The 72,089-nt window shown below is 44.1% G+C and overlaps 1 long non-coding RNA gene across 2 annotated transcripts; it reads left to right on the top strand.

Annotated features, from left to right (window-relative positions):
- Positions 1-17,246: 17,246 nt before the first annotated feature.
- Positions 17,247-56,752, top strand: LOC149869628 (uncharacterized). Of its 2 annotated transcripts, none has more exons than XR_016441120.1 (4): positions 17,247-17,374; positions 46,436-46,497; positions 51,190-51,330; positions 56,580-56,752. It is a non-coding gene; the product is annotated as an uncharacterized LOC149869628 (long non-coding RNA). The 2 variants fall into 2 exon arrangements; XR_016441119.1 differs by having other exon boundaries at positions 17,255-17,374; positions 46,448-46,497.
- The last annotated feature ends 15,337 nt before the right edge of the window (positions 56,753-72,089 follow it).

The raw sequence follows: 72,089 nt of genomic DNA, 5'->3' as shown, positions 1-72,089 counted from the left end.
ATCCTGCAGGGAAGTCTCAGTGTGTGCAGGACGAGGCCCTGGGAGAATGAGTTATCCAGTGCCCTGTCGGTACGCATCCTCGCACAGCTCATCCACTTCAGTGGGCAATGTCTGTTTCTACCCAAAAACGCTTTGAAAGAGAGGAAGGAGACATGCTCTAGAAATGAGAGGGAAAGGATGACAATATGCCAAAAAAGGAAAAATAAAAATGAGCCTCAGGATAGCTAAAAGCCCAGTCTTTTCTCACAGTGTCCTCCAAAAAGGTTATGGAGGTCTCCATCAATCTGCATTTAACTTTGCCTTGAGGCATCTTCAAATCTCTACAGAAATGCTAAGTGAGTTTTTAGCAGTCCCTGCAGTAGGTGCTTGTTCTCCCAGGATAGGAAAGGTCCCAGCTCAATCTGACGTTAAAGGAGAGCTGGGGTCAAGGGAAGGAACCCAGAGGTATTGTGATAAATAACAGTGGTGTTGGTAGCAGAGGGAAATATTTACTACCAATCTGAGCATGAAATAAACACACTCAGGTGTCAGCTTTCAAGGCAACCTAATTATTTATTTGGTAAATTTTATATTTGGGTATGTGCATTTTAAGGTTTAAGCCCAGTTCTCTGAGTGCACCCAGTTCTCTGTACCATTTTCTATGCATGAAAAGCAATAACTGGGCTGTTGCATGTAAAACCCACTGGAAACTGTATGACACATGAAACTGGAACATTTCTCATGATGCAACAGATGGCAACTGACTGCCCAAAATGAGTTGCTGCCTGAACTGAAATGATCCTCTAATAGAAGGAGAGCAGAATTGTTCTTAATAGATGAAATGCTGGCTTTATTCGAGTGGAAAGGAGCTTAGTTACAGACTCCTGTGGGGTTTGAATTTGACCCAGTGGTCTCCAGGGTTAGCCAGTGCCACAGCCAGAACTGGAACATAGAAGGTCTGCTCTGACTGTCTTAAGATGAGAGGACCTATGACAGGGCATTTCTATCTCTATACACTAACTATTCATCCTTCAGTAAGACCAAAAGAAAAGCAGTCTAGCACATGCTTCAGACAGGTGCTCACAGGAGCCAGTTGCAGGAAAAAACTATGCAAAACCTTGACTTACTTATTCATTGACATTTCTGAAAAATGAAGAAACAACCAGTAGAATGAAATGTTTCTTTACTAAAAGCCATAAAACTTAGTTTTATGTTTTATCTTTTTCTTAGCTTTTTAAAATGTTAACTTTAAAGTAAGCCCCAAAACAAGATGTTTCAAATTTTTAGAATTTAATTTAATATTTTTTCAACCAAGACATTTCACTGAATTCATCAGGAATTCATGGCATGATTCAATTTACCTGAAACTCCATTTTTTGGCCAAAAATATTGCCCAGCTCCAATCAAGTCCACGAACAAATGGTCAGGATGCCTTATTTCTCCTTTTTTCTTCTTTTCTAAGCTTACATTCTAACTTCCCCAATCTGGCAAAATCATAGATTCATGCAACTTTGTTCCTTTCAGCATCTCTTTGCTTTACAGTTGAATACACACATTTCCTTTATTTTCTAACACACGCGGCAACCTTTTTAAATACATGGATAGGAATCAAGCATGTGCATAGTCCAAAAGGGTGAGTTCACTCAAAGGTCCTTTGCTTACACATAGTCCTGTTGCAACTGCCTTGATGTCAAATAGCTGGAAGCCCTGAAAGTGGATGTCAGCATTGCTACTGAACAAAACTGCGCATTGGGACAGAGCAGCAGTTGCTTTTTTAGGAATATAAGACTGGATGGGAGCTTTCTTGGATCATCTCCTATTATTGCAGGCTGGCATGTCAAGTAAACCCTTCCATATGTTTGATCTCAGAGTCCAAAACCAGTCACTGACCACTTATAATGCAGTCCCTGTCCTATAATATTTCTTCCGTGTGCACATTTCAGAGAAGCATCCTCTAAGAAGTGACTGTTGTAACTTTTGAAGATAATCTTTATATGATAACTCAATTCCATGCTGACTAGCCAGCGTACAGCGCACATACCCGAGCAGACTCCGTCTGGTTCTACCCTGGACTCAAGGGAGTGGAAACTCCTCTTGAAGTATGGGACAGAGACACAAGCTACTCATAAACTTCATTCCATCGTGAGACTTGAGGACAGGAGTGGCAGCCAGCAAAATGGACGGGGATGGCTGGAAACTGGACAGGACTAGAATAACTGGGAGGTGCGTGGATTAAGCAGCCTTCAGCAAGGACAGTGGAAACACTGGGTGCCTATACATGAGCAGGGAGGCCACTCCAATGTGCTGTAATTTCAGTGCATCAGAGCAGACTCAATTGAGTTTGCTGGAGCGTGGCAATTAGCATCCTCCTGCATCTTGCGTATCAGCATTTCCATGCTTCAGAATGACGATGGGGGCACTTTCTCTAAAGCTCATTTGACAAACTTTAGATAATGCGCTCCCATCACCATTTTGAAATGTGGGGATGCTGAGACATGAGATGCTGCAGGCATCTTGAAGCCACTCTAATTAAAGTGCCACCCCCCAACGTGCGTATAAATGCTGATCAGTGATATCTGACCCCACCGTGGGAGAGAACTGTTGCTTAGGTGCAGGAGACCTGCTTTCCCATGGTTCTTTTGATTCTTCTTCCCATTTCGCTGCTTTCTCTGAGTTAACAAGTAGCCTTAGTTCACAGAGCTACGTGCCACCTAAAAGCTGCTCCATGTGATGAGTATGTCTGTAATTTTCCAAACCGCTGTCCTGAACAACTCCTTACTTCTGCACAAGCCCACCCCCATTCCTCAGCAAGAGGGCAGGCAGGGACCTGGCAGTCATACCAAAGGGCCAACGGGGGACATGCTTCCTGTTGATCACCCAGGGGGCACGAGAAAGGCCTTCCTATGGGAAGAGTGCTTCTTCTGATAGCACTTTCGTCTAATGGGGGTTGTCTCTTCCAGGATGGACTTTCAGGAGTAGAGAGAAAAGGGAAATAATGTTTGAATGAATGCTCCAGCCAATAGCCCGGTCATTCAAGTGATCACAAGGGAGTTGGGAGCCCCAGAGGCACATCCTTCTTGTATTTGGTTCCAACCTGGGACTTGAGCCCCACCCTCCCATATCCCAGGTGAGTGTATTAACCACCAGGCCAGAACCTGTGAGTGTGCATAGAGAAGTCGCTCTTATTTTTTCAAGCAGACAATTTAAAATTCTCTGTTTCATTTCCATAGATTTCATAGATTTCATAGACATCAGGGCTGGAAGGGACCTCAGAAGATCATCGAGTCCAGCCCCCTGGCTTAGGGGCAGGAAGTCAGCTGGGGTCAAAGGATCCCACCAAGCTAAACGTCCACACGTTTCTTAAAAGAGTCCAGAGTAGGTGCTTGCACCACTTCTGGAAAGAGTCTATTTCAGGCCTTGGGGGCTCAGACAGTAAAGAAGTTTCTCCTTATGTCCAGCCTGAAACAGTGTCGGAGGAGTTTGTGACCGTATAGAGAATGAGGCCCTCAGGCTGGTGTCTTACAAAGGAGTTGTTTCTGGCTATAAACAGAAAGTGATACCAACATGGAGTTGGGATGGAGTTGGGACAACGTGGAGGGTGTAAGAGGGAACCCTAAAACCCATGCATTTGTCAGCAGGACTTGAAAAAGGTCAGGTTTCCTCAGAAGAGATGTGATTAGTGTCTCAGACTCTGAGGCTCAGGGGATCATACCCTGAATTGCCTTGTGCTCCCTTGACTGCACCACGTGGTGTCATAATCATGTATTCAGTGCCCCAAAACAGGTGGGATTCCCTCCCATTCAGCTGGGCTCATGCAGCATCCCCAATCTTTAGGCATGTCCTGGCGTTCATTTCTCTTGCAGATCTTGAAAGAAACCCTGGCAAGATCCTGCTTAAACAAAGCAAAATTCCTGCTAGACCAGTTCCAGCAAATGCACCAATGCAGAGTCTTTATCTTACTCTCTGGGTTGTCCTGTTGGTGGTAGCTGTTATTAAGACGTTACCAAATTCAGATCACAGCCCAATGAAAAACAATTACAAATGTTTAATACAGGATAATTCACTCAGTGTTGTCAAATGCTACAGCTGTGCACACAATCAGCAGATTGATAATGTTTTTGGTGACGAATGTGTTGGCAGAAAGATGAAGCACCCACTGTTTAGGCTTCAGAAATCAGCTGTATGTTATAGTCAATTCAGCCGTTCAGGATGTACAGTGGAATCCTTCTTGTAGCCAAGTTATATTTTTCCCCCTGTGGAAAAAATTTAGTATCAGCTGAGCTTCCCAATAAACCAGTCTGACAGGTTTTGACTTTAATGCACTGAAACACAACAGCAGAACTGGAGGTGAACAGATAATATATTCACTGGATTTCTTATATGGATGTGGGATAATGCTAGAAAACCCAGTCAGGATTAGGACCTCCAGTTGCTTGGGGGTTGTCCCTGTCTTCACTTAGCAGCAGCCCCTGCTGTGAAGAATTTATGGTCTAATTTTAGCCTTTTTATATTCTGCTTGCTACTCTGTAAAAACATCTAGGTTTTGAGGAGACGTTTCATTGTTTATACAAGCACATTTTTGCCTATTTATTCCCAGGTGTGAATAGGAAGGTACTTGAGCTGCAGGATTGGTGGTTGGCATCGGTGGATTAACGCATATGCCAGCGGGGCCTGGGCCCAGGGGCCCCTGCTAATCAGGGGCCACGCTGATGGCTTGCTCTTCATCAGCAGGGAAATGAAAGCCATGGTTTTAAACATGATGCCCTTTTTGTCTCCCTGCTCATTGGCAGCAAGCAGCAGGGCCCCTCACACAATCAGTGGAGGGGAGGCAAAAACGGCGCCAAATTTAAAACCATGGCTTTCACTTCCCTGCCAATGAGGAGTGAGCCACAAGCATGGCCCCTCCACCAATCAGCAGGGCACGTGGAGAAACCTGCAAAATTCAAGGTGCTGCCATGCATGTGGCCAGAAGCACAGCTGGCCAGCCAGCTCCCTGCAGGTAAGTCTGTGGAGGGTGGAAGGGACGTGGGGGAGGGAAGTGGCATGGTGGGGGCAGATCAAGGCCCCCATGGTGATGGAGGGAGTGGGGCCGGGGCAGGGGCAGGCACTGCCCAGTCAGGGCGGTGAATGGGACCCTGGCGTTGGGAGCAGGATGGAGTCGTGGGTAGCTGTCACCTGCTGAAATACTTGCCTTTGTTTTCTGATTAAATTTTTATATTAAACAGGAAGAAAGCCTGAATAAGTCACAAAAGCAGGGGTGGAGAGACAGATGGTTGACTCTCACAGATACAGTGGGAGCTCTTTGAAAATGTTTATTGCGAGAGAAGAATCCCTTAGAGAACTGAAACCTCTTCCACTCTCCTTTCTGCCGAAACACCATAGTCCCACTGTGCGTGTGGTCTCCAGATTTTAAAAATACCCAGGTTGCTTCCTGATGGAGGTGGGAACAGATAAGCTGCTGAGAACAAGCTTTATTTGATATTTACAGAATACTTCGCGTTCTATTTTCTCTTGACATATCTGTGAAAAAGGCATTGCATTGGCATGCATATGCACCGCTTCGTTCGCAAGGGGTACCGTCAGATATCCTCCGGCAGCTCATTTGATCAGCTGCCTTATGGCTGTGCCCTGGTCATGGATTTCCCACTGCTATATTCGAGCTGGTTGAAAATCAGAATTTCCACCCCCACAGGAAATTCTGAGACTTAAAGATTTGACTTTACGGCATGGGATATCATGCAAAGAACTTTGGAATTGTTCACAAAATGAAATATTCCAAATGTATTTCATTTCTGCCTTATTATTTTGACCTTTTAATACTATGTTTCCATCCATGATGTACTGTCCAGAACCATGAAGTTACAATGAAGTATTTGTGACTTTACTAAAACAAAACAGCCTGATAACTCATCAGATTTTTGACTAAATTGTTACATTCCAGTCAAACATTTTCCTGTGGAAACCTATTCTACTGGAAAAAAGTCAATTAGTTCTACTGTTAATATATGACCCAGCTCACTTACAGTAATATTTCCTACATGTATATAATAAAAGGCATGTAAGAAATGATGTGATCTAAGGGTTTGGACACTGAGTGAGGTGTTAGGAGATCTGGGTTTTATTTCTATCACAGACTTGCCATAGAATTTAAATCCTTCCACCTCTCTAAGCCTGTTTCCCTTCTAACCTGGCATCCATCATGTCTATATGGACTATAAGCTTGCTGGGGCAGGAGACATCTCTTCTTACGGGAAGAGACAGTGGGAATTCTACAAAATGGGAATTCAGTCTTGATTTTGCTTCCAGGTGCTTGTCTAATACAGATAATAACGCCATATTTTCTCACATACAATACAGCCCAGAATAAAAAGTGTACCTTGTTTTTTGAAAGTCAGAATGAAAAAAAAAAAAAAGATTTTTACTTGACATAATATAGACAGCATATTCAGTGCAGCCGTAGCCTCCTGAGACGGTGGTGTCAATAAGTTATTGCACCTGTGCATCAAGAGGCAGACTAGGGAAGGTTTTGGATGGTTTGAGCCTTTGAACCCTTGGCATGAGCATGCTTCATGTGCATGAGTAGTGTGCTGAGTGCAGAAAGCTGTGTGGTGTGTGCAGTGACTGGTACCATGGGCAGAGTGAAAAGTTGGGAAAATGGTGTGAGGTGATAAGCGATATGATTGGTGTACATATTGATTGATAACTTCCTTGTGGTGACGATTCAGTGATGGAGGATTGACAGGTATGGTCTGACTGGTACTCTTAAAAGGAGACTGGATCTTAGTCTGTGTCTGTGTCTGGGTGACAAGAGGGAGAAGTGTGTGTGTATGTCTGTGCCAGAGTAGTGACAAGAAGGTGAGTGAGGAAGCAGTGCCATAGCAAGGAAGTTTGGCACCTGGGGCAAGCCCACAGTGGCAGCCTGTCTTCGTCCCACACACAGAACTAGGGGGCACATGCCCCTCCCCACCATGCTCGCCGGGGGTGCACGCAGCAGCCGATGCACCCCTCCCCACCCCACAATCCCTGCACCCTCCCAAATAAGCTTCTCACTGGTCCTTCTTGTGACCTGCCCCGGCTGGGCAGTGCCTATTGGTGCCCCTTTGGTATGGCACCCAGGGCGGTCGCTCTGCTCACCCCTCCCTTGCTATGGTACTGTGAGGAAGAGGGCACGAGAGAGAGAGGTACTGCTAGGACGGCAAATGCTGACATCCTAGCTGTCTGGTGAATGAGACCTCCAGGAGCTGGGAGTGAGGAGGTGTAGCTGCAGCAGTCCAGTGGGTCACAGAGCTGAGCTATAGCCTCCTCTGTTTGAGCTCGACTTCAGCGGAAGTATCACCCCTCCCTGAGTCCAGAGTGTAGATCTCTCAGATTCAAGCCTCCAAGATGAATCTCTCTTTTTCCTGACAGTATTGTTAACTTGATGTATTTTAGGGTTCAGTTGGATTAATAGGCAGTGCTAGTGGTTCTGATTGGATTGTTGTATTATAGTTGTGAATTTTGTAATATAGTTAATGAATTGTGTTTGAGCACTGTAAATTCTCTTATTACTGCTTATCCATTCTAATATGATTTTCTTTAGATTGCCTTCAGTATGTTTGTGATCTTGGGTAATAGTCTTTAAAGACACAAGGGTGGCTGCACTTGAGAGGACACTTTGTAAGATGTTGGGCCCCCAGTAGACAGTTGGGCGGCCCTAATTAATTACAGCTAATTACTGCCCCTTTCAGCTGGTGAGAGCTTCTTGGAAGTGTAGTCTGTCAGATGTGACAGTGTTGCTGTTGGTGGTGTGAGTTGGTAAGCAATAGAGGTACACCAATAAATCAGTCCCTTGTCGGATTGGCACCGATATAAGGAAAATTGACTGTATTGGCTTTTCGTGACTGATGTGGCTGATAATGCCACCAATAAATGCCCTGTGCATGTGCACAGCCACAGCGCAGCATGCAGGTGACCAGGAGCACAGCCTGGCAATGTGGAGAGCTGGTAATTCTGTTTTGAGGGAAGGGGCATGTGGGGGGCCAGATCGAGGCCCCCCCATGGTGAGGGAGGGAGTGGGGCTGGGGCTGGGGCTGGGGCAGGGGCAGGCTTTGCACAGGTGGGGTAGAGTGGGGGATGGAGCCACAAGAGGTGTGTCTGGCAGGCACGGGGGGCACGGCTCCCACTGCTACATGCACACCGGGAGAGGCAAGGGCGGGCTGCTGCTGTGGGCTGGGGCAGGGGCAGTGCTAGACTGTTTCTGGCAGGGGCTGGGCCAGGCTGTGCTTGGGGCAAGTGGTGGTGGCACTAGGAGTGGGGGTTGGGAGGAGCTACGGCAAATTTTGGGGTGGCTGGAGCCCCCCCATTACCTCCCTCCCAGCACCACCACTGCCTGCCCTGAGGTCAGCCTGGCCCAGCCCCACACTGGGAAGAGCCTGGCACAGCCCCAGCTCCAGCCCGCAGCAGCAGCCCACAGTCACCCCATGCAGTTCCCATGCCCTCCTAGGGTGAGTGTAGCAGCAGGAGCCACCCTGTCCTCCCCACACCCCCCAGACAAGCCATTCATGGCTCAATCCCCAGTTCTGCCCCGGCTATGCGGTGGCTGCCCCAGCCCCAGCCCCAGCCCCAGCCCCACTCCCTCCCTCACCAGCGGCTAGTTTTTGGAGAAAAGGTGTGTAGTATATGTGAGAAAATATGGTATCTTTGTTTACAATTTACTGGTCTTGATATTCTGTGCTATGTAGCACTCACTCTAACCCTCTCCTTTCCTTTGTGATGGACAAGAAATGTTCTTTACCAAGTTACTTGCTTCCTTGCCTCATTTTCCTCCTGTTCTCACTCCCAAGTGCACAAAGAAAACGTGCGTAGTCGATGTTAGCCCTCATCTACGTTAGCGTTTCTATTGTCACTGTTTATTCTCACAAATAAGCACCTTGGTGCAAGCAGGAGCTTCCTCACCACAACCTCCTCCACACATAGTTGTTAATGAAATGCAAAAATAGTGTGTAAATTTGATCAAGAGAAGTCAGTGTCTATTATCCTGATGATTTGTGGGACTTCTCTTCCACTAGCCTATCTCTTCTGATATGCTATTTGCTGAACTACAATCGGAGCTTTCCTTCAGCATCATGGAAAATATTGGTTTGTTTGATATTTTTGCAGTTTGCACAATGCACTTTAAAAATGTCCTCTTGCTCGGTCCGTATGGTTCTGTACTACTATCTACTAGTCCTTTGAGAAGTCAAGCCACCAATCTGAGCTCTGAACTTCAAGCCACTTAGTAAAAGACTTACAGAGGTTCACATCATTCTGTAAGTCCTGACCCTGATCAGAAAAAGACTACATGAAAGGCCATCTTTGCTTACCACCCTTTGTCCCTGATTACATGACTTCCCTGCAACAACTATAGTCATTGGTGACACGAAAAAAAACCCATGTGAATATAAAGCCATACAAAAATCTATGTGCAGAGGATGGACTATAAGTACAAATTGAGGCTAAGTACAGGCTTTCAAGAAGCCTGAGGCAGAAACACTCTAACTATCAGGCATTACTTGAAGCACCCAGGGTTTGGTTGGGAGCAAGCAGACCACACATTAGCCTTTGCAGTGCAGGGGGGCTTGAAACCTGCCTGCACAACCTGAGCCCAGCAGGTCAGGGAGGGCTCTCACATACCTCCTAACATGCCCCACAGGCTCCATGGGCTGCCGAAGTTTCCCGAGCAAAGCTGAATGGCCAAGCCACCACTGATCGGATGGCAGAGATATCACAGCTGCCTACCTGGACCTGATGAAGCAGTGGCTCATGATGGTATATGTCCTCATGTCCATGAGCCACCAGCTAGCCATCCTATATGTGCCCACCCAGTATGTCCTGTGCCTGCCAAGTGTGTGTGGGATGACTGGGTTCTGTGTATGTGTGTGTGAGTGTTCAGGATTGTCTGTGAGATTGTGTATGTGTGCCCCTCCCTCCCCCTCCCCCCACAGAACCCAGACGTTATGCTCCTGGAGTCCCTGATTTTGTCATCAATGATGTCATCACTCCCCCCAGTCCTCATCAGGGGCCTGTGTTGTGAGAATCAGGTTCAGCCAGTGCCAGTCCAGGAATCCTCCCATCCTATGTGTCCCTTTCCTGGACTGGGAGGGAAGGAAGAAGGGAGGGAGGTCTGGTGGTTTTGTGGCAAGGGGACATTTTTCCCTAATTCCTTGAGCGGTTCTCAGACATAGCTGTGTTGTGTCCACTGTCCCTGACTTGGGGTGCTCCCTGCCAAAACTGCTGTTTACCCTTTTGCCTGCTGAGCTTGATAAATGCTATCAATGCTTTCCCATGAGTGTCTTGAGGGGAGGGAGAGCTGCTGCTGTTGAAGTATCTGCACTTAGGATCAAATCTTCCATGGAGCACAGCATGGCTCTGACGGAAATGGCAGAATTTGTCAATTCAGCAGATTTATGATCCTATTGAATGCACCCAAGACTGCTGGGGAGGGGGGAGGGACTGGTGCCTTGGCTGGACTCCAGACTTCAGCAGGGGAGGGCAGGGGTAGGAGGAAAGTGGGTAAGTCACCCTCCCCTTATGCCCCAGCATTTCTTCCCCCACCTCCCTGGCCCCAATTCCTTTATGGGATTCTTAACCACACTGGCCTGAGAGAGGGCTATGACCACATGGGATAGCTTGTAGCAACCTTGCCCCCCCACACTCTCTTTCTTTCCTTCTCTCCCCCTTCCTCCTCTGGGGCTATGCATTTCCCCCGGGACCTGAGTGCTTGTCACAGTCTTGTGGAACTGGGATGAACCTTACCATCATGGGTTACATGACATCCTTGGGCATGGCCTGACCCATCAGGAGAAGTGTTGGGAGGAATGGCCGTGGGTCCTGTGGGTTGTGTCAGCATGGCAGCCACTGTGCTGGTACTGGGGGGTGGGCCTGGTACATGCTCCATCCCTCTGGGATGGGTGCAAAGATGTGTGATAGGACTTGGTCCAGAACAGCCATGCCCCTGTGTGCAAAATGGTGTCGCAGGGTCTCCCTGCAACTCCTCTGGTGGGGTACCTGCAGGAGACTCATCCGGAAAAACCCCATGTCCCATGGATGTGGAGTGGGGCATCTGCCCCATTCTTGGTGAGGAAGTGGGACAGGTCCTTGTAAGATGGCATGCTCTGCCTCTGGCCCACAGACCACTTTGCAGCATCAAGCATGTGGTAATAATGCCTCCTCATCACTGGTCTTGGTGAGGCACTGTGCCCACTCTCTATTGTGTCCCCTCACCTGCATCTGCTGGGCAATATGCTTGACGATATCTCTGATTCAATGCCCTATCTGGAACTGGCACTGGGTTTCCTTCTTGCCCCAGATGGTGATGAGATCCTTTATTTCCCTGAACTGCCACTAGTGTCCCCAGGCTTGGCGGGTGGCAGCAGATGGGCTGTCCATGGTCTATGACAATGCCTGTGGGGTCTCAGTGTCTGTGGATGCATGAGGGTCTGGCTGTGTGAGGGTGGATGGATGGAAGCAGCAGTGGTGGATGCACAATGATGGAGATTCCAACACGTGGTTCTCACTCTTACTTCAGCAGTTGGGGCTCCTGCTTCTGCTTCATCTCAAATTGTCCTGGAGCTTTCAGCTGATGCTCCACGATTTTGACAATACCACACACCCCACCTAGGCTGTAAAATTCAAGTTCAACTGGTGCATGTATGCTCGCTCCAGCTCGAGGGTCAGTGCCCCCCGGTCAGATACATCGCCCCCCCCCACTGAACTACCTATATGATCATCTAGCTATCTGAACAGTGAGGGAGAAGAGGAGGAGTTAATCTGCATTGAATGAGAATGAAGAACATGGCAGGAGCCTGGAGAATGCACAATGGAGAGAGTAGATATTAGGGACTATAGGTACCAAAAACAAGAAATACAGTTTGCTTTTTTTTGCTGTTTTTTTCCCCCCAAAAAGCCATCAGATGGAATAACAAAGTGAAGTGCTGTTAAAATATTTCAGATAAGATTTTGCTTCCTAATTTACACCCACATACATAACTGGCTAGTCATCTTATTTTCTTTACAGGTGTATAGAGCTCAGCTGCTCCACCCAATAAGCCTTGGGTGGCTTAATTCACTGCTGAAATTGCTGTCTTCCCGCCTCCTCCCCCCCAAACTGTAGCATTTTTTAATATTTGTAACTGCTCCTAATGATTGCACAGCTGAGAATGGGATTTTCCCCAGCTTAGGCAATTTCTCTAATTCATTGCTAAGAGACAAAACATGGGAAGGCTAGAGATGTACCCCATAGATTAAACAGTCCAGTACAAAGACCCACTCCTGCTCCACTTGAAATCAACAGAAAATTATCCCATTTTCAGATTGAAATATTACTACATTTCAACAACTTGCATGTGACTGAAGACTGTGTGATAGACTTTAAACATCCCCACTCCAAAAGTTCCCTTCACCCAATGCCTCCTACCAGCTGCTAATATTAGGGTGCCAGCTAATTAGACAATTAAAAAAGAACTTTAGTTAGACAATTAAAAAGGAACAGGGGGCATAGTGGGAATGATAGCCTCTGCACTGTGTATGCTGAGCTGGTGCAAAACCAACTATAAAACCTAGACATTTATAAGTCAGCAGGACCAGATGGACACCATCCAAGAGTGCTGATGGGGCTGGCTGAAGTCATCGTGGAAACCCTGGCAAAACTCTTTCAGAAATCGTGACAGACAGGAGAGATCCCTGAGGATTGGAAGAGGGCCAACGTTGTATCCATCTTCAAGAAGGGGAAGAGGGAGGACCCAGGCAAATATAGGCCAATCAGCCTGACCCCCATCCCAGGGAAAATCCCACAAAACTCATTAAAGAATTTATGTGCGACACGCTCGTTGAGGGTAAGATTCTGAATGGCAGCCAGCATTCGTTGCCGGTAGGTCTTGTCTTACCAATCTCATCTCCTTCAACGACCAGGTCTCTCACCACCTGAACACAGGAGAGAAGGTCAACATTATATTCCTAGACTTCCAAAAGGCTTTTGATTTAGTATCCCATGATATGCTTGTGGAAAAATTGGAAAATTGTGGGCTTAACTGCTCAACAGTTCAGTGGGTGGAAAACTGGCTGCATGGTAGGACCCAGAGAGTTCTCATAAATAGATATGTGTCATCCTGGTGAGAGGTGCCCAGTGGTGTCCCTCAAAGGTCTGTGCTTGGACTGGTGCTTTTCAACATCTTTATCAGTGATTTGGATGTCGGGGGTGAAAAGCTTACCAGCCAAGTTTGCGGATGACACCAAGCTATGGGGGAGTGTGGTCATGCCAGAAAATAGGTTGCAGATACACGTGAACCTGGACAGGCTTGAGAGTTGGGCGAACTGGAACCAGATGAAGTTCAACACTGAGAAGCATAAGGTGCTCCATCTGGGGGCAAAAAATCTCCAACATACATACAGGCTTGGTGGCGACAATTTGACTTGCACCACAGCTGAAAAGGACCTAGGGGTAGTGATTGACCATAGCATGAACATGAGCCAGCAGTGCAATGCTGTGGCCCGCAGGGCAAACAACACACCGGCATGCATTAATCATTGCATCTCGTGCAAAATGAAGGAAGTGATACTCCCACTGTACTCCACACTGGCGAGACTACAGCTGGAGTACTGTGCCCAGTTCTGGGCACTATACTTCAACAAGGATGTGGAAAAACTTGAGAGGGTCCAGAGAAGAGCCACTCTTATGATATGGGACTTGCAAGACAAGCCGTATGAGAAAAGGCTGAGAGATCTGGGACACTTCAGTCTAAAGAAGAGAAGGCTGAGAGAGGACTTGGTACTGGCTTACCGCTATATCAGGGGAGTGCATCGAGAACTTGGTAAACAGCTGTTCACCAGGACGCCCCTGAGGAAGACCAGGACCAATGGATACAAACTCCTGGAAAGCACCTTCAGGATCAATTCCAGGAAAAACTCCTTCACAGTCAGGGTGTCCAGACAGTGGGATAAACTCCCTCCAGTGGTAGTGCAGTCATCTACCTTGGAAATCTTCAAAAGGAGACTGGGCAGTCACCTTGCTGGGGTCACTTGACCCCAATTATCTTTTCCTGCCTAGTGCAGGGGGTCTGGACCCGATGATCTACAAGGTCCCTTCCAGCCTCTTACAATCTATGAATCTATGAACTGATGGGATTTCGATACAGTAGCAAGTATCAATCATGGGGGGTCCTCAGTAAGGTTGCGAAGGGCCTGCACACACACGCTCACACTCACTAGTGCAGGCAGCCCGGGAGTGGTGGGTAGGCAGGTGGGCGAGGCAGGGCCACCGCGCACAAAGGGGTCAATGGCAGTTACCTTGCCCCCGCCCCCAGGCCACTCTGCTCCCAGCAGCCCTCGTGGTGCTGGGTCAGGAGGTCCTCTTAGTGGCCAATTTAGGGTTGCAGCAAAAAAAAGGTTGGAAACCATTGCCCTAGGGCTTCAGGAGGGTGACCCTATTTGTCTCTTGGCTTCCAAAATTCTGTACAGATTTTAAGGAATGCACTGGGTTCAAAAGGGAAAATGAAATCACTGCTTCTTTTGCAGGCAGCAGATTGGGAAGGTGGGGAAAGAATTTCCTCTCTTTCCATTGAAGAATTAGAGGTGTTTCCTAAGGGGAACACCACAGGCACTTGCTGTGTCTACACGAGATGCTACTGCACAGTCATTACTGCACATTCATTTAGTACTTGCATAAACAAGTGTAGTACTCGTATAAACAAATACTAAATGAATATGCAGTAAACAGAGTTACTGTGCACTAGCACCAATTAATGCCTTTTTTGTGACGTTGCTGCATAGTAGCCTAATACTACTGTGCAGTAGCATCACATCATGTTTTTTTCCACACAACACTACTCTGCAGTAGTATCAGACTACTGCGCAGTCAGAGTCCTGTGCAGACGCAGCCACTGTGTCCCAGAGGGTTTTGGTTTTCTGATTGCTGAGTAGCTGTAAGAAAGGAACACTATGTTAAAGCCAGCATTGGATATTATTGGATATTATTATTCATATAAGCAGGAAAAGCGACAACTGTAAAACAGTAACTAATAAAACATACAACGTGGGAACTCTACAAAAAAAGTTAGCTGTCCTATATATGTATCTATGGGACTCCCACCAACATACCTCATATTCTGTAACAGGCTGTTTGAACCAGCGATTAAGTGCACATGGTTTCAAACCATTACTCAAATGACCAGAATTATTCAAAACTGGCTTTAAGACAAGAGAACAGAGAAACACTCTACTTCTTTATGGGCTATTGAATGTATCCAGGGTTTCTGGGACTTCAGATCTGTGGGCTGGACTCATTGGTTTCTGGTCCTGCATCCTGTTTGAAGCAGAGGCAATGTAAGTGCTTCTCACCGTCTACCTTTTACACATGTATTTGGTTTCCCCAGGCAAGTTGGGAAGTTGTGATGCTACGTATTAGTATGCATAGGTGTGCTGATGTACATTTTGGGCATCTTCAATTATATTTTTTACTTCTATTAGGGAACTTGCCCAATGCCAGAAATCAGCGCTGATGAATCAGTCTTTTAGACAGGTTAACTGTGAGTAGAGGCAAAATAGCACTTGCTCAATTGTATCCATGACAATATACAATAAGAGAAATTCAGCAATAAGTGGTTTTCTTTGTGTGGATGGAAGTATGCTAACTGGAGGGAGGATGTGGGCAGGCCTGGGGGCAAAGGCTTTGCTCACTCTTGTCAGTGACAGCTTGGGGTTGGGGCCAGCTTGGTGTTCAGGCAGAACATACAAGCTCTGGTTGAGGCTAGAGTGTTGCCCTAGGAAGGGGTTGAAGCAGGGTACTGCAAAGTCCTATGGGTTACCAGTGGAATGAGACCCACCATGAGTCACTGTGGGATCTGGTACAGATATTCCTTATGGTGCTCTAACCTAAGCGCTGAAGTCTGTTATCACATCCATCCAGGGTTATTTTAGAGTGGGATCTGCCATTTTTACAGTGCTCTATGTACTCCAACCGTCTGTTCAGTTATGGCTGTAGAGCATTTTGCACACCTTCTGTGCAATACATTTAACTTCTGGACCTGGTCTAAAAGTCCAGAGGTGTCATGATTAAAAGTAAAGGACGCTCCTATGTTGTTTTAATGCACACAATGCAGTGCAGCTAGAAGGTAAGAGTCACATGGTCAAAGCTAGCCGCGTTGATGCAGGTAATGGAAAAAATACCATTGCAGGTAATTTTGAAGGGGGAAGTGATTTAAACATTGGTCTTATCTGTGATTAGTCTCATCTGATGCAACTTTTGGCTACATCAGGGCATGTCTACACGCTCATTAATGTGCTGTAATTATGGTGCATTATGTTTAGTGCCTGTAATGACAGGTACTAAATGCACTGTAATAGAGGGTACTGCACATTAGTGTAGATGAACAGGTTTTTTTGGTGACTTTACTGTGCATTAGACTAAATCCACTGCATGTTAGTGCATTAGCGTAGGCTTTGTCCACCATGCTAATGTGCTGCAGAATTAATCTTCTGCACATTAAACATTTCACATAGACGTGCCCTCAATGGTGTTACACTTGAGATTCTTTTGGCCTTGAAGAACCATGGGAAAATTTACCCATAGAAACCTCTACCATGCGAACTCAGTCCATGGTTAGGTTCCCTACTTTATTTACAAAGCCAGCCTGAGTTCATCAAGAGGCTTACTATGATTCATGAATCTGTCAGAGGAACCTGGGCTGATACAGGTTGACTGATGATCCAGAGAGACTCAGATGCTTCAACCCCATTTTGCATTGAATTCTGTGTTCTTTTAAACCTGAAACTCAAGCCCACCTGAACCAGGTTGAAGAAATTATTAGAAAGCCTCCCCCCGCCGGTCCCCCCACACAGGTAAACTTAAGGTATGCACTTCGGCCTGGATTTTTCAGAATCCTTATTATGAAGAATCCTTTCTTTAAGCTTTTTCTGCAGTCATCTGTTAAAGTGAGGAAGAACAACCTGCAATGTGAACAGAATACAGTGAGTCTCCCTGCTGAATATTTTGTAAGCAAATCAAGGTTTCTAAGGCAAGTTAATGATAACCTTTCCTCTGCAGAACTCAGCCCTTAAGACACTAAGTTGGAACAGATGGGTAATGTGCTGGTATTTCACAATATGTTCAGAAGGAAAGCTGCACCCAGAAATTAAAGCAAAACTTTAGGTGCCAAATAGTGGAGAAGGGTGGGTTTCTTTAAAAGCATATGTTCTTATAAGCAAGCGCAAGATTTCCAGCAGCACCCTGGAGGGGAGAAGTGCCGGCTGTCAGAGAAACCCACTGACATGCAAAAACCACTGATTTACCATGTGAGCTGCATTGAATAAGCTTCCCAGGGCCTGCAGCCCAGAGACACTTTCTATCTCTGCTACCCTGCTGCAGTGCATCTCCAAACAGGGGGTAAGACATCTTTAAAATCCATGCATAGAGGGAATTTTGAAGGTGATCTCTGAGGAAAAGATAATAGTCTTGACAGTATCTTCAAGAAGCCAAAAAGTCCTCCCTCTGCTTAAAAACCTTTCCTTTTCTTTCCTTTGCTTGTTTTTTTTTTGTCTTGGCTGCACCAGAAATACCACATTTTATTTAACCACTGAATTCAGAACTTTCTCAGCTCTTATTTAATGAGCAGTGATGTTAAATCTTTAACAAAATTCTTTTTTTCCTATCATTGGTCATTCAGTTTAGTATTGAATGAAATATGACATTTCAGAGACATTTCTTCCTCTGTTAGCTATTCAAATTTTTAATCTCCTAGTGCCTGATTCAAAAGCCATTGTAGTTACTGGATTTTAACAAACTTCAGGACCTTGTTACTTGTTCTCCCATTCCCAACAGCCTCTTTTGAGAAAAAAGAAAAGGTGCAGACAAAAAGGTATGGTTTTATAACGTAAAAAATAGCAGCAATTTCTGAAGTTAGAAAACAAAACCTTCCATTTTTCTTCCTATATAACAGTTTTTTAAAAAGCAGAACATTTGAACAAACCGTTTTTGTCCCTCCCAAAGGTCTCCCTTAAAGAATTAAAAAAACTTCCTTGTAAAAAAAAATCAGTAAAAATGAGAACTGGCTAAAATGAAAACGAGAAATGGAATTATAGAACACCTGGATGGGCCTGATTTGACAGAGATATGCACAAATTACTTCTGTAAAGGAAAGTAGAGAATCTGCCAGATGTTTTTTGAGCATGTCAGCAAGAGAGTTGGTAAAGGAATCTCAGCAGTTATAATTCACTAGACCTTAAAAAGGCCTTCACAAGATATTTTTAAGAGATAACATTTCACAAGAGATTTTTAGGGCAATTAAGATGTTTTCGCATGTTCTTCCACAAATGTGAAACTGAATGAGAGAGAGAAAACCGAAAATAAATGGCTAGTTTGGGGTATGGCAAAAGGTTATTGTTTGGATGGAATTTAGATCCCTGGTTAGTACTGGTTCATTGGAGAAGAGGCATACCCAGCAAAGCAGCAAAATGTAAAAACATCACTTTTTTTGGTGAGTCAAGCCCTCATATGTCTAGAAGGAAAGTCAGAAGGGCCTAAAGAAACTAAGTAAATAGGTGCCATGGTAGTCACTGGAAGAGATATTTGGACTACTCCCACACACTGCTTGGTCCTTACATTAGTTATAAAGCACCCAGGAAAAAGATCTGTGCATCAGTGGACAACTGGATAAAAGTTTTGCTCAGTGGGCACTGGCAGGCAGAAAAGCAAAACAAAATGAGTAGTGTAAAAGGCATTATTAGTGTGATAATTATTATACTATTATTAGTGTAAAAGGTATCTCTATGCTTTTTAGACAGTAATTTGGGGAATATATATGTAAATACTTGAGAGATGCAACAATTACCCTCTGTTTGAGAGTAGAAGAATTGTCCTCATTCTTCCATTGTTTCATATTGATCCCTCTGGCTTATTTTTAAGAAGGCGTTGCCAGGGCAACATACAGCAACATTTTATGGGAAATGTCCATGTAAACAGTGACTCTTCCAGCCTGTCTTAAAGGTGGCAAGGTATTTGAGTTTACTCTATGTTCTGGCCAAAGTTTGCTCCTTAACTTCAGGCCCTTCACTCGGAGTGAACTGTCTTGATGCCTCAGCTCGACCATGAATCTTCTGATGGGACATAACATAGCTGGATGAAAAAGAAGGAGGGCTTCAAATACCATATTTATTCATATACAGCAGATACCTTTCCCCCAAAAATCACTTTCTAAAATTGGGATGTGTGTCGTAAGCAAGGAAGATGAGTTTCTTTCCTGGTAAAAGCACCCTACTTTGATTCTTGCTCCCCCAAAATTTAAGAGCAACTGCCCAGCAGCAGCAGTGGCATTTCTACTTTGGCAGGGGAGGGGAGCTGATTGATGTAATGACTTATTACTCTTCACTCCACATGTTAACAACTCTCTCTCCATTTTAATAATTTTGATGTTCAGCAAATCAAGCTAACTTTTCTTCTGGCCATTTTGGTCTCTGATATCTACTCTTGGTCGCTCTTTTCCTATAACACAGCCCTACAGACTTTTTTAGCTCTTTGTAAATTTGTAGATTTGCCAATGGAGACCAGTCTTCAGCAGCAGCTGTAGTTGCAGCTTCTGGATGATCAGTAGAGGGAGGGTGAATGAGCTGAAGATTAGGCTCTGTCCCTGCTCTATGCAGCCATAATTCTGGAAACATGTTTTTCCCTCTTCATGCTGCCTTCCCAAAGTCTTATTTGTTAATGTGGTGTATCTTAGAAAATATGGTAGCTCATTGAACTTGTGTTCTTTGATGATGCTTGTTACTGGGAGAAGCTCACAAACATTAGTGATTAGTGAAATGTTACCAATAAAATAAGCAGCAGCTTAGTGGGACCTTAGAGCCTTAGCTGAACCCTCCTCCTCCCACTTATGTGTGTGTTTATAACACTTCTTCTGGCTACAAGTTGAAGTGGAAGTGCCAGCATTCAATGAGAGACTGTTTTAGGAGAAGCGGTCAGAACTCCAGGTACTTAGCCGAATGGGACCTGAAGCCTGGTGACGTTGTGCATTACTGAATAAAAGTTTAGTGAAAAATCAAAGCCCTGTTCATTTATAGATCAGATCCTCAGATGACAAAGATCTGGGGTATCTGTGGTGAAGTCCATGGCGCTGTGCCATTTAATACTGGCTGAGTATCTGGTCCTATAAGATATGCATATATTTTTATGCCATGACCTTAATCTGTAGGAAAAGGGCTGATCCTACATACACTTGTTTCCTGGATAGGATTTTTGCCTGTTCTCCGTTTGCTTTGCCTGTATAGCCTTGCAGCTCTTCTGGTTTGGTAGGCCTCACAACAGGAAAAACTGAGTAGCCAGTCATTAAATCGACTGAAATGATCAGTCTGCAACAGACTGTAATATCATCATTCACTAAGACAGGAAATGCAATTCTCAGGTGGCACTGCCTAATGACAGAAGCTGTCAGTAATCCTATTCTGGTGGCACTTTCATAAGAAACGAGAACTTATCCACTTGGTGTACTGTGGAGCTGAAGTCCAGAGGCCTCAGCAGGAAGCAGTAATTTGATTTGTGTCCATTTATGAATGAAAAATCTCTCTAACTTCCTCTTTATAATTTCCTTCCTCTGGAAAGCTAAACTGTTGAGGAAAGATCCTTCATTGCTCCTAGTTCCTGTTTTATTTATGGGAATCCTGGCCATTCAAAAGTGCCAAACCATATTCAAATGCAAGTCCATAATGCATCAAATGAATGGTTTTTTGTTTTCTTGGAGAGAAATGTAATTGTACCTGAGCCAGATCTTCAGCTGTTATAAACCAAGGTATTTCAGTTTGGTTGAATTATACCTGTATAGACCTATATACACAATGTAACTATTATCTTTGCTCTTACGGAGTGTAGGACAAATGTATAAAGCAAGTGCTTCTAGTGTATTTTCTACATTAAATTACCAAGATTGTATTGCCACTAGGATGGTACAACTCGATTTCCAAATCACATCTGCTTACTTGCTATACTCCAGTGCTGGGTGGGGACAGGATAGTCTGGAAAATAATTTGTGTAACTCCAAGTGTTTTAGATTTACTGTGGCCTGCCAGAAAACTGACAGGACAAGTTAAAGATAAAAAATTGTAACTTAACACAGACATCGTTGCTGTCCTTGAAGAGATTTCTGCCAAGTGATTTCAACTGAAAAACAAAATCACAGTATGCTAGTTTGCAATGCTGTAGTGCCTGTCTTGGAAGAATCCTACTTTGCAAAGCTTCACAACACCCACATGAGGCAAGGAGGTTACAGAAGGTGGACATCAGGCAGGCAAAGGCTAAAGGTTTGTCAAAAGATCACAGGGCAAGACAACAGTTTGAGAACAGAACCTGGGTATCTTGACTCCTGGTCCCTGACTCCTGCTACTTTGCTTTCAAGCTGGTAAGGGAGTAACTTGAGCAGCGTTTGGTTCTCATCACAGATCAGATCATTCATCCAATTTCACTCAATAGATTATTGATTAAAGGAGTTTCAGAGAGGACCTACAAAGAAGTGTAATATAACCCCCTGTGGCAGTGCACCTTTGGCACCTGCCACGTTAAGGGCTGGAGCAAGCAGCTGCCAGGTGCCTGATTAAGGTGGCCATTTTCAAGCAAGGCAAGCCTGGTGGAGACAGCAGTGTGTTGCTTGAAGCCGAGGGAGCAGCATCACCTGGCTGAGCTGCCACTGCCGCATGTAACATCCTCGGAGGTAAGGGCAGGGTCTATGAGGAAGGAGAAGGCTCCTGGTCCTGGGTATGACTGAAAACTGCTGGGGAAGGATGGCCTGGTGGACCTATCCATGGCAGGAGAGCTCCCCAGAAATGCCAGGCAGAGAGGGGTGCCTTAAAACCCCAGTTCCACATGCTGGTGGGCCACCCAGACTTAAGGACAGACATGGGAGCCAGGTATGTCTTTGGACACCTGATCCCCACAGGGGTGCCCCAGTGAGGGGGCAGTAACATGGCCTGGAGAGAGGGTAGGAGAGTGGCCCCAGAGCGGGGACAGTAATGTGTGGTGGGCCCACACAGAGTAGGGAGCATCATTGAGACCTGAAGGACTATGCGTAAGCAAGGTGTAGAGGGCTGAATAGATGGCCTGAAGGGCAGCACCTTGGCCAGCCCCCACAACAGGTTGAGTGTGTGTTTGTGAGAAGATGCCTGGTGAGGGGCTAGGGGTGGAGTTGGCTTCCTGTTTGGAGAATTGCCTGTCCATGTGCAGATGAAGGTCGCAGGAGAGGCCCAAAAAGCTGCACGCTAGTTGGCCATGAAGTGGGAATAGTTAAGCTCGAGGGCCTACAGGAGCCGCTCCGAAGGGGAGCAGGGCAGGTTGAGAGTGGCCCAACAATGGGCATGAGTGTAAGAGGCCCTGTGACAGAGGGCAGAGTGCAAGAGGCCCCAGGGAGAGGGAGATGGTTTGTGCGTGGCCCATGTAAGGCAGTGTGCTAGAGTCCTAACAGAGAACCCAGTTGCAAGCCGGGTTGCAATATACATCTGGATGCCATCTGCGAGGCATGGGCCACGGTGTATGGAAGGTATGGAGCCCTGGATAGTGTCCCCTGGTATCGGGGCATATGGGCAGCCTCCCTTATTTACCCCCAGTTATTATACTAGCAAAGTCATGGCAGGAGAGACTGGGCAGACTGTCCTATGTAGGCAGGTGAGTGGACCAAGGTTGAGACCTGGCCCTGGATGTGCCCCCTGTCACACCCCCTGTATACATTTCATTACGCTGATTTTTCCATCAAAATAAGCTGCTTGTCCAAAGCAAAATGTCTTAAGGAAACATGTTGAATGTGATAAAAAAAATTGTGGGGAAAGATTCCTGAATCCAGAGGAGAATGTCTAGTATGCGTGTGAGAGAAAGAGAGAGGCAGGCCACAGTTGCCTCAAATAACCTGGTGGCTATAAAACTTCACATTTAAGTTCTGCTCTCTCTCATTTGGGGCAAAAACTTGAACCCCACCCCAAGACTGCGACTAGGCTATTTTGGAGGTGAGTCTTATTTGATCTCTGTCAAAACCTCAAAGGCTTTCATGAAGCACCTACATTGAACACCTTCAAGAGTAAATTGGATGCTTATCTTGCTGGGTTCCTATAACCCCAGCTGACTTCCTGCCCTTTGGGCAGGGGGCTGGACTCGATGATCTCCCGAGGTCCCTTCCAGCCCTGATGTCTATGAAATCTATAAAATCTATGAAAGAATGGTTCTTGTTTTGGTTTGTCCTACCCATATCTCACATAACCTCCACCCACCAACCCCAGTGTAAAGCAGTAGAGATTTGAATCTGCTTCTGAATCAGGCTAACAGACCTGGGCTCTTAGCTCAAGTACTAGATTAGTGGGGGCCAACATTTTTGGCACTCATTCTACAAATGAAGGGGGAGAGCAGTTGATATGATATACTTTGACATTAGCAAGGCTTTTGCCATTGTCTCCCATGACATTTTCATTAGTAAATACAGTTAGACAAAAATACTGTAAGGTGGTTACACAACTGGTTGGATCATTATGCTCAACAAGCAGTCACCAATGGCCCAATGCCTAGCTGGAAGTATTGAGCGGTGTTCCCCAGGGGTCTCTTCTGGGTCTGGTATTGTTTAATGTCATCATTAATTATTTGGAAGATGGGATTGAGTGACAGCACCACAGTCTGGAGGGTAGAGCTAGGATCCAAAACAACCGTAATAAACTAGAGCAGTGGAGGCCAAACTTTTTTGGAAAGCATGACACAAATTAGCCCCACACCCTTCCCCAGTAGCATTCTGATCCCTTTCCTCTACCCAATCTTTTTTACCCAGACTCGCTCCGTGACCAAACTCCTGCTCTGCTTTCTGGCCTATCTGACACTGAGCTGCTGGGCCCCTCACCAATCTGTCATGTACCACATGCAGAGGCAGCCCTTGCCACTTGCGGCACTTGTGTTATAGGTTGGCTATTCCTGAGCTAGGTAAAAGATCAAGAGTCAATTGGATAAAATTCAACAAGGATAAGTGCAAAGTTCACTTGGTATAACTGCATTCACAGAAGCAGAATGGGGAATAATTGGCTAGGCTGTAGTACTGCAGAAAAGGACATTAGAATCACAGTGGTCCAGAAGCTGAATATTACCCAGTGGTGTGATCTTATTGCAAAAAAAGCCAATGGCATACTGGGCAGTAATAATAGGAATCTCACTTACAAATCAAAGGAAGTGATTCTCTTGTTCTATTCAGCACTGGTGAGACCTCACCTGGAGTACCATGTCTAGTTTTGGGCCCTTCACTTCACTTGAGCATATTAGAAAGAGTACTGAAGAATGACAATAATAATTATAGGCCTGAGAAACATGTTTTATGGAGATAGGTTGAAAGAAACTGGGAAGATTTAGTCTGGAGAAAAGAAGACTATGGGGGGATTTGAAAACAGTCTTCAAATACTTGAAGGGTAGCTACATGGAAGCTGGATATAGATTATACTTTGTGGCCTCAGGGGACAAGGAGCAGCAGTCTCAAATTGTTGCAAGGGAAATTTAGGTTGGAGATTGGGAAGAACTTGTTGAGTGGTTTAGCACTGGAGCAAGCTGCTTAGAGAGATTGTGGAATCACCATCCTTGGAAGTTTTTAAGAGTTTTTAAGAGTGTTGAGATGGTTGACTGGGATGGTATAGCCACCAGAATCCTGCCTTGAGCAAGGGTTTAGAACAGATGACATCCTGAGGTCCCTTCCAATCCTGCTATTCTGTGACTCTATGATCACTGAAGGCATATGTGTTGGTAGGTTATCTGATGGTCCTCTGCTCAGGTGTGGCTCTTACCTCAAGGAAGTGGGCTTCACACAGGGCATTAAGAAGATATGATTTTTGTTCCCTCATTCCAGGGAGCCACTATTGCAGGACATACACTGTAAGAGCGACAACTTCTGTCCTGAATTCTCTGTGCCATTCCCCGTTTAGGGCTGGGAAACCACTCTGTTTATGATGTTCATAGGGCATAAAATTCCACCCCTTACAGGCAGTTTACCTGTACTTATTTCCTTTTATCCTGCTCCACTACGTGGTCCCATTGTAAAACTTCAGTGCAGAAACCCCTCAGCATACTAAGACTCACATATCTCTCCCTATACAAAGCCCAAATGAACAGACTTTCCATGAGTTTTTGCACTGGCACCAGAGAGCAGTGGGGTCTTTTGCCAGCTTTTCAAGACAGGCCAAAGTATAGCATTTGGGACAATGCAGTTGTCTTCCACTGTCTTCCACGAGGACATTGCATACAATTGCATCATTCCAAATGCTATACTTTGGCCTGCCTTGAAAGGCTGGCAAAAGACTCCACTGCTCTCTGGTGCCAGTATATAAAGAGTGCCTTAGCCATTCTTAAAGAAGCAGGGGCTGCAGTAAATGCAGAAACAGTTGATAAGTGTTACAGAAATGAGCTCACATCATTCCCTGCATAAGTCTGCCACGGAATGGAAAATTATCATTCTGTAAAGAACATCATATCAGTTTCCAAATCAGCCCATATCTATGTATTTTTTATGATCATTTAATTCACTTATAAAGCCTAAACCTAATTTATTGGCTAAACCAGACATTTTACATTCTGTAATATTCTTATAAAACTCAGATTTTGATATCTTATTGACAGTGCCTTCCTTGTTTCAGTTAAAAAAAACCCAAAAAATTTTCAAGGTGGACAGGGACAAGACAGATTTGAAATGAACTTAAATAACTGTAGGAATTCACATATTTAAAATAACAACACATAGACGTAGACTCATAGAAAAGCAGGGCTGGAAGGGACCTCCTGAGGTCATCTAATCCCATCTCCTACCTGAGGCAGGATCATCGTTATCCAAACCATTTTCTACAAATCCATAATCTAACTCTTTGTAAAACTAACAGCAACCCTGACACAATACAAGTCACAACACCCTAATCTGCCCCAGGGAAAGCAGGGGTACTGCAGCAGCCAACATCCCGCTTCTATAGAAAGATTGTTAATATATGCTCAAGACATGACAGGAGGGCATGAAAATATGCAGTTTGGATGGGGGTGGACTGGAATTTCAGATACGTGACGGGGTGGCTAGTGGAGATGGTTCCTGAATTTAGAATAATGAAGCAGCTCTCTGTCCTACAAGATACCTCAATACTGTATCTGCCACTTGATGGGATGCATCTTGCCCTCCAACATCTATAGCTTCTGCTGGAGGCCTAATATACTCTGAGAACATCTTTAAACATCCCACAATTCAAGGGGTATTTGTGGAGATGGTGTATAATCTTGAGGCAGCATTCCCTACACAGGGATCCTCTCTGGGAGTCCCATAACGGGCATTCCCTATTTTGGGTGGGGCAGGGGAGGGAGAAGGGGGAGGGCTTCTCTTAAGCAAATGAAGGCTGGGGTAATAGCCCTTTGGCCTTCCCCACCCCCACATCTGTGCCCCTGCTTCTCCCTTGGTTTCCCATAATTAAAAAAAAAATGTGTCTGTTTTCTATCCCTGCATTGTTTGCATTAATGTTAGTACATCGACTCTTTGATTGGGTCATTCTGTGTATCCATCAGTATGAATGACCAGTAGATCAAGTCTCTGCAGAAATAGATTGTAAGAAAAAGGTCCCCTTCCCATGACTGCAGTGGAAGGGTATGGACCTACTTGCTTGTGTTTAGTGCTTGCTCACAAAAGTCAGTCCATTGGGTCCTTACTGGTGCAATGAAGGGCAACAGGTTAGGCATAGACAGGTAAACCTTAGTGAGGACATCAGCGATTTTGTATTTTCCTGGATCCTGTTCAGCTGAATTACTGAAAACAAGGAGCAATGATCTCACGTTACAGCAAGGGGAGTTTAAGTTAGATATTAGAAAAACTCTAAAAAGAAGGGTAGTAAAGCACTGGAAAAGGCAACCTAGAGATGTTGTGGAGTCTTCATCCTTGGAGGTTTTCAAGACCTGGATGGACAAAGCCTTGGCTGGGATGATCTAGATGGGGACGGTCCTGCTTTAAGCAGGGGGCTGGACTAGATGTGACTTCCTGAGGTCCCTTGCAACCTTAATTTCCTGGGGGATTCTATGATCCTACATGACTAGACATTTTAAGGTGATGGAAACTCTGTTTCTGTGGCAGTGCCATTATCTTTGGCCCACTATATCTTTCCACCCCAGCCCAGCTACTGATACAAACAAAATCAACTAGGTTTGCAGTAAATATGATTTAATTGCATATTGTGTTTGAATGATGGATGGCAGTAAAGTCATTTAGAACAAATTAGATATTGTCATGTTGAAAGCTTAGGAGCTGTGTTTCCCCAATGGCAGTGGCAGCCAACTGCATTACATTAACTACTAGCAACCAGCCCACTTGTTACCCCTTTTGAACTATCTTGTTTATTCATTTCTTGGCTAAGCTCATGATATGGGCTACGGGATCACACTGGAGACTGTGTCTTCACAGCTTTTATCCAATGCTACTAACAATAGTTCAGAAAGGAATAGCATCATCCTTACTGCAAGCACAGGAAACTAAAGCAGAGGGGACAGTGCCTTGTGGAAGTTTATGCTTCCAGGTTCACCAGAACAGAAATGCGCAGGCTGTCTTATCGTCTAGAACAGGGGTGGCCAACCTGTGGCATGTATGCTACAAGAGACACGGGCAACCTCTATGTGTGGCACATGGCAGGCTGGGGAGGGGACAGGCAGCACCACTTCAGATGGAACAGGAAACAGAAATCAGAGCAACAGCTCATGCAGAAAGCACAGGGATGGGAGCAGAAATCAGAGCAGCAGATGAGCATGGAAAAGGGAGCAGACTGGCACTCACAGAGGGTAATTGGTGGCACACCAGCCAAAAAGGTTGGCCCCCACTGTCCTAGGACAATGCAACATGCTCCATTCTGGGGTGCTGAGCCCAAGCTGTGTGTTGGCAGGACAAGAAGAAACCAAACACCACTCCTTCCCTGACTCCGCTGGGATAGATTCCAGCTTGTGGGGAGAGATGATAGGGAAAGTAGTCTGAAAGCAACAGGTCCACTGAGATGCTTATGGTGGCACATACTGAGGTCAGAGAAGCCATCCAGGCACTTCTCAGAGCAGGAATTGTTCCTGTAATAGCTTCCTATGTACTGCATGAAGAATAGGTGGGTCCCCTGTGCTCTGTCCCCTGCCCCCACACAATATCCAAGGGCTGACAAAAGTCTGCCCTAGGAAAGTCATTTAATGTAGCAGACCCGACGCTCTGTGATTTATAACTTAATACAACCTTCTTCAAGTTTTATGTGAGACATGTCTTTACATCTAAAAAATGTATGTATGGGTGGGTCAGTTATATATAAAAACCAGATGGTCTATATTTTCTAGTCTAAAATTAAACCACTCCCCCGCAAAAGGACTTTGTGTGTCTCAGAAATGGGAAAAAAAAATAGATTACGAGGAGCTGTACTAGCAATTTATTTGTCACTAAAAATAAAATTAAAATTAAAGACCAAGGTTGTTATTATGTTTGAAATCAAGTGAAGGATATTTGCCAGGGCTTTCACTGAGGATTTGCTTATTTTCTTGTCATTTCTGTGACCAGACTGGGTTTCCAGAGCATCACTGATGCAATTTCTTATTGAAGACGTGCCAAATGGTTCTAAAGTCATCAAGGCAGCGGGGAATTCAGAGCCTTCACCGGCAGCGTGGAGTCTAAACACGCTTGTTTTTTGCATTAGCTCTCCTGATAAATTCAAAGCAGACGCTGTCTGTCTGAGTCCCCCAGCAGCCTTGTATGTGTGTGTGAGAGAACTAGGAAGCAAAAAGGGCCCTAAGTAAGGAGCAGAGCTTGTCTGGAGAGCTTTCATGTGCTTCCAGAAAAGATGCTTGTTTGTCTTTGCTTGCTCAGAACAGCTGTCTGATGTGGAATCTGCCCCTCCCACCTCACAGATCATGTCTCCATATAGGATACAACTCAACAAAAGCCAGTAATTACAGGGAGTCAGAAAGTTCCTTTGAGACAGGGAGAAGAGGGGAGTAATAAGATTTGCTAAGTGATTTGCATGCAGTGCAAACCCATTAAACATGTGAGCTACTTCCAACAAGAGTTCAGCTCCATTAAAGGGCATTTATTGGAGACAACTGTATTTCCTAAACTAGCCAGGCTATTTCATATATTAATTTACAAAGAGTAAAATTCTGATATCTTCATTCAGTTGTTATGCCATCCCTACTCTGGACATTTTTCCATTCATATATGTCCCCCCTACCAGCACCATACTAGCAACCATCCTGGCCTTGGCATAGTAACAATGGCTGTCGATACAACCGTTGTTGTTGATGGTTGTAGATAATAATGGAGTAAAAACAGTGGCAGCACCTCCAGGCACACACAGAACAAGAGTGCTGGGGAACTGTACATGACTAACCCATATGGGAACGATACTGGACACAATACCCCCAACACAGTTCGCAAGGTAAATATAATTGTATCCAAAAAAAAAAGGGAATACATTCCAAAAAAGAGAGTCTGGTAAGTATGAGAGGCCAGCCATTGTCAGGATCACTGAAATGTGGTGGGACTCAACGCATGACTGGGCGGTGAATATCAAGGGCTATAGGCTGGACAGGAGGGACAGGATAGGAAGGAAAGGTGGGGGTGTGGCACTCTACATAAAGGAGGAATACCCATCCTCATCAATTAACAAAGAATCAGAGGAGGGGCACTCTGAAGAGCTTTGGGTTAGATTACAAGGCAGTCGAGGGGAAAGAGACTTAACAGTGGAGGTCTACTACAGACCTCCCAACCAAGGGGAAGAGCTTGACCAGGAATTCTTAGGTCAGCTCACGGGGGTAGTGAAGTCTAAGGATGTGGTAGTCATGGGGGACCTGAACTTCCCAGACATCTGCTGGGAAGAGCAGTCAGCCAGGTCTGACCGCTCACATAGGTTCCTAGCCAGAATGCAGGACGTCCATCTAACCCAGGAGGTGCACAGCCCCACCGGGGGAGATGCCTTGTTGGACCTGGTGCTGGCCACGGGAGATGACCCAGTGAGGGGGCTGCGGGTGCTCGACCACCTGGGCAACAGTGATCATCGCCTGCTGGAATTCACCATCCAGTGCAAGGTGACAAAGGCCTGCAGCAAGGCAGCAGCCCTAGATTTCAGGAGGGCGGACTTCAACGAGCTAAGGAGAATAGTCAGGGAAGCACTGAGGTCCCAGAGGGGAGGGGAGCCAGGTGTCCAAGGAGAGTGGTCAATGATGACGCCAAGATGAACATGGGCCGGCAGTGTGGGGAGGCAGCCAGGAAGGCCAACCACACCTTGTCATGCATCCACAGATGCATCTCGAGCAGGTCCAGGGAGGTGATCCTCCCCCTGTATGCAGCACTGGTCAGGCCGCAGCTGGAGTACTGCGTCCAGTTCTGGGCGCCGCACTTCAAGAGGGATGTGGACAGCATGGAGAGGGTCCAGAGGAGGCCACTCGCATGGTCAGGGGGCAGCAGGGCAGGCCCTATGAGGAGAGGCTGCGGGACCTGAACCTGTTCAGCCTCCACAAGAGAAGGCTGAGGGGGGATCTAGTGGCCTGTTACAAACTAGTCAAGGGGGACCAGCAGGAACTGGGGGAGTCCCTGTTCCCCCGAGCACTGCCAGGAGTGACCAGGAATAACGGTCACAAGCTGGCAGAGGGTAGATTTAGTCTAGATATCAGGAGGCGCGACTTCACGGTCAGGGTGGCTAGGATCTGGAACCAACTTCCAAGGGAAGTGGTGCTGGCTCCTACCCTGGGGGTGTTTAAGAGGAGGTTGGATGAACATCTTGCTGGGGTTGTTTGACCCAGTACTCTTTCCTGCCATGGCAGGGGGTCAGACTTGATGATCTGCTCAGGTCCCTTCCGACCCTAGAAACTATGAAACTATGAAACTAGTGATATCCTGCCACATCTAAATATTCATGGAGGGCTTGTTGTGGATGTCCTCCCAGAGGCCCTGGATGTTCTCGCCAGAACTGATTCACTTAAGAACAGAGCTCAGGGACAATCCAGCTGATCTCTGATGATATAGATAGACACAGGGCTTCATACAGTTTGAACCTAGATTACTGCTAAACATTAAAAATGAAGGTGCCGAAGTGGATAAGAATTACAGTCTTCTAGTTGGTGTCCTAGGCTGTATAAAGATGTTCTGTGCTATATATTTTCTGGTGCTTCATCCAGTCTAATTTAAGATGACCTAAGTGCCAAGACTTTTACCACTTCTTTGAAACTGGTATAATTTAATTCTGTAAAGCACCTCGGGGCTTGCAAGAGGTGTTATCTAAAGGTATTAATAATGATAATAACGTTAGACTTATGTAGATTTTAACCTTTTTAGGCAATTCCCTTTTAGAATATTTTTCTCTTTTTCTGCAAAGTGACCTTATTGGGGATTCTTATAAAATGAGCACATGCCAAAGCTAAAATAGGTTTTATTTTAAGTTTGAATGAACTTGGGATTTCTAGGGGACATAAGCCTCTTCTACTAATTATGAGCCAAATCCAGTAATTCTTCTCTGGCCAAGCTCCCGCTGACTCAAAGGAATATTTGGCTAAATAGTAGAATGGAACTAATACTGAAAAAGTGATCATGAACACTCAGTTCAATAACAAGTTTACTAGGACTGTATCTTCTCTATTGATTTTCTGTGACTATTTATAAGAGTGAATCTTCTTTTCCAAAATATTTATGGAAAGGGGAGATTTTGAGTATATTTGCAGAACTTTCTGCTTGCACAAGTAGTTCCATTGAAGTGTTCACCTGAATGCCCTGAGCCCTCTTTGTCAGCTGGAAAACTTTTTCCGAGTAAGAAGCAGAAACATATAGTGAAGAATTATACCAAGTGAATATTTCTAAGCAAAGTAGCACTGAATAGATCTTAAGCAGTGACTTGGGTGGATGGAAATGTATTCCCGGGCACCCTTCAGAAGATTGGACACACTAATAAACATTAAAGTATGAGGATAATTCTCTAGCTGAAAAAGTGGGTGAATCAGCTGCATGAAATGTCTGGTGGGTGCGAGCATGCACAGGAGTGCACATGCATGCATATGTGTACACACTGCCTTTTCTGAGTTCTGGTACAGACTGATGTCTCAGCGGCCCTCATCTGTAGAGAAGACATACGGAAGTAGGATGTCCTCTTTTCTCCTTTACTTGGCTGGGGCAATCACCCACCCGCATGCCAGATTCCCCAACATTTTAGAGGAAGCAGAGACAGTCCACACCAAGTGCTTGGGCACAATCCAGCTCCTGCCACCAGAAGCCTGTGTGCTCATGGTGGTGCAGTGGACCTCTGGCTGGGAAGGACAGACTACAGAAAGGGCCAGTACTTCATATTCTTTAGGAGGAGCAGTGGGACCCTACTAAAGTTATTGTACTGAGGAGCCATGTGATGAGTATCTGGTCCTGAGGCAACACCTTACGAAAAGCATTTTTCATATGGTTAAAAAATGCTCAAGTTCTTTATGTTGACTGTCAAAAGAAAAGTTCTCAAGAGAAATGGGTTAGTTTAATGCAGTCTGTAACCCAGGCTTCTAAAGTAGCCGTGGAATTGTGATACCTTGTTTTCGGTGTCATGAACCTCTGAATTTCCAACACCCAGCCTGTCTGCCTGCCTAGTGTGATAGCATACATTTTGTTTTCAGACTCACACCTGTTACAAGGTGAGTACTGGAATTTTTATTTCCAGTGCATCATAACAACAAGTTTAATAAACCTGCAAAATTATGAACTAAGTAGCAGTTTATATTATTCTAAGAAACTAAGGGTGCTACACACAAACTCACTCATGAATGTATATACAAAAACTACTTTAAATATAAATGTATTGTTAACAGCTGTGTTAGGTTACCTGATGCTGTCTCACACACACGCGTCACAATTTTACTTTCATTCAATTAGTAGTTGAGAACTTTTCTTTAAGATCCCCCTCTCCACTCACTCAGAGTTGCAGAACAGAATAGCTTATCAAATAAGTAATTACTTTTTTTGAAAGAGCATTTCAGAAGTAACAGATTATAAATGTAATTAAAGTAATCAGACTAATTCATTAAGAACACATTTTTCCCTTTGAATATTTATATTGTACTAGTAATGAACCAAATCTTTCAAAAGTATCTGTTGGAAAACACACATTATGGAAACGAGGTAACTCTTACAGGCTTTTAATCATTTTGCGTGAGTTTTTGAAATGGTGATTTTTCACAAGCCTTGGCCATAGTATTTATGTGCAACATAATAAGATTTAGATTCTTCCATTTCCTCTTAATCATTGGTCTCATTCCTCCAAGCCTCTGGTTGTAAGTGGCTTCAAGATTCATTCAAATAGGCTTGCTGATGGTTGACTTCTGATGGTCTCTCTGTTAATGACCATCATGGTGGTAGTCCATTGACTCCTTTATCCTTCCAACCCCTCTAATAGCTTTTTCAGCTCTTCTTTCCAGTGGTCACCTGCTATTTTTCTTTCTCATGCATAGATTTTGTTGCCACCAGATGATTCCATCTCTATAACTTTTCTTGGTCAGATGTGCAACTGTAGACCCACCACTTTGCACCATCACTGCTTTGTTGCACGTTCTTTGCACCCTTAAGTGAATGGATCGTGGGCGTTACAGTGCAGATTTTTTTCAGTTCAGGTGTGTGTGTACTATTAGGGAGCATGCAGTGAGCATACTTCACCAGTGATCCTGTCAGGCTCAGAGATTCACAGTTTGCATTCACAGTTTAATTTTAGGACTGCTCCTTCCTTTCTAACTGAACGCATCTGTGTGATGACGACACAAGTGTTTATGTTCTAACACTATGCCATAGATCAATTGAATATGTTTAAAAATAGCATGCGAGATTACCAGTAGATGTATTTTACCACTCAAAATGATTAGTTTGGTACATATTTTTTATCCTGATATTCCAGAAGTAACTGTGCTGTATCTCTGAATAGAGTTTGTAAAAGCAAAAGAATGAAGACAAGATACATTTCGTAGATAACTCTTTTTAGGTTGAACCCCCTGCCCCTGCTTTTTTTTGGTTTGTGGAATCCTGGTCACTCATTGAAATTCATAGGCATTATTGCAGTTGTTATTACTTTTTTCTGATACGTGATGAGGCTTTTATTGTATTTATATACCATAGTAATGCTTTAACCAGAGGCTTGGCCAAATGTAGCCCTATGAACAAGATTGTGACATTTAGAAATACAACCTGATTTCTTTGTTGAGATGTTGAGTCCTCTCTTGTATAAACCCATTAAATAGTCATGTGCTTTTTTCAGCTTTTTCTTGTTACTTAATGAAATATTTGCGTCTGTATCTTTGGGATCACCAATGATAGGAAAGGAAATGCAGGAAAAGTGCCTGACAGTTTAACAAGGTTTGGGGAACACGTTTTATTGAGGTGACCTCTACGTATTCCTGCTTGCGTGAGTTCCATCTCCGCTTTCCCTCCATGCTACTGTCCATTGGGAGCCTTTAAGAGAAAGAGGCCCATTGGGATGGCGTGAGCACACCTCTGCGGCACACGGAACAGTCACCAGGGTCCCAGAAAATGAAGTCAATGGAAGTCTTTCTTTTGAATTCAGTGGCCTTTGTTTCAGGCCCCTGCCACTTGACAACATACTTCAGGCAATAGGAAGGAAGATGGGTGATTGCTTGATTCAGCCTAGCATTCTTTAAGCATTATAATAATTTCTGGGAAGAGCAAGCATCTCAAAGATTGGACATGAAATGGGGGAAATGGGAATACAGACTGAGGCTATCACCTGCAGGGAGGAATTTTCGAATGTTTACTGAGTCCCATGTTATCCTGGAAGAGCACCCTTAAAGGTCAGTGAGACGCTCACTTTGTCCGAGGGATCTTTTCCACATACCGGATAGCTTGTTCCCAACTGCGAATGCAGCAGTGGCAGCATGGGGTGACAGCAGGTGACCTTGTGAACGTTGGGCCCCCGCTACACATTACACGCATCATGCAATAGGGCTGTGCGAGGCTTCAGATTGCGCTTTTGATCCGGAGAAGATTCGGATGCCTTGGATGCCGAAGCAGCATGTCTGGATTGAAGTGCTGGCTTTGTTAGGCTTTATGAAGTGGTCTGGAGCTTCCGAATCACTTCAGAAAAGCTTAGAGCCGCTTCAGAGATCTGGCCATAGGGTATAATGAGGAATCAATGAAATATCTGTAACTTTGTTGGTTTTCGTCTGATTTCGCTGACCTGTGTAGGGGTGGTAGCCTCTGCTGAGAGCATGAAGACTGCCAAGTTTCAAGAAGATAGGTGCAGGAGTTTGGGGGAAAGTGCACCCCAAATTCTTGAAAGCAAAACTCATGTCATGTGTATGTGTTACACCACGGGGTGGGGTGGGTGATAAACTGCAGGGGTGGTAGCCCCTGCTGAGGCCACGAAGCATGCCAAGTTTCAAGGAGATAAGTGTAGAGGTTTGGGGGAAACTGTGCGTCAAGCTCCTGCCAGGCAAAACTTTTGACACAGATGACCCTGTGTGTGTTAAGGTGCAGTGGGCTGAAAGCTGCAGGGGTGGTGGCCCCTGCTGAGGCCACAAGCCTGTCAAGTTTCAAGGAGGTAAGTGCAGGGATTTGGGAGAAACTGCGCCTCAGGCTGTGGACAAGCAAGACTTGTGACATGGGTGGTTGTGCAACTGTGTCTGTCTTGGGGCACAGCGGGGGGGGGAACTACTGCAGGCCTGGCTGCTAAGCTACTGTGTTACCAAACAATCATGATTCACTCAGGGACCAGCTCAATGCACAGTACTGAGCTACTAGTAGCTACTAGGTAATGAGTTAATTAGCAAGGATTAACAACTACAAAACTACAGACTAAGGAGAGGAAATAATCAATGCAGACAATCAACTGTCCCGAGACGGAGACAGTCAGTTGCACAAGCACCCATGTCATGAGTTTTGCCTGTCAGCAGCTACAGGTGCAGGGCCCCAGAACCTAGCACCCCTGCACCGATCTCCTTGAAACTTGGTAGGCTTTGTGGCCTCAGCAGGGGCCACCACCCCTGCAGTTTTCACCCCCCCTGTGGTGTAGCACGTACAAGTGAAATGAGTTTTCCTTTCAAGAATTTAGGGTGCAGTTCCCCCAAGCCTCTGCACCTATTTTCTTGAAACTTGTCAGGCTTCATGCTCTCAGTAGAGGCTATCACCCCTGCACATGTCTTTGAAATCAGACAAAAAAACAACAAAGTTATAGCTATTTCATTGATTCCCCATTATACCCTATGGCCAAATCTCCAAAGCTTTGGAGCCGCTTCAGCCGAATTGAAGCGGGAAACTGGCAGCCACAATCCCCCAGGCTCAGGGGTGTATGAAACCCCCGGGCTCACATGGGCAGCCGGGACCAAGAGTCCTGCACCAGACAGGGCTCTCGTTTCCAGCTGTATCGCATGGGCAGTCAGCACTGAGAGTCCTGCACCTGCCGGGGCTCTCAGTCCTGGCTGTGCCACACTCTCGGTCCTGGCTGCACATGGCCTCCACAGTTGTGCCTTCTGCCATACAGGTGTGGTGTGGCAGGAGGTCCAATTGTGTGGATTACACACTAGCTCCACTTGTGCCTTTACCTGCATGTGTTGAAGTGGCTCTGGTGACACATCTGTCCCCTCCGAAGTTCTCAGGTCCTCCCTGAGGTGGGAACTGAGGAACAACGTTTCTTGAAGGAGTTTCTTTCAGTCCTCCATTCAGGTGTTTCTCAGGCATTGATGGGACCCGATCTATCTTCTTTTAATGTTTGCCTTAGTAGCACTTGGATGAAACACGCTAATTATTCCTTGTGTTAGATTTTTAAATGCTTTGGATTTTTTTTCTTTTTTCACAACATTATTTTTCAAGAAAGGGAATATGGGTTTTAATGTTTATTCTTCTTTTTGACAAATTGGCAATTTTTTTTTCAAAAAAGGGAGTGGAAAAAGCATTTCCACTTCCTTCCCTTTGAAAAGCCATTTTTCAATCAAAATCATCTAGCCTGGAATTTTGCCAGCTCTTGGCTTTGCTGTTGTTTCTCAGCGTAAATATAGGGCTGTTGAGTACTAGAGCTACAGGCTCCTCAAACATGGATGGATGGGTAGATAAGATATGTGTGGTACCGTATTACAAACATTTTAACAATACAAATTATAAGACCCCATTTTTCCCCCTGTGGCGCCCTGTAAAATCCATACACACAAACGTCACTATTATCATAGCCATATAGCTTATTTTGTCACCTGAAACTCGTGATGAAAATGCCACCAAGCCATATATCATACAGTTGCATGAGTTTGTTCTGCATGGTAAGTAAACGCTCTCTCAGCTCCAGGGTTGTTGGATGACTGTAATTATATTTGAGCTAACGGTGAATAATCTGTTCTATTATTAATGGATTTGTGATAGATGAGGCTCCACAGGCCTCCTCATATGGGTTTCCTGACCTTCCAGTCTGTATCATGTGGATCCAGTGACATATATTAGGGCACTATTAGGCAGGTTCTTTAGAGTCCTCTTTGAGATAAAATATGAGGGAAAAACCTGTGGCTTTTACACTTTGCCTTGCAAGTACTTAAAAGTTGTCTTATCTCTTTTTTAATTTCCTATGCAACTGCTCTTCTCTAGGAAATGTTCTGAAGATGCAATTTATACAAGCATTATTAGATGACTATTGAGAGGTAGCAGGCACATTCCTAAATCCCTAAAACAAGTTTTTTAGTGGTACGTGTTATTGAGTGCCTCAAGTTTTGGGTGGCTGCCATGAGACACCTAAAATTTTAGATGGCCCACCTATCCGCACCCTGAAAATCAAGCCCCTTTAACAAACGATAGCTTGGGCACCCAGAATCACCAATACTTTATAAAATCGTGTTTCTTCTCTAATATGTTTCTTCATCTGTCTGTACACCTGCATACCTGTATATGCATATGTGAAGACACCCAGATGTGACATCTATGGAATGATGCAGCATAATGTACTTTTTGGAGTGATTTACGTGTTTCCCACATGGGTTCATCACGTATGAGTAAGACAGAAACATTTCAAAAGCATCTAATTGAATTAAGAGCCTAAAGTGAGTGCATCTACATGTTCATTGATGCACTTTTGCTAATGCACGTTAAATTTAGTACCTCCATTGTGAGCTACTAGAAAAAGCCGCATTAACTTATTTTAAAGCACATTAGTGAAAGCGCACATTTTTTGTGACACAATGCACATTAAAATTAGCTAATGCTCATTGAAGTGCACATGTAGACATTCCTAGTGAAAGTCACTGTGTGAACCTGTAGTGCCAGCAGTCAATGGGACTTACTGCTTTTGAAGTTTCCCCAGTATACTCCTCCTGATCTCCTGCTGATAGAAGTTGTATATCTTCCTGCCTAATCTTTTGCATCCTGCATCAACACAATAAACTATGGGTGACATTTTCAAATTTAGGAGCATGGAATTTGAGTCTTAGATCCTTATTCAGGGACTTAAATAAAAGTCGCCTCATTTTTGTAGTTGTTGATTATTTACTGGTCTCAATTTTGGAATATATTGTCCCTCTCAGGTACAGGACACCTGTTAAATGGTCTTAATATTTCTAATCACACTAAAAGTACTACTGTTTAACACCCAAGTCATTCAGTTCAGTCCTCAAAGTTGAAAGTTTTTTTGCAAACATGAATGAGTAATCATATTTCCCTGTTAGGTAGACAGACAAGTATTACTTTTCCTGTATTAAAACTGTGGAAGACTAAATTGGAGGACTAAAAGCTAGGTATTTCAAAATCAGTCAGGGATCTGGGGGCCTCTGCTTGTAGCTGTCCAGCTATAGCTACTTTGTTTGAAAGTTGAAGGTACCCACCGTGTAGACAAAATCATGGGAACTGCTGGTACTGAACCACTTTGAAAATCAGGCCTTGCTCTGACTTCCAGGGTTGCAAGTGGCCACTGGTCTCTTTGAAAATGCTGTACTTCGTGATTCTCCCCAGGTTACTTGGAGCATCTCTAAGAGAACTAGGACTAGAATCTATAGGTCTCCAGGCCCTGAAAATTACTTGCTTTTAGGTGCAAGTACAAAAAATAAATCTAAGTAGTTTGAATGTGTGCATAGTGCACAGATGCAGGAATCTTCGTTGGGTCAGCTGCAGCTTCTCCACAGATGAACTGTGCAGGAGGTGTAGCCTTTGCTATTTGTTTTCAAAATGTGATGGCTACTTCCTTTCCAAGCACCATAGTGGAGCTTTTAAATCTTGCTGTAATGAAGTGGTAAATGCTACCGTCAAACTTCATGAATATTCACATTAGAATAATTCAACTAAGTCCCAAGGCACCAGAAAGTCAATTGAAAATACATATATACAGTTGTCTGTTTGCATGATGGATCTCCACCATACTTCAGCATCCAAATGGCTCAACATGACATGTAAATAATTGCTTGTGATTGCCAACATGCACCAAGAGTTTAGTTATTGATTCTTCAGTCTGACTGTCATTAACACTTAAATACTACAGGAAGCTGTCACAACAGATTTCTTGGCATATGAGCATGTATGCTTGTGTGTGTGTACCTATCATTAGCTCATTTTCAGGTCCTTATAATTATAATACCAAACTGCGACTGCTTGCAGAATAAATGCATTTGAGGTTATTGTTGAACGGATGAAGTGACTTCAGATCAGTGCATTACTACTTTACTCACAATGGTATGAATATAGTTTTCTATCAATAGAGTTTGTCCCTGATATAATTAGTCAATGAATCATACTCTGCCATAGCCAGTGGATCAGGATCCTGTCTTCCTTGAAAGCTATGGAAAAAAGCTCCTTCCAAAAGGAATAGTCCTTTTTGAAGTACTCTTTTGGAAATACTCTTAATTGCATAATTCAAGACATTTTTTTTTCCAATATGACTGCTCTGTGTTAAAAAACACAGCCATATATAAAAGAATATGTAATCTGTGCGTATGCAAATACAATTTCAGAAAACGTCTCCATTTAAAAGCAAGACACATACACATCTCCCTGTACATTATTCATGCAGATTAATTCAGTGAAAAATGCAGGGCACGTTACAACACTTATCTTACCTTAGGGCAGAATTAAACTGCTGTCATCTCTTTTCTTTCCTTGGTGGCTCCTAAAACCTTGTATTTTCATTTTATGCCTGTACAAAGACAGGATCCAATCTCGAAGTTCGAGCCATCGTATCACTTACAATGCTAACATCTCCTCCTCAAAGTCTGACTTGGCAAAGCATTTAAGCAGGTGCTTAAATCTGAAATCACCAGTGGTATGGTTTAATAAGGTGGCCTGGGTGTTTCTAGCATTTGTACCAGTGGAGGAACTCTGGGATTTTCCAAATTGCAGGTCAGTATTTACATAGCTTTCAGGTAATTGCCTCAAATTACAGCACCCTAAACCTGCTTTACATTATCTCAGGCCCTCTCTACATGTTGCAGGTATTGTGCAATGCACTTGTTAATTGCACAATTACCTTAAGACGAGCTGCATGTGCAAAGTAGCTATAACATGGTATAAAGCTCCAACTAGCTATAAAGTTAGACTTCGAACACGTGTACTAACTTTACAGCTGGTTGCTGCAGGGCAGCAGGGTCTCATGTAACTGTGGCTGCCAGCTGCAGGGGTTCACCGTGTCCAGCATGAAACCCCTAAGCCATGGAGATGGCAGCTCCCACATTCCCCCAGCCACGGGGGTGCATGGGGTGCTTCCACAGCTGGGACCCGTTAACTGAGAGGGCTCCCAGCTACAGGAGCTTGCTTCTTGCTGGTGCAGGGGACACCTGGCAGGGGGCATGGATGGTACATTAGATCCCACCATGCCTTTACCTGCACGTGTAGAGGGGGCCTCAGTGTCTAATGATGGAGCCTAGAAACCTCCATTGTACCAAAGGTTTTCCTTTCCTCTCAGCCATACCTGGTCTAGTATCATATTTTCCAGTTCCCGTAAAAAATAGGGCCTCTTTCTTCTACCTTTTATGGGTTTTGCCTGTTATGAGAGCATTAATCCAGCATAACTCCATTGAACGCACTGAGGCATCACTGATGTAAAAGTCGTACAAGAAAATGGAGAATCAAGCCCATAGTGTCTTACTTTTTTCTACCAACCAATCTTCCAATGGTGTGATTCTGTAGTAACCCTGTCTCTGTCCCTTTGTCTTCTATAAATTCACACCCCTGACTGTGCTTCCATCTTACTGAGCAATCACCTGCTTGTGAAAATATGTATCCATCTCATAATAAGCAGTCGGAAATCTCTTAACTGCTTATTGTACAACTCTCACCTATATCCTATTGATTATCGCTGATGCAATGTACTAGTATGCCGCACCTCTCAAGGAAAGTCATTTATTTATCTCCTCAAATTTAGGTGACTCCAATTTGAAAATATAGGTCAAAGACTTTCTCTCTTTTAAGGCATGAGGTCCCTAAAGTCCATATTCTGCAAGATACTTCAATACCTCACTGCATCTCTAAGACTGGAAAGTCTCTTGGAGGAGAAAAGAAAAAAAATGCATGCAAAACTTCAAAAAAGCCATTGAGCCTGTAGCAGGGCACTAAGGTGCCTGCTACTGGAAAGAGCCAGGAACACGACCCAGGTGCTGGTTGCCAGGGCAACCAGGGGAAGCAAGTAGCCAAAACCTGCGTGGTCAGCTGACAGGAAGGGGGCAGGGCCTGGCTCTTATTATAAACCACCGGTGGAGGCCAGGAAGGGGCCCCTGCTGGCAACCAAGGGAGAAGGAGCTCTGCCCTGAGTGAAGGAAGGGAAAAGCCTGAATGTGGGTGCAGCTGGTGATACAGGTGAGAGAGGGAGCACTTGTGGTGTGGCTCAGAGGTTGTTCTGAATTTATGATAACGCAGGGGCTTGTGTTTTGTTGTGTTGTTACTCCGGAGGACCAGGTGAGGCTATAAGGGGATGGGGGAGGCCTCATAGAGGAACCACGACAGTGTGGGAGCCCCAGCCCCCAAGAGTGGGCAGTGAGGAGACCTCGAAAGTGGGCAGCGGGGAGGCCCGGAGAGTGGGCAGTGAGGAGACCCTGGGAGTGGGCAGCGGGGAGGCCCGGAGAGTGGGCAGCAGGGAGGCGAGAAGGCCCCAGAGAGTGAGTGGGCCAGAAAAACAGACAAATGTCTGGTCCTTCAGCAAGGCTTGGGGCTTGGTACAGGGGTGGTTTGAGACCTGCATAGCCTCTGAGGTGGGGGTGTACCTGAACACCCGTACCGAACACCGTCTGGCATACTGCAGGAACCGTAGCCAAGAGGACGAAGGGCAGCCTCCCTATGATTTAAATTTAAAATCAAAGATGTGGCGGGCAAGATTCAGAGGGTGCTTGGAGCACACTTGGCACAGTACAGAGAGGGGACCTAGGGGCAGCATGGCGACCCTAGGACATCATCCTTGCCACAGAACCAATCCAAAAAAAATAACCATGTTGAATAAACCAACACCACAATAGTGTTGTGTCTCCTACTAACGTTTTCTGATGGATTTGAACAGTTCTTCTGAGGTAAGCATTAAGCAAAACAATATTTTCAGATTCTTACCAGATTATCCAGATTCTAGATGTTCCTAGAGCCTTACTTTTTGATTTTTTGGGTTTTGTTTGTTTGTTTTTGTTTTTTGTTGGGTTTTTTTTGCACGGAAATCTTTTAGCCCTTCTCTGTCACAAAGGGCGTGCAACCACACTGGATAGAGATAGCAGAGCTGCCATCTAACTACTGCAGATGTTCCTATTGCCTGCTCTTTGTCTTATGCAATGAGGCAATTCATTGAATCTAAATTGACTAGATTAATGCAACTAAGATGCTGCAAGCGTGTTCCCACTTGAAAGTGACTTTTTCCCTTTGTGCATCTGAATAGATCCAGATCATCAAGGTTAAATTTCTGTATTAAAATACATTATTCACTTAAAGGATGCTGTGGGATGGAATTGTTCCTTTGAACTTGCTTGCAATAAGGTATACACACGCTGGTTTTTAAGGCATTCACCTGTGACGGTAATCAGATGATAATCCTATGTTAATTTCCCTCTAAAAATGGACCAGATGTCTACAATACATTAAACACTTATTGATACTCTATTTCATTTGGAACTCAACTATTGCTGCAAACATCTACAGCAAACTGTCCTTATGGACCAATCTATCATTTTAAAGAGTAGACCAAAGAAAATAGATTAATCAAAGAACTTGCAGTTATTGTCTCCCCCTGTTAGCTCCAATTCATACATCATTAGAAGAAAAAGAAGCTGTCAGCAACTGTGGGATGTTATCTCTTTGGAAAATATATTTTCTTTGCCTCAATAATTCATATTTTTTTTATCTGATGACAATACACAGGATTAAAATATGGATTTCCTTAGTATTTTGGTATCAAATGCAGCCAAGCCAACACTGCACTTTTAAACCACTGCGATAGTTTGCTTATCTTACACCACAGGCACTGCAAGCACTTGTGTCCCTTTAATGTGGGATTGCTAATTTTACTGGCACAGCAGGGCATAGTTAGATGTACTGGGCTCATTTAGGTAGATGTGTGTCATGGATATCCATAAGCCATTGGTATTTTAAAGAAAAAAGGGGGACGTTCAGTAAAGTGTTTCTATAATGTACTCAGTTTCTCTCTCTCTCTCTCTTTTATGTGTGTGTATATGTGTGTATATGTGTGCGTATGTGTGTGTGCGTGTGTGTGTAATCTAAACTTGATCGAAAAATAAAAGCCCAGTGAAGTCAACAGCAGAACTGTCCTTGACTGAAGTGGGCTTCATTCCTTGTACCATACATAAGATAATAATGTTAGAGAACTTCATGTTTCTAAAATTAAACTCAGTTCTTTATTAAGCGAGGTATTAACAGTGTGTTCTGTAACTGCAGCCATATGCACGCAGCCTGGCTTCCTGCTGATGCCCATCGAGACTGCTATCTTTTGTCACGCTCAGTGTCCTCCCTGCTTGCTGTTTGATGTCACTATCGACTTTATTAGGCAACAGACCTGTGGTACGGGATCTGGAATTCCTTGGGTAGATGGAGTGCTTGGAGATCTGAACTTTCATGATTATATCTGTCTCCTGAATATATTGATAAAAGAAATGCAGCAAAAGAGCATTTGCCTCATTAGAAGTACTAAACAATTTGATCTTGTAAGCCAAAACCCAAGGGTAGGAAAATTTGTGACCTCTGATCCTTCCATCATTCTACAAGTTAGTTTTCAGTGTTGCTGATGAGTTTACTTACCTAGACAGCACCTGCCATAATGCTGGTGACTTCAGCCGCTGTAGGAAAAACTAGAGACAGTTGGAAGTTACTGACTGATCCAACCTTCTGCATTTGTTGAAATATTTTATTTGCCTCCATTCAATTACTCCACCATACTGAGTCAGAAACACTCTGGCAATTCAAACTCAGTCAGAGCAGTAAAGGAGATGGAAGAATTATTGAACTCCCACCTGGAGCCACTCTGGCTTCTTGCCTCACTATGATTCAACTCTAACAACTTCGTTGTTTGAAACAAGAATTTGAAATTTGGTACCATTTTTTATCTTCCTCTCTGGATTCAGAAAGGAATATATTTCTGTCTCATAAAAACCTGGTCAAGTTTATAAACTCCAAATTTAAAAAAAAACTTTATTTGCAGTTTAGAACATGTTAAAGGATTTCTTCCAGTTAGATGTGATTGACTGGGGATATTTTTCATTTTACCTTTTAAATCCAACCTAGAAAAGTACAGTCAAACACATCCTGTGCAGCAATTTGTTCTCAAATATAGGTTCAGTGTTCAAGTATGCAGACTTGTGTTTGCACGGGACTTGCATTTCACATGGCGCCATGTGAAACCATGAAAACCATTGTGTTGGCAGTTTTTCATCCTTTTCTAACAAAGCCCAAGTTGGTTAGACAGTTTTTAAACTTTAAAAAATACTTGCCAATTCAGAGTTTAGTTTCAAATATCTAAAGGGATGATAAACCTGGAGAGCTTTATGCTGGAATCAGAGATATACAGTAGGAGGATTTCTCTAGATCTGGATTGAGATATCATTTACACTATAGTTAGGAGCCTGAGGCCAACTCAAGATTACCAAATGCCAAAATTTCATCAATGATTGTTATAAGATAGCCTAAAAATAGCACTGTTTCATGATCCCACCTGATTTTTGTGATACATTTGACACCTGGAAGTTGGACATCTTGCATGCTCCACAATTCTTACGACACTCTGTTCACCTGGGTGTTAAACTTCATGTGAACAGCTGTTCTCATGAGTGCCAGCATCATCCAAAGGAGAACAGCAATATAGGCAATTCCTGGTCTGGGATCCAACTTGGAGCTAATTTTAAATGGGCAGGTTTGGATCTTCATTTCTTTCCTTTCCCTTCCTTCCCAGCTGACATTTAAAGGCTAAGTTTTGGATTCAAGCTTCAGGTTTTGGCCAGTCTGTAGACGGGGCTCTGTGAAATCTTGGAGTTCGCTTTGTTTCTTGAAGCAGAATGATAAGTTGTCATGAGTTCATTCATCACTAAGCCCTTGTTTGATCAAAGGGCTTGAACCTTTTGACAAATGTGGGCCAAGTATCCCATTTGTAATGAAATCTGAAAACAGCTGAGCTTCACATTGCTTTGAGTTTCATTACAAACATTTCACGCTGCTTTAATATAGACTTTTCAAGAGACAGAGGGATAGGTCTTGAATAAAGGTTAAGGGAAAGGAGATTATATGACAAGCTTTGTTACCTTCAGCAATTTGTATTTCTTTTTTGTACTCAGAGGCTAAGGAGCAGTTGTAAGTGATACAGTACGAACATATGGTTTCCAAAAGGAATGCATTTTAGAAAATAATGTATTAGTGAAACGGCACCACGTCTTGCCAAAATGGCATTACTATAACATCATCCCTTACAATTACTAGCACAGCTGAATCAATAATGTGGATATTCTAAAGAAAAACTGGCTACAATGAGACTATAAATTCTGCAGAAATTATTGTAGCAATTTTCTAGTGGTTTAGAATAGGCTTCCTGAGCCTTTCAGCCATTTCAGCACGTTGTCTGCTTCATGAAACCAGTCTATTGAAGCGAATGGGTTCTCAGTGGGGCTTGACCTGAGGAATTTACTTACTGCTCGAGTGCAGTTAAGCAAGAATCTGGCTCCTTTCAGCTGCCAAAATGCACCTCTTTGCTCTGAGCTTTCAAAACGGTTATTCCTAATTTCCTGGGTAGCTGGGTTGAGTGAGCATTTCAGACCAGGTCTGGCTATTATAAATTGGCCAAAGCTATTGAAGTCACTGTAGTAATGCCACTTAATATCAGTTGTGGAGATACCTTGTTTTTTCAATAAACACCATTGCATCTCCATTTTTCATGCCACTGTGGGATTTACTGAGAACATACCAAGAGCTAGGTGTACAACAAGTTTTGTCTTAATGTGTTTGATCAACAGAACTGGCCTGGAAAGCTGACAATGCTTTCCAACATATTCCGGCTATTTACAAGGATATTCATAACCTCAGAATAGCTTTTCTTCTAGATGATGTCTCCATTCTCCTACAAACTGAAAATGAGCGCACACAGAAATAGGTAAGGACAGTTGTTTGATTCTGACCATTTTATACCATCAGATGAAGTCTCAGTTCATTTTTTTTAACCACACATGCATGTGTGTTGCTTGCTAATAGTATGTTGAAAAGAAAAAAGATTCACACGGAACAGGTTGTGAGTAATGCTAAGCACTGGCAGCTTCAATTGCTTTCAATGGATTGCAAGTCCTTAGCACTGCTGTGTATCGAGACCAAACAAATGTTGCAATTTAAAGGGACCAAACAAGTGAATACTCTTCATTTACTTAAGGCTCTCAAGATCTACCATGTAGCTGTGATTTTTTTCTGAGATACTGGTGCATAGTGTTGACCTTTAGATGGATTCTGAGAATAGAGAAAGGTCCGAAAAGCCAGTCCCATCAAAATTAAATACTCAGACAAAAGACTATCTAAATTTTTAAATGCAAATACAATAACAAAATACAGTAAAGATATAAATGACTAAGCAGTACAGATAAGGCATATCAACAAAATGATTAAAATGATAAAATACACATTTATCTCAAATCATAATATTATCAGTATTTGAAAAGTCATCTAATCTCTACATTTCTAAAACTTATATCGTAAACCTCTAACGGGTGGCCATCCCGTTAGGGAAAGGAATTTCTTATCCGTGTTTCAAAAATGAAGTTGCTAAATAGTGTTAACCAGGTACACTTGCAAGCAGGGAATTCGGCAAGAACCATCGTTCAAGACTGAAGAGCAAAACCTCAAAGTGGACCCAATTTTCATACTCTATTACTAAACTAAAATATAAAAATCACTAAGTACATAAAGAACAAAGTATAAAAGCATAATGATACGTGCTACTCTAATTCATATTCATATGGCCTTTCTTATTTCCTATGTAAGCTTTATTTTATCTAAAATTAGCCTTGTCTTGTCTATTATCAAGCCACTAAATGTGGTCAAGGCAACTTTGCAACCTTTACCCCAGTTTTGTTCCATGCTCTGCACTTGAGTTTTCTAAAATGGTTCACACCCTGTGACATTGTCTCACCTTTGCCTGTTTTTCTCTTCACAAAACTATCATCAAACAGATATAAATAACTTGATTGTAGTTTAAAAAAAGCTTAAGGCTTACTAAGATTTACAGTATAGACACCAGATATATACAATGCCAAATAATAATAATATAGCTAATACATTGTGGCATATGACCACCAATACAGTAAGCTAATTTATTATGGTCCTGACCAAAGTCCATTGGAACTAATGGAAAGATTCCCATTGATTTTCACAGGACCTGGATCAAGGCTTGTGAATAGACTTAGCATTACTGTTACACTTTTCAGTTAGCTAGAAACAAAGATGATTTGAAGAGAATTTGTAAAAGACAATTCAGCTCCCACATTTCCAAGATCATTACTTTATTTAGAAACACAAATGTAATTTTTTAAATTCTGGATGCTGATTTAACACATATATACATGCATCATATCCCCCACTTCTTTGGTCTATGTCGGGGTGTCCAATCTTTTTGAATGTGGGGCAGGATCATGAACTTTTTATCATCTAGTGGGCCAGTGAGCCATATTCAGAGACCCCACAGGAAGTGATATCACATCAGGCAGTGATGTCACGTGACCTTTGACACCAATGAAGTTGCAGGGAGTGACAATGAAATGAGTCTGAAAATGTGGTTTAAAATCCAAAATAAAAACAATATAAAAGTGAGAATGAAATAATACCAAACACTTAACTAAAATAAACACTTTCGCTTCTCAGTGAATGAAAGAAGCATAGTGCAAGTCGACAGATCAAAAGTCGAAGAGATATCAGCCAGAGTGGAAACTAATCAAAACAACAAAATATGGGCATTTTTTAGAATAATCTTCAAGAAGATTTACTTTTATTGAATTAATAACTAGTCATGACTAAAAGTTACAAAATAAAACCCTGGTTTTAAATGTTGACCATAATTTAAAGAGCAACATCAGAAGGGCTTGTCAGCATCATCCAGTCTTAAAATAAATTGCCCTTTTCTACACAAAGATTGATGGCAACAATTGAAGTCACTGTAGTAATGCCACTTAATGCCAGTTGTGGAGATAACTTGTTTTTTCAATAAACACCATTGCATCTCCATTTTTCATGCTGACCGCTAGGGAAGCCTATCGAAAAATATGTGCTCCCTTCACACCTCCCTACTCATTCCTGCAGGTGTTCCCAACAGCCCCTCGTCCCCCCTCCTACACATGCTCCCTATACCCTTCCCTGCATCCACCCCCTATTCATCCCTACACCCACTCCCAGCCCCCCCCACATCACTACGAACCACCCCCCACACATACTCCTTGTTGACCCTTTTACCCCAATGCTGCCCTCACATACGGACCCCTGCACCCACACCCAACACACATACAGGCAACACTCACCCACCAAAGTGCCAAGGGACCCGCATGCAGCCTCTCACCCTCATAAGATTCCAGTGATTCAACTGCTGGCAGCCTGCTTTTGAACAAAGTGCATCTAGGGTTGTTCTCACAGTGCACCAGACCAGCAGCTCCCACTTTTAATAAGGGCTAGGGCATTAGGATCCCCAGTTGTGGCTGGACGTAGAGTGCCTCTGGGCCGGACTCCTCCTGCCTCCCACCCAGTCCAGCTCCAGCAACCGCGCGCCCCGCAGCCCCGGCCTGGCCCTGAGGCACCCCCAGCTCCACTCCTTCTTACCAACTGTCTCATAGATGTAGCTCTCGTATGTACTCCAGCAATTAAATTGGCGCTCCTATAATTCCTATGTAATACTTAAAAGACTAAAAACTTGCTGTTATTAGTTTAGATATGTCCAAAGGTGTGTGGTACCTATTGCTGTCCAGTACTCTGTTGGACTGAAAGGTAAGATATCCTCCTTCACAATGATGAGGATCTTTCTCTAATACATCTTAAACATTACCAGATTATTTACAATGAAATGCATACCCAAGGTATATCTCTTGACTAGAATCCAGCTATGTTTCTACCCAACCCTGTAGTTGAAAAGGCTTTTCAATTCCCCTTTTTTTTTAAACACAGAAGACTTTGCTGTCATGCCATAGGTGACTTCTGAACTCTGTTCCAAATGAGTAGACTCGATGGGGTCACATCTGTAAGGATGTGCCTTTCCCTGAAACGTGTGCCCTTCCCCAAAATATCACTGCGATCATTCAGGTCTTGTGCAGATCCCTGAGCACAATAAGAATGCTTTGTCCTCGCTTCACACACATACACACACACACACACACACACACACACAGAATTTGACCATGATGAATACGTATTTGTTGCATTGATTATAGTTTTATCTGAGAATCTCATATGACAGAAGCTCTGATATCACATTATGATGTCCAGCAGTAAAAAATGTACTACCTCTCTTTCTATAAGGCAGGTCAATGCAGAAATGCCTCACTGATTTCAACAGGCATTGTATCAGGCCCTACATGGATCAAGACCAAACTCTGTAAGGAAGCTTTTGGATATTACAGCAATAGGTGAAATGGGCAGATTAAATTAGGGAGAAGCTGAGGACTCTCTAAATTTGCTCGCTGGTGGGTGGTTGCCTTTGGCATCTGTACACCTTCTTAGTAATTTTGAAGGTTTTTGTAGTAGAATTTTGAAGGTTTGTCTGCTCACTAATGGACTGGTCAGTATTCCCTGCCTGTAGTCCAGGGCTCAATTTATGTCCATTCATTCAGACAGATTTTTCGTGTTTAGAAAAAATCATTTTGTTTCCTCAGAATGAGACTTTTCAGGCCTCTGTTCTCCATGATTTGTCTGTCAGAGTAATTCAAGAGAGACAGTTGTGAATCTTACCACATGAGTAAAACAAAATACAAAGGAATTTCATCCTATGATTTCTGTATCAAGTCTATTTCTTGCTATCTTTGGTCAAACGTTAATCCCCAGTTATTATCTGTCAGTCATTCAATCAAAGGGCCATGGAAAGCTGAAAAGTTGTCAGTCTCCCCAAGGCATAATGCAGAACTGGCTACAAGCTCTACACATGAAGTGGGAAGGAGTTTTGTTGGACAAAATGATTTTAACAAAGTCATGATCTTTGTTAAAATATGTCTGGCAGGTCAATAATTTTTTTTACAATTGATAGTCAAAATGATTTCACCAGGCTGTACTTACTTATGCACCAATTTATTAAAAGGGCATATTGGTCTTGTCCTGCCTAGTCTTTTATTAAAGTAAAATTAAATAATTTCTGAACTCAATTATTAATACCTTCCATCTATAAGCCATGTCTCCATCTATAAACCATATTGACATTCAGTCTAGACATCTCAAGAGAGGATTCATTTCATGAATATCAATAAACAGGTTGTAAGACGACTAGGGATATTAAATTATTTCAAAGCATTTGACAGTTGACACTGCTAATGCAATAATTAAAAGTTCACAATCTTTTTTTAAAAAAAATAAGCTCAGCATTTCTCTGTGGGCAGTGGCAAGATTCTCAGATGGTGTAAATTTGTTTTGCTGTGCTTTCTTCAAGGGAGCTATGTGAAATCACATCACCTTTGAATCAAACTCTTCCACATCATTTTAGAATAATGAGACGGGCTCTGAAGTAGGATCCAGGAACTGCCTTAACCTTGCTTTGTGCTCAGTTAGGCATTAACTTTTCAGCAAATGAGGAGAAAAAAATAATTCCTTTGAAACTGTAAATCCCATTTTACAGGAGACCTCTGCTTCAAAAAAGGCAATTGTGGGTAACCCTGTACAGAAGACTTGGCTCCCTGCAGAAGCTGGAATTTAGAAGGCAACGAGTCAGAGAGGAAATGCAAGATCCACAGCAGGATCCTCTCCCAGTAGCCCCATGGTAACCTGTATAAAACTTCCCTCTGTAGGAACCCATCAGTTCAGAAAGACTAATGATGGAAGGCAGCAGGCTTCTTCCAGACATTTGTCTTAACAATGACCTTCTGCAAGAAAACAGAGCAATTGACCTACAGAACACAAATCACGTTGGGAGAATTCTTCTAAATTGCTTATGGAGGTGACTCAGACCCCACATTGATGTCCCATGTGATTTGATGAAAGGCCAGTCAAAAGAGTGTTATATAATAGTTCATTTGCTTTAAAAAGTGCAAAAGATTTCATCGGACATAACAGCGAGGAGAGCTGGCAACACAATACTAGATTTTATGTTTTCATTTCTGCTATCAATGCGCTACCAGTTTTTAAGTCTGACTGAGATGGCTGAGTAGTTACTGTGTCTCACTGCATCTTGAAGGGTGTAAGTTTGAGCCCTACTTCAGACTTATCGCAAGGCCAGCCTGCTTTAGATAGAGTGGATCTGCTCATTTAGACTGAGGAGTCAAAGACGATGGGACATGATGCTAGCCACATCACTTCTTTGTGTGCCCTTGGCTACAGAAAATGATGTGTTTTAGCCCTTCAGGCGTAGGAGGGTACTACACTTGGAGTGACCCTGACCTTGATGTTTCTTGGAGTCCACTTGCCATTTACTTGTGACAAAAGGCTGGCAGTCTTGTCACTATTTGCTCTTCCCCGCTCCTTCATGGTCTTTAGTTATGGAGAATGGGTCAGCAGTGTTGCTTCAGTACTTTAAAGTGAACCTGCCAAAAGCATAAAGTAAAACAGCATTTTTGCACACGCTCCACAAATAAGCATAGGCTTCATGTCCCATTATGCATATAAATGTCTGCTCCATTTTAAAGGCCCAATTTTCAGTACATTTATATGCATAATGGGAGCAGACAAAATTAGAATAGTTAACCCTACTATAAACTTTGAAACAGATATTAAACCTCTTATTCCAGGTTAAACTGATCTGTATCTATGTAATATCTGCGAGTTGCCACTTTCAGGGGCAGACTGCTCAGTTAGGTGAACTATGGGCCCAATCCAGTGCGTAGTTTCCATAATCTTAAAGGGCCAATGAGGGTGGGGAAAGTGGAAGAATATTTCACGGTCAGCAATAATAGCTAATGTTGATTGATGAGTTGGTATCATTGATCTTCCAGTGACCTTCTCAAGTCACAGCATGACAGTAACTCTAGCAGCTTGGCATCTTACAGCCCCAGTGAAAAACTTGTCAGTGGCATGTTTCTAAGGTGCCTTTTATTTCATTGCCATATCTAACCCTGGGTGTTAACATAGAACTGAAAGGGGCTCCTATGTCCAGTCAAGTCCAGGTGCCTGTAACTGCAAGCCACTGTTAACCAAAGCATAATTCTGATTTAAACACCATTAAGTTTGAAGGCAGGATCTAGATCCAAACCTTATGTCTGGTCCTGGCATAACAGTGGAAATAATGTATTTGGAATAATTATTGGACCAGGGTCTGCAAAGTAGCTTAAACTTTATGGAATGAACTGGAACCTGGACTTCTGGGACACTGAAATTCTTCTATCCTTATTCAGAGGAACATCAAGGAGAATGGTAACGCATTCTGGAGCTTTGGCATTCAGAAATGGGCTGTTCAGCTTATCTTGAGAGCATGTGCCAGTCGACATTGCATTTTAAGCAAGCAGGTTTGACATTGGGGAAGCCAGTTTGTCCAGAGTAGATTAGCAGGTCATTTTTTAGTTTATAATCCAGTTAAAATTCCATATTGTATAACATAGGGGTTAAATCTGACTTTATGACTTGTGATTTTCCCCATATTTGAATTAAACACATAGACATTTTTTAGTATGCAATTCTCAGTCCTTTTGGATTATGGTGTATATGTGAGAGGTCACTCAGATCTTTGTCGTGTATGCCTAGACAGGGGTATGGATGAATAGAGGCTACCCAGATCTTCCATCCCGCTTAGACCATTCAGACAGGATCCAAAGGCCAGACTGAGTTTGGATGTTCAGTGCCTTGATGGCTGCAGTTATGTGCACGTCTGGGAATCAAACCTGGGTCACCTACGTGGCAGACAAGGAGTTTACCACTGAATCACAATAGGAGCGTATAGAAAATGTCATGCCATACAGAATTATTGAACACTTAACCTATAGACCCATGAGAAACATCCCTAACAATTTCATTGATAGCCATGGAATGCACCAAATAAATCTGATCACGAATCTAAAATAGTGATGGCTTAATAATGGCAGGAACACAACCTGACATTTGAGCACGCCCCAAGCATGGAGATCGAGATCCAGACATGAGTTTGGGCTCATCTCTTTCATTAAAGCAACTGGACCACTTCCTCTCTGTTACTCCATTCATTCTAGTTCAGTGGTTCTCAGCCTTCTGGCCCTGTGGGTCTCATGAGTGGCGCAGGGTCAGTCTATGGGCTGAATCCGGTGTGTAGTTGGTGGGCAGGGTCAGTTTGTGGGTGCAATCCAGCACACTGGTCCAGGTCTGTGTGCTGGATTTGGCTGCAAAGAGAGACTGCATGCCACTGCCATTTGGCATGAGAGGCTCTGTCACCCAGCCCATAGAGCTCCTTACAGGTCCAGAAATTCATCTGTCGGGGAGACACAGGAATTCATGAGGTCACAGCTCCCCTGCCACCAAATTTCCACACTGATGGGGAGCTCCATAGTCCAGATTTGGCCTGAATGCCAGAGACCAAACACTACTGGTCTCATCTAACACATTCATGACTGCATTGTGCATGATTTGATAATAGGGCCCCAGCTTCAGCAGGGTGTTTAACTATGTGCCAGATCTTATGTATGTGAGTTGTCAGTGAGATCCTCATGGTATTATTAGTTGGGGACCCGAACTTGAGGTGACTGCCGGCTGATTTTGTGTGCAGATAGTGGGGCTGGCAGCCACTTTTGAGGCCAGAGCACAATGCTTCCCTTCCACCCCTGACCAAGGGACCCCCGTGGCCCTGCCCCTTGCCACTGACTGGCTGCAAGGGCTGTGTCATACAACCCCACCCCTCATCACCAATTAGCAGTGAGGGGCAAGAGTGGCAGCCATTTTGCTGTACCAGCAGCCCCCCTCTCCCTCCCTCCCCCCTGTGGGGCTGCACAGCTGGGCTGCAGCAGCCACAGGGACTGCAAGCTTCCCATATGGAGCCTGCATTTTATTTTTGCTAAGTTTTTTGGTTTTTTTCAGGGAACCTGCCAAAAGCATGAAGCCTATGCTTATTTGTGGAGCGTGCGCAAAAATGCTGTTTTCACGAAAATTGCAAAATCGCAATTTCAGTAGGTCCCTAAGCACATGCTAAAGTGCCTTGCTGATGTTTAATTCCTAGACATGGCCTTGTCTGTGCATGCAGATATATCACTGGCTTGAACAGGAGAAGTCTGCTGCAAACATAGGACTACAGCAACTGACAGCACAGATCTTATCCTCTGATATACCCCCTCTAATATGCTACGGCAATTAGCATTTTACAGAGAACATGTGACCCTTCTGTAATGCTAATATCTGTCTTTAAAATGGCATATGGGGAAAATTGCATTTAAGCAAGTCCTTTTAGTTTGCCTGGGCAGGGCAAGTTGCTTCTTTTTCACTCTTGCTAGGTCATGTTGCACTTGGGCTTCGGCAGGGGTCAAGTGCATGTCAATCCAACATGGCCTCTTTTGGAGGAGTACTCTATTAACTATTAATACCATTGTTGTGTATGTATACACGCACGTATGTGGCATTCTTGCTGGGCTAATTTGTGTGCTTGTCTTAATGTCATTCTGTATGTAAGTAGGGTATTTGCACGTGCAAACTGGAATATATGTCTAGGCAAATTGAGCTTTAGATTCGTAATGGGCCATTTCTGCTCACAAGGAGTTTGTGTATGCTCATGGGCACGAAGCATGAGATTTAGGTGTGCAATTGCATAGGCCTACTGAAAAGTAAGCCCTGGGATTTGTCTTTACAGTTTAGTACATGGTACTAAACGGTAGTCTAATGGTGCGTGTTCTATACCCATTATAATATATAGGAAATGATAATATTGAATCAGTTTTTTACATCTGGCAAATCCTTTGCCTCCAAATCTGGAGTTTAGTTTAAACAGGGCTAGTAAATAATTGTACAACCAGGAGTCAATGTGGGTATCTTGTATAGTCAAACAGTTACATGCTCTGCTGTGCTGCAGTAATTGCAACATTCATGAAAAAATTATGAGACTCCTGATTTCCAAGTCAAATTAACTCTGACTCACGATCTCCTGATAGACTGATCAAATCCTTGGGATTTTTTTCTTCTGGCGCATGTAGAGAGCGCCAAGCTGGTAAGTCTGTGATGGGGAAGGGAAGGGGAAGGGGGAAAAGGAAGAGTGTGGGGGGGGTAGATTGAGGCCCCCATGGTGAGGGAGGGAATGGGGCAGGGGCTGACATAAATGGGGTCCCAGGCCTGGGGTGAGTCATAAAACAGAGCCACAGTGTGTGTGTGAGCATGCAACAGAGCAGCTGTGGGGGTGTGGGGGTGTGTGGGGGAGGGGGTGTCTGCCCCTCACACCCAAGCCACAGCCCCACCAGCTCTGCTGCTGTCCCCTCACTCCTGCCCCACAGTATCCCACATCCTGCCAGGGTGTGCGGGGACTCTTCCTCCCCAGGCTCCAAACCCCACACACACTCAGAGCCCCCCACACTTTCACAAATAATGCCCCCCCCCACATGCACACACACTTCAAAAATAGCATCTTATAATTTACATTCCAAATCTCTTGATTTTTAAGAGTTTGTCATGGTTTTGGCATAGTGGGGTTGCAATGCTGATGTTGGCATAGCCGATGCCTCATGAGGGTCCCCTAGCTTCTACCAAGCTGCTGTGGTTCAGTTAGTAGCTGAACCATCTCAGTGTCCTGACAGCTGCTGGGGAAGTGACTGTTTTGCATAGTGGGGGGAACAACCTTGCCCTTAATACTGTGGTCACTTGAAACTCCTTTCCTAGTCTTTGTACATTGTTTCCTTTTGAAAGAAGAGAAAAATTCCCGAATAGCGTAAATCAGGTTGTCTCCACTGTGGCCGATGGTGCTTGATTGATTCGCCCCCATTTGAGGATCTGGCCCTCAGCGTATGTAAACATCCTGTTAAGAAGAAGAATGGCCCATGACAGTGCAGGGCGCAGGGGGGAGTTATCGGCTTGTATGCTGGTTTTTATGAGCAGAGAAAAATTTACATGCTCTGCTTCTTTTCCATTCCTTCTTAGGAGGCGCAGCTCTTGGCGTTTGTCTATGAGACGTGGCAGAACATTCCTAAAACATCAAATGCAGAGGCCTTCCTCCTTGTACTGCTGCAAGTTTATACCTACAAGATAAAACCCTGACTATGCAGAGGCAAAATCCTGATACACTTCCAGATCAAGAATTAATTATAAATCAACTGGCCTAAGAAATAAATCTTATCATTTTTAATGTGTCAGGTTCCTTCCCCACCCCATACACTATCTAAATAACATCTTTTGATGTTAGAGGAATCGAAGTTAACTTCTGAAAACCTAAGGCATATAACTGCATCACTTGCAAGGATGATACCCTGTATCTTGGAATTAAGAAACAGGCAGTAAAGGAAGCTCATTATCTTGGAAAGATATGGCATGGGCCAAATGCTTTTTCAGCTCTATATGGCTGAGCAACGTCTCCCACAATTTACCCAGTGTCATGTGACTCCCATAATGCAAGACCCAATTTCATGAGAGGGAAATCCACATTGTCTCATGGGAGATGCACTATTTCAGGATGTCCAAACTACAGGAGAGAAGTGGGGTCCACTCACATAAGCTAATGTATTGGGTCATTGCATGGATTCAATATGCATCACTTTAGCTCTATTCAAAGGGGAAAAAGATGACCTCAAGGGAAATATTGCACTTTGATTTTCCAGATGGAAAATAAAAAGGCAAGAATTAATATTTTCCCATGAAAAATAACAATTTTTAAGAAAAGCATGCTCCCTTAAAATTAGGCCTGTGCGAACAGCCCCGTGTGATTCGGGTTCAGCTTCAGCCAGTTCAGACGCCAGCAATTCAGTCTGGAGCTCCGAATTGGTTTCGCGGTTCTATTTGGCTGAATCGGCTACAAAGCTTCGGAACCGATTTGGAGATTTGGCCATAGGGTATAATGGGGAATAAATGAAATATCTATACCTTTGTTGTTTTTTGTCCAATTTGGATGAAAATTGCAGGGATGGTAGCCTCTGCTAAGAGCACGATGTCTTCCGAGTTTCAAGGAGATAAGTGCAGGACCTTGGGGGGAAGCTGCACCCTAAATTCTTGAAAGCAAAACTCATGTCACGTGTATATGTTAAGCCACAGCAGGGTCAAAACTGCAGGGGTTGTAGCCCCTCATGAGGCCACAAAGTTCTGGGTTCTGGGGTCCTGCACCTGTAGCTGCTGACAGACAAAACTTGTGACATGGGTGCTTGTGCAACTGTGTCTGTCCTGGGGCAGGGGGATGGGGGGTGGGGTGGGAACTACTGCAGGCCTGGCTGCTATCACCTGCTGAGGCCACAAAGCCTGCCAAGTGTCAAGGAGATAGATGCAGTGGTTTGGGGAAAACTGTGCCTCAAGCTGTGGACAAGCAAAACTTGTGACATGGGTGACAGTGTGTATGTTAAAGTGCAGCAGGCTGAAAGCGGCAGGCCTGCTAGCCCCTGCTGCAGCCACGAAGCCTGCCAGCTGTCAAGAAGATCAGTGCAGGGGGGTTCTGGGGCCCTGCACCTCTAGCAGCTAACAGACAAAACTCATGCCATGGGTGCTTGTGCAACTGACTGTCTCTGTCTTGGAGAAGTTGTTTGTACTGATTCTTTCCTCTCCTTAGTCGGCAGTTTTGTAGGTGTTAATCCTTGCTCATTAACTCATTACATTAGCTAGCTACTGTGTATTGAGTTGGTCCCTGAGTGAGTCATGATTGATTGGTAACACAGTAGCCTAGCAGCCAGGCCTGCAGTAGCTTCAACCCCACTTCCCTCCATGCCTCAAGACAGATGCAGTTGCACAAGCACCCAAGTCACAGGTTTTGTCTGTCAGCAGCTACAGGTGCAGGGCCCCAGAACCCTGCACCAATCTCCTCGACAGCAGGCAGCTTCATGGCCGCAGCAAGGACTACTATCCCTTTAGCTTTCGCCTTGCTGTGCCTTAACACACACAGGGTCACCCATGTCACAAGTTTTGCTTGCCAGCAGCTTGAGGTGCAGTTTTCCCCAAACCTCTACACTTATCTCCTTGAAACTTGGCAGGCTTTGTGGCCTCACCAGGGGCTATCACCTCCATGGTTGTCACCCCGCTGTGGCATAACACATACATGTGACATGAGTTTTTCTTTCAAGAATTTAGGGTACAGTTCCCCCCAAACTCCTGCTCCAATCTCCTTGAAATGTGGCAGGCTTTGTGGCCTCAGTAAGAGCTACCATCCCTGCAGTTTTTGACCCTGCTGGGGCCTAATACACATGTGACATGAGTTTTGCTTTCAGAATTTTGGGGTACAGTTTCTCAGAAACCCCTGCACCTATCACCTTAAAACAGGGCACACATCATGCTCTCAGCAGAGTCTACCATCTCTGTAAGTTTCATCTGAATCAGACAAAAGACAATAAAGTACTAGATATTTCATTGGTTCCCCCTTATACTCCATGGCCGAATCTCTGAATCTTTTCCGAATCAATTCGGAAAGCCTAAAACTTCCTGCGATTCAATTCGGATTCGTAGATTCAGCCTCTGAATCATCCAGATCATCTCTAAATCTGAATCATTTGCTCAGCCCTACTTAAAATCATTTTGGCAGAAATTTTCTGACCACTTCTGCATAATGCCAGAGAATCCTGACTCCCTCTCCTTTGACTTCAGACTTTGTGCTTCCTCTTCCTTCCACCGAGCCACACAGTTTGAGGCTGCTTTGCACCCAACAAAGTAGTGTTGTGCACAAAAGGAGCGTGTCACTGTTCGGGGTGTGGAATCCTCCAGGCAAACCCAATACACAGATATGGCAGAGAACAGAGGGTAATGGATACATCTATTTCTTATTCTTGTTAAGACACCTCCTTTTGTTTGTCTGCTTTCATCCTAGACAGTGGCTCTTAGTTTTTTTTCACTGGAGGCAGGGAGGAGACTTTTTATAAGGGAATAAAGGCATGAGGAACTGGCATAATTATGCCGACATAATTGTTTCACAGCAGTGAGCTTAGTGATTCACTTTGTTGCCAAGGGCTTGGAGTCGGTACAAAGCAAGCTGAAGCAACAGCCTTGCCTAGAACATTCCTTGTGTCCTCGTCACTACATGACAGCGTCTTTTGAAAACACAGATCCCTGAAGCCAGCACAAGCCACGTCAGTGCAGGTGTCAAAGGGCTGTGTGGGTGTAGGAACATTGAGCCCCAAAGCTAACCCGCCTGGTGCCTTTGAGACACTTGGCTCTTGTTGATACCCACTTCATGTCCACACATCTTCAACTCATTGTATAACATCAATTTATGAGAATTAAATAAGAAGGATCCCACAGTTCCCATACCTCGCAGAAATACCATTCAGGAAATGATCCCATTATGGTGCTGACTCCGCCTGAGGAGCCCACACCCCAGGAGCAATTAAATTGCAGTTTGTCATGAAAACTTTATGAAGTTCAGGAGACTCACTGGGAAAGGGCTCAAGCCCTTACTGTGTGGGTCCCCCTCTACCACAGATTTCCTAAATTACTGCTACTTAGTTGATACCTTATTAAAAAGCCTGCCCAGAGGAGCAGCCAATCTATTTACTCCTCTGTGAAATATGAAACACCATAATCAGAAGGAAATATGAATATATCCTGCTTATCAACAAAACAACTTCAAGGTAAACCAACTATTTCGACTTTTCTCTGGGTCTAATCTGCATATAAAATGAACTTTTCCAAACAGGAGTTTTTACCACCTTGAACTCTCGCATGAAATATGAACTTTCATTTCTACCCAGAACTTCTACAATCTTTTCCCCGATGGCTGATAAAGGGTGTTTGTGCCCAAAAACTTACAAGTAAAGACTTTTTTTTTGCAAAAAATTATTTGGTCTATTAAAAGATATCACCTCTACCATGAGCCCTGATTGCTTGATCATGTAAAGCAGTTGCAGCATGGGAGCACTCCCACCGAAGTACTGTCAGTAAAGAGCTGTGCACCCAAAAGGCAAAGACACCACTTCAACATACTTAGGTTCAAAGTGGAACCATATTGAAAGTGGAACCAAATTTTAAAAGACCAGAATAATTTTGAATACATTAACCCTGTATCGATTTACAAATATGCCCGCAGCATGTAGGAAGGACAGGGATGTCCTGTAATCTAGAACAAACAAAATAACACAAAAGACTATTTTCAGCATTGTCCTGACGCTTTTTTGGCACCAGCTAATGCAAGCAGCCTTAGGGACTGGCAATAACCCCCCGCCCCCCTTTTTACTTTCTGGCATCATCGTTTGTATCTTTTGTCTGCTGATCTGGGTGAAGGAATTTAATGGGCATTTTACTGACAAAGTATTATTTATCTCAAACCCATCTTAGCAGGGTAAAGGAATCACTGCTTGAGGACTCACCTGTACAGACAGCAAGTGTTGAGTAGCCAGTAAATTCACAGCCCAGCTTACTGGGAACTAGCCTGCCCGGACTCTCTTGCTGTGAGGTAGCCTAGCCTACTGTGCAGGTGCACAACCCCAGCTTACACCCCAGTTTCCTGTTGTGACTTCCATGCGTAGGCAAGTCTTGAATTGTAGGGAATCTGCAGCCCTTGCGCTCAACTAAGCAGTCTGAAATCTCAAAAGGGAACAAGCACCTGTTGCCATGACATGTGAAATGTGCCTTGCCTTGTACAGGATGTCCAGCTGAAAGCCGCTGTACTTTGTATCAGAGAGCAGTATGTTCATGGAGCCCGATCCTAAGTTAATAATCATGTCGCACTCCTGCAAAATATCAACAAGGAGACTTTTAGGGTAGAAAGAAAAACAGCTCTTCATGTAAAAAAACAGGTTCCATACACTTTCAGAAAATAGCTCAGAGCCTGCTGTGATTCTTTAATTCTCAAGTGCGTCAGCAAAGAGCAGGTTCATCATTCCCACAGAAACCATAGAGGCTACAGAGCTATGGGTTTCCCCACCCTTGGAAACAAGGAGTTGACATGTTCTGCTCCAGGCACTTAAAAGCTTAGCATTCTTCTTTTTTTTTCATTTTTTATTTAAAGGAAGTGTTTCCTGTCGAACGAATGTTGCCAATTACAGGTGAATCTAATCCAGGGTGGTTACCTGGAACAAGTACTGAAATATGACTGTTTCCATTCTGTAAAGTGCAGTGAGAACTGGAGCATGGAAGACAACGAGGGCCAAAACTTTTTTCAGTGTTGCTTGCTGAAGTGGTTCTTTTGTAGCCTCATGAGTGTAGTTATTGGCACATAGACAACTTTCAGATACTGTTTCTGCCCAGAAAACTGGAAAAAACCCCCAGAAAAGAATCTGCCTTTTAGGCTAGTGGTTAGGTCACTTACCTAAACATGGGGAGACCATCCTGGTCCCCCCTTACCAATGGGATGTTTGAAGCTGCACTACCCACATGCAAGCAATGTGCTATAGCCACCAGGCTTTGCCCAGTGTGCTCACCAGCCCTCTTGAAGCTGAGCAGTGGAAGAAGAAAATGTATGTGTGCCAGATGACAGTGAGACAAACACTGTCCTAATGCAAGAGAGACCATTCTATTGTATTTATCCTTTTCAGCCAATTAATATTGAATGCAAGGTGCAGAAAAGCTGGTGGGGTCAGGATGAGAAACTCCCTCTCTTCAGGCAATATCTACTTCACTGAGTTGCATATTCTCTGGCCATGTCTACATGAGATGCTGACTGCACAGTAGCCCCATACTACCAATTTGGTTACCATGGTCACTGCAAAGGGCAGAGTCCTCTGCCCCATCTGCTTCCGGTAACCCTGAGTTGTAACCTGAGTTGGATACATTCCTGAGGGAGGGGGGAAACCTGCGCCCTCTGCCTACCTGACTGGCATCACATACCTGGGTGGGGGGCTTAAGATCCCTGTTGTTTTAAGCAATACCAACGTGACTGGGAGGGGCTAGAGACCCTGCCAGTCTACCCGGCAACAAGTGATGCATTTCAGATATTAGAGTTTGGGGGGAGCCAGCTCTGCCACAGCTCCCACTGCTGCATGCACTCCCAGGCAAGCATGGAGGGGATGTACCCCCCAGATCTGTGCACAGGGTGAGCGTAGGCTGCCACTCTGGACTTGTCCTGGGCACCAAACTTCCTTGCTATGGTACTGTATCCCTTGACAGGGTTACCATACAATTTGATCTAGTCTATTCAGATAAAACCAAGCCATGTACTAACAGAGCTAAGACCCAGCCATATTGTAGTTGGCTTCCCATATTTGTAACTGTGCTGTAGAATAGGTGCTAGAATAGGAAGTGCGTTTATACTCTATGGATGCTATCTATCCATGAGAAAGGCTGTTCTAGAACCTATGGAAGATTCGAAAGGGAAATGATTTTTTATGTTTGAGAAAACACTTGCAAAAGTTTATTTTGATGAGCTAGAAAATCAGTAGCAATATGCCAAACTTAAATAGCACCTTTTTTTCAAGGATCTCAAATTGTTTTGCAAATGGTTAATTAAGTAGCAGTCTTAATAAATTAAGACCAATGCTCACTGAGAGGTAGTTAAGTTTAATTGCATCCATTCTATAAATGAGTAAGATTAGACAGTTAGAAGTTGTGGAGGTTGCTGGAGCTTATGCTCCACTCAGTCATCAGCAAAGATCAAAAGAACACTAGAACAAGACAGAAATCAGAAGGTTGTCCCATAAGAAACAGTAGCATCTGAACATTTGTTTGGTGTCTGAAATCAGAACAAGAAGTTGCATTTTTGAAGGATATTACCCTGTGAAATTTCTGGCTAATATTTAATTTGGCACTGCCAGTATATTTGCCTGTTTTAACAACTTCAGTTGAAACAAAATGTCTTAAATTTAAGTACCCAAAATTGAAGTGCTTCCCTTTTCTATTGAACTGAGTGAAAACGCGTCATCTGCGGCCAACTGAATATTAAAAAACTTTTTCTCATAGTGGCACAATAACTTGAGGTAACTGTTGTCAGGCAGTCTGATACTCCCTTCTCCCTTACAAGCCATGGCTGATCATCTCCCACAATGTGGGGATCAGGTAGGGTCTCCACCAGGCAGGGATGCTGCCTAGCAGCCACATGGGGATCGGGACCCTCCCTTTCCCCTCATGGCTGGAATGCAGCAGGCCTGGCTGGGCCTCTGGGCAACATAGGCCTGGTAGTCCTTGAGGGTACTTGACTTACTGCCAGAACTTGGGGTGCTTCCCTCAGTCTGAAGCACAATTTGAAATGCATCACTAGTTGCCGGGTAGACTGGCAGGGTCTCTAGCCCCTCCCAGTCATGTTGGTATTGCTTAAAACAACAGGGATCTTAAGCCCCCCACCCAGGTATGTGATGCCAGTCACATAGGCAGAGGGAGCAGGTTTCCCCACTCCCTCAGGAATGTATCCAACTCAGGTTACAATTCAGGGTTACCGGAAGCAGATGGGGCAGAGGAGTCTGCCCTTTGCAGTGACCATGGTAACCAAATTTCAAATTGGTTGGCTGGCAGCCAACAGTTGCTGACCTTTATTGGACAAGGTAAATGAGGTCATAAGGGCTATATAAGTGAAGGACTGCCCAGGAGGAGGGGCAGTAGCCATGATGAAAACTCACAGAGAGAAGCTGGACCATCTGAAACTTGGTCTGTCTCTTGAAACTCACGATCAATGAACTGCCTGCCTCCAGAGGGAATCTCCACCTGCCTCTGGACGATACTTGTGAGTAAGCTACCTGAGATCTAACTAGATATATAGCAATCAGTAACTCAGGTGCATGATGAAAAGCTACCATGCCACAATTTGCTCTAAGGTATTTCTCTGATATTCCAAACCTACTCCTTGTAACCAATGAAGTTCTTCTTTGTACCTAGCATGGGAGACTTATTGGGAGAGGGTCTAGATTATGCTTTGGGGGTCCCCTTGGTTCAGCTAAGGGAGACCACTATTGTGCTTCAGACTGAGGGAAGCACCCCAAGTTCTGGCAGTAGGTCAAGTACCCTCAAGGACTACCAGGCCTATGTTGCCCAGAGGGTGCAGGTCCCAGATCAGTCCAGACTCTGGGTGGTGGTGACGTTACCCCCAGGCTTACGGGTATGCTCCAGGAAGGGGTTTGGCCAGATGTGAGGTGCTCCCAGGCAGGCACTTGGAGCCTGGAAGGTGGTCAGGCACAGTGAGGTAGGTGGCTAAATGCAGGAGCACCTCTTACTGGCCCACCACAGGAGCTCCTCCATTCCTGCACCTCCCCCTGGCCTCAGATAAGCAGCTTGTGGCTCTGTCCCACATCCCACCCTGACAGGGCAGCACCTGTTGGTGCCCCTTCACTTCAGTGCCTGGATTGGTCACACTACTTGCCCCCCCCCCTTTGCTATGGTACTGAAGAGATCCTTACAACAGTGTTAAACAATTAGGGCTATAGCTTGGTTCCCTCTGTCATGATTATGACATGATTTGGTTTGTTATGTACAGGAAAAAACCAAGCCATTTAAAGGCACCATGTTGTAATTAGGTTTGTAATTATAGCATAAGCAAAGCCTAAAAGCTGACATGGAAAGGACAGAAAAGAACTGTGCTTGGATTAGAAACTAACAGTTCCGTAACTCATTGGAGGCATATTAAATAGACACCACCCATGCTTAAGCAGACCTTTAAAAAAGGAAACGGAACCAACCATTCTCTTCCAGCAGCGAATCTAGCTAGGAAACATAAATGAGAAGAAAATGCCACATTCATAGTAAAACTAAAATTTGTGTCTCGGTTTATCGTCCAGGTAATCTAAAACAGATAGTGCTTGTATTTCCTTTTGTGTATTTATATTTAAAGTACCTGATGCTCATTCAGGCTCTAGATGCTCTAACATCAGTAATTATGCAAATATAACAAAATTAAACCAAGAATTGATAGGTATGAGCCCAATGCTGCAAACGCTTATGTGCCCAGTTAACTTTAAGCATGTGAGGAGTCCCAGCAATATCAGAGGAATTATTCATATGCTTAAAATTAAGCATGGGCATAAAAGTTCAGTGGTTTGAATGTGATAGTAAACTTGGAAATGTGGATATAAGGAGAAACAGAGAGAGAGTTTACGAAGTCTTCCTGAGACTAGAAAGAAAGGCCGAAACAACAAAATACAGTTTGAGATGGAAAAGTGAAAGCTACTTAAGGAGTAACTTAAGCGTGTGATACTCTGAAGTCCAGAATTACCATGGAAGACCATGAACTGGAAAGAAATGATTATTGGTTAAGTGGTGACTGATTATTATACTTTCTTTCTTCCTTTGTTAGGCTTCATGTACCAAAGATCTGAGAAATCCAAAGAGATTCCAGTCTAAAAGATTAAGACTAGATTATTTTACCAGAACACATACAAGGATTTTATCTGTGCTTCACTGAAGAAGTTTTGGGTCATAGGAGTTAGTACATGTCTGTAATAGGACTGTAAAAGGTCCAGGCAGCCAGTCCAAATGTAGCTATGGACAATCAGTGTGTCATGGGGCCACAGCAGAGACAGTCAAGAGGATTCACTGTGGGTTGGGTCTGGAAGGGAGAGGTGGATTGGGAGGAGAGGTGGACTCCCTTCCGGGAAGCGAGCTACCTGTGACTGAGGGGACAGTGACCCCAAGGGGTTTTCATAGAAATGTTATAAGGGCTAGGGGGTAGTCTGAATGTAGGGTAAGGATTTTGTCAGTTTTGTTTGATCATATTTTGTTGCCAAAGCATTTGATCACTTCTTCCTGTGCAATCTTTTTTTACATAATCCACAAGGAATTATGTTTTTTGTTTTTCTTTTTGCTGTTATCTGACTAAAGAGTCCATGGGAAATTGTGATTCTGGGCAAATTAATAACCTTAGCATACTCATTCAGCAAAGTGGGGGACCAATAAGCTTACATAAACACCAGGTATAGTCTGGGGGTACCCCAACACACAAGAGATTTGTCACAAAGTGTCCAATGACAAACACTGGTTTGGATTAATAGTGTTTTTCTGAATATATTTCTCTCAGCAACATCTGAGCATATGCATAATAAGCCTTAAAAATTAGGTCAACAGAGCTGTCACACATGGATTTTAAAAATATTTTCTCATCACTCTAGCCACGCACAGAATTTAATCCCCCTTTATAGTGATAAAATCATTTGGGAGCAGCTCATTTTTCCCCAAGGGAAAATAAATTCCTATAGATTTATATAATTGCTGCAAAATTAGCTCAGTCTTCTTGAAGTTTACATCATTTGGATTTTGAAGCTAAGGAGTTTTAATTCCCAGATACCAGCTGTTTTATAAAAAAAAACAGTACAAACAAGCATAGAGTAGGTACATATAGTTCATCTGAAATCACTTTCTTAAATTATTTTCAAAATCCCTGAAGGATGTTTTGCCAGATCCACCCAAGATATAATTTCTGTCTTCAGAGGCTCTGGAAGCAATCCAGCCTAATGTCTACCTCCTATTGAATGGTATGAAAAAAAGCTGAGAATCTTTGAACTTGAATACAAGGCTCTTCACTCTCCTGTTTTTCACCTCCTCCATAGCAGGAAGTTTCTGAAGATAAACCACAGGCAAGCACACGGCTTCCTCAGAAATTGGATTATGTAAAAAAAGAATTTGGTTTGACAAGAGGGGAGCCCCCTAATGCCTTTAATTTCCATAAGATCAGCACTTAGCTTGGACTACACAGGCCTGTGGCAGTGAAACCATTGTGCCCTTGTGCTCTCATTTAAAGGAGATCTCTTTGGAGTTAAAATCTTATAATTTCTTATTGCAGCTACACAGAAAAGTGACTGTCTGAACTATTGGCCTGTGATCTACTGCCATTTTCTTAGGTACATCAAAGCCTGCAATATCATTCTGATTCAATTTCCATTCTAAATAATAAGTTCACATACAGTTACATTTGCTACTTTATGCCTCCTGGGTGGTGGTATTTTTTTATGGGATCAGCTGTAGTAGTTAGAGCTGACTTCTCATCCCGTTTGCTGTCAGAGCTGCGATGAAAGATTATTCCTTACCTTTTCTTAGAGACTGTAGAGGCATAGATGAGTATGAGCCTCATGTTGATTTGATGGTCTGCCTACAACTCCCTGGATATTGGCACTTCTACAGTATAAAGAGTTCTTTGTTGAATGCCAGGCCAAATACTTAGCCAAGAGGTAGGAATGAATCCTCCCTCACAGTTAGTTAATTCAATGTCAGATGTCCTGGGACCACTCAAGTTCCCCCACCAAAGAAGCCTGCATAGTGCAATTTTGTTTGAAACTTTCAGTGGGGAAAAAATAGTTTGGGATTGGTGCAGCTGCTTGCCTGAGCTATCCTTGTGCCTCTTAAGAGAAAAGATTGTCCAGTATTTGGGGCACTAATATAAAATGTAGGAGAGTGCCTTCTGTGCCACACATTTCCTATACAACCACTTTGGGTCCAAATTGTTCATTCTAGATGCCTCCATGTAGTTGTTGCAGTGCATAAAATTTAGTCATCTTATCCAAAGAAAGCTGTCTGAAACCATAGAGCTGGGCAGCTAGAATATCTGTACAGTCAGTGGACACCATTAGCTGCCTACAAAGAACAATCAGGAATGCTTAGGCCATGGGTGAGCAATTATTTGAGCTGAAGGGCCATTTAAAGTGTTCAGGTGAGGTGTTGCAGGCCAGGGGGTGGGTGGTGCTGACTCAGCCTGGCATGGTGGCAGGAGGTGTGGGGGAGAGGGGGCAATTGAACCTATCTGGACCATGGTCCATCTGTCCGGCACCCAGCAGTGGGGGCACCAGATAGAGTGGGCGGGTGGGTTGGAGGGATCTCTATGGGGACCCCTGCAGGCAGGGTATGCATAGCTGGATGAATGGCTTGGGGTCACAGGTGTGGCATCCGGGAAATACTTCCAGTTCACTTCCAGGTCTGCTGCCAAGTGCACAGGGGCCCCCCTCTGGCTCGGCAATCAGCCTCGGGGGGACCCCAGGTACACCCCAGACCCAGGAGGCACCAGTCACCAAGCCGGCGGGAGGGGGAGGAGGGGCTGCACGCTCCACAACAGAGCTGGAAGTGAACCAGAAGTATTTCTGGTCCAGTTCCAGGTCTGCCATCGAGCATGATGGGGACCTCCCCACACTCCCGTGGGATGCTCCATCTGCCCCACCATTTCACCATTCATGAGCCGCCTGGTACCTTGAGGTATGTAGAAAAAACATATAAAGCTGTGTCTATGGCCGAATCATCAAATCTTTCCAAACCGATTCGGAGGGTTCTGATTCGATTCAGAGAGATTAAAGGGTCTCCTGATTCAGTTCGGTTTTGGCGATTTGGCCGCTGAATTGGGCCAAATGTCCACTGAATCGAATCAGTGACCAAAGCTTCACACAGCCCTAGGTAACACCACTGCCACTACCCCTCCCCAGCCCCCTAGCCTTTTCCCTTGCTGCCAATCTTAGTTGCCAGGGGTGACTAAAAACCCCAATTTCAGGAGCAGATAAGGAGAGGAGACAAGTGGTGTCAACTCCCTGGTTACAGAGCACTGCTGAAACATCAGCTCTGGCAGATGTGGGGATTAACACCGCTGCTGCAGTGAAGTCCCCCAAGCTGGATGTCCTGCTTCAGCAGGTCGGATCTAGCCCAAAAGCCATATATTTGACACCCCTGCACTAAGCTACAGACTTATTCCATTGAAGATGCTTGACTCTGAATAAAAGAATTAAAGATCCATTGCATCTGAGGGAGAACATAACTCTTTATCTTTGTGGTCAGAGCAATTACCTGCTGTAGGAACATGTGTTTCAGTCACTGCTTCTAGGATGGCTGATGCATTTTACATTAAGCAGTCATCAGATAAAATACATACATGACATAGGGAGCATCTTTCTTACCAAGGAAAAATGAGAGTCTAATAAGATCATATGGGATCATTGAAAACTTGAACATTTCACTGGGTTTAATCCATGGGCTCCTAGACTTTGAATTGGTGGTAAAAATCCAAGTCTTTCAAAAAAATGAACGCTCAGGTAACACGAAGCAAGCTCAGTAAATATAGTGTTTTTTTTATAAGAAATGCCAATAGAAATGCCTCAGGTCATTGTAGCAAGAGAGAAATGTTTTGCAAAATCAAGGTGCCTGAACCTTTTGCTTTTTCATGCTATAATGTATCCAGCATTAAAGGTCAGCTAATTTTTAGCTGCCAGGGATAGGAGAGGCACATGCCAGTTTGGTGGTACGTTCCCTTCTTTTGTGGGACCTATGGAAGCCCCTTTGCCTAATCTCTCAAAGGCTGGGGTCTTATGAAAATTCAAGGAAAGGGCAGGGTCTGTATTTTTGTAAGTGGTTGGACTCAAACTTCAGGTTCTAGGTTGGTACCTTTCTGACTGTCTGGGTATCAAAGCAAGAGTTGCATCTCCAAGCAAGTTTTTCTTTGTCCCCAACAATGGCTCATGCTGTAATATAGGGAAGGAGCAGTCAATGGCACTGTACTTCCTGAAGGAACAGTGTCTTAAGGTGGAAGAGGCAATTCATTTCCCTCTATGGAGAAAACTATGGGGGAAGAAGCAATGGCAGGCAGAAAACAGGATGCCAGGCACCCGGTTGCAGGAAAATGGCAAATTCTGTGGCAGAAACTCTCTCTTCCATGGCATAATGGAAACATGCAAAATGACCCTGGAGTCCTCATGTCCCTGACTGAAATGTCGGGAACAGTCCAAACCTTGCTGAGCTGTTATTTTAGCCTGGTTAGACTCAATTCAGGCAGGCAATTCTGCCTCAGGAGATGCCACATTCACATGTCAAGGTTATTTCTGATGCCACATGAGTGATGCACATTTTTTAAGAAGAAAGTAGGGAGGGAGAGTAAATTCCACAGCAAGTTCTTCAGCGAAAGGCTCACTAAACCCCTTTAAACCTCTGCCCTGAGGGAACAAAGTGCTATAGATGGAGTCTCATCAGTACTTCTTTGCCTGTCTCCCTCCTTCTCTACCTGGAAGCATGATAGTGTCCAGAATTTGCTTATTAGAGGATCAGCTCTTCAGGTGGTGAAAGTTATTGTGTCCCCCTCCTGCCCCACACTTTTATGTGCTCCATGGGATTTGATAGTGCTTTGACTGCTAGAAGTAGATTGCACAGTAATTATGCAATGAACAGACTCTTTTAAGGAGAGAGGATTTTACTCATTTTGAACAAATATAGGGTCAGAATAGCAGAATCTAAATACTAGGCATTGCATTGGAGAAGCATGCACAGCACAGAACAGAACGGTGCTTGTGTCATGTGAACAGAGGTAGTTAGCTATGCCAGTCTGAAGTCAGGCAGAAGGTAGGGCAGGGTCACACCTTAAGGTGTGAACAGACACAGCGCTTGAGCTGTTCCAAAAATGTCACTGATTGGGAGCCGGCTCACAGTCGTCCCCTGTCAGATGTGTCTGCTACTTGAACTATCGCTTTTTGTGGGGTTGTAGTGCTGCAGAAGCCCCACCAGGAGGTGGTAGGGTACCCAGACCAGCATGCTTTCCAGGGCTCGGTGCCCTCAGGTTCCCCAGGTTTCCCTGAGACGAAGAGAAAAACCTGGCTTCTATGGACATGAAGAAGGAAAATGTCATTGTAGTTTCTGCTTCCCCCTTCTCACAAATATTGAGATTAAAAAAAGACAAGAGTGACTTAATATTAGTAGAGGTCATTGCAGGACCCCTGGCACAGCTTTACGAGCACTCGTAATGCTCTGGCGGGGTGCCAGAGGACTGGAAAAGGGCCAATGTGGTCCCCATTTTCAAAAAAGGGAGGAAGGAGGACCCAGGAAATTATAGGTCTGTCAGTCTTACCTCAGTCCTGGGGAAGCTTTTTGAGAAAATTATCCGGGTGAACACCTGCGAGGATCAAGCAGGGGAGTGTATGCTTAGGGGCAACCAACACTGGTTCATTAGAGGCAGGTCCTGTCAGACCAACCTGGTGGCCTTCTATGACCAGGTCACAAAATCCTTGGATGCAGGTGTCATGGTGCATGTAGTCTTTCTGGACTTTAGGAAGGCCTTCAACACTTTCTCTCACCCCATTTTTGTTAAAAAATTAGGAGATTGTGGTGTCGATGCCTACACAGTCAGGTGGGTCACTAGCTGGCTGGAGGGCCGCACCCAGAGAGTGGTGGTGGATGGGACATTTTCAGCCTGGAGGGATGTGGGCAGTGGGGTCCCCCAGGGCTCGGTCCTTGGGCCCGCACTGTACAACTTCTTCATCAGTGACTTGGATGAGGGAGTAAAAAGCACCCTGTTCAAATTTGCAGATGACACTAAGATGTAGGGGGACGTGAGCACACTAGAAGGGAGGGACAGGCTGCAATTGGATCTGAACAGGTTACAGGGGTGGGCAGATGAGAATAAGATGGGATTCAACACTGACAAGTGTAAGGTGCTGCACCTAGGGAGAAAGAACCAGCACCATACCTACAGGCCAGGGAACTTCCTTCTTGTCAGTGCAGAGGCAGAAAAGGATCTTGGAGTCATTATAGACTCCAAGATGAACAGGGGCCGGCAGTGTGGGGGTGCAGTCAGGAAGGCCAACCGCACCTTGTCATGCATCCACAGATGCATCTTGAGCAGGTCCAGGGAGGTGATCCTCCCCCTGTATGCGGCAC

Source organism: Crocodylus siamensis, chromosome 3 (genome assembly GCF_052110815.1).
Source record: "Crocodylus siamensis isolate JL-2025a chromosome 3, ASM5211081v1, whole genome shotgun sequence".
NCBI classification, from domain to species: Eukaryota; Metazoa; Chordata; order Crocodylia; family Crocodylidae; genus Crocodylus; species Crocodylus siamensis.
The sequence above is the reverse complement of the archived record's forward strand: the minus strand, read 5'-3'. Positions and strand labels throughout refer to the sequence as shown.